This window comes from Cynocephalus volans, chromosome 8 (assembly GCF_027409185.1).
Source record: "Cynocephalus volans isolate mCynVol1 chromosome 8, mCynVol1.pri, whole genome shotgun sequence".
NCBI classification, from domain to species: domain Eukaryota; kingdom Metazoa; phylum Chordata; class Mammalia; order Dermoptera; family Cynocephalidae; genus Cynocephalus; species Cynocephalus volans.
Genome location: NC_084467.1, coordinates 34,951,185 through 35,023,273, shown reverse-complemented (window position 1 = coordinate 35,023,273; position 72,089 = coordinate 34,951,185). Strand labels below are relative to the sequence as shown.

The window sequence follows — 72,089 nt, the reverse complement described above, 5'->3', positions numbered from 1 at the left end:
TGGCTCTGCCAGGAGATGGCCCACTGCACCTCTTCTCATGACCAGGTGTGAGGCTGTGCTTCTGTTGGTGGTTCAGGAGTGAGTCTGCCAAGGATGGGACTGCTGGGCCATTTCTTGGGTGGTGGTCGAGGCAGCTACAAGGGCCTGCAGAAAGGGGGCCCAGACAGCTGTTTCCTGAGTGGTAGGTGAGGTTAGAAAGTGAGACTGTCAAGAGGGGGCCCAGCCAGCTTCTTCTTGAGTGGTAGGTGAGACAACTAGGTAGAGCTGCGGAGAGGGGTCCCTGCCTCAATAAATTTTTATTGAGTGATTTTTTCACCCAATTCCACCCCCATTTTTGGTCTACAATATTGCCAACTCTTCTTTCAGATCTTCACTTGCATGAGCCCCTCTCCTGTTTCTATTGTATCTACCCTAACTGTGGCTTCCATCAACCCAGACTTTTATTTATAAGGAGAGTGTCTTGGTTTCCACAACCAACTTACCCTTAAATTTCCTCTGCCACCAGAGAGAGTGTGGGCACAGTGGTAAGAGCCCTGGATTTTAGTCTTGATTTAATCTGTTAAGATCTTGGAAAAATTACCTAATCTCTCTGGAGCTCAGCCCCGCCATAAGTGAAATGGAGATAATGACCATATCTGAATCTGGCTATACTATAACATTGTTTTTAAGCTCAAATGGGAACAGGAATTAAAACTTAAATAATTGTACACATTGTCATTAGAGACTTATTGTTTTCAAAACTAAATATCTTAGAAAATGTTTATTAAATTTCTAATAATAGATTGTATTTGTCAACTTCACATGTTAAGATCACACTTTGAGGTAAGGAGGTATGGGTTAGATACTCATGGTGGCAATACACACACACACACACACACACACACACACACACACACACACACACGCACACACACACAAACACACCAAAATTAGTGAGACGCAATTACAACATCAGCTGCCAGGAAAGATAATTAACCAGGAAATAAACTATTTCTAGTGCTATCAATGTAAATCAAATTTCTTTCACTCTAGTTTCAAGCAAATATTAAATTTCTCTGTAAAAGGTGATACAAGGTGAATATTTTAAATCAGTCACTCTTTACATGTCTTTCTGGTAGGATTCAATTAACAAAATATTTCAGTTTCTCTTGACTGCTTTGGAAGAAGCTTTATCTGTAAACCAAGGATCATTTGAATGTTAAGAAAACCCAAAGTACTAATAAGTGCTAAGAGTGTGCTTTGCTCATTAGCAACTTTCTCCAGAAGATGAATTTAGGGGATTTGCCAGCCTAGAGAGTTCTTGGCATTCCCCAAGCATCTAAAAAAAAACAAAGCGTGATGTGAAACCATGAGAAGAGAAGAGTCTTCAGTGCCAGAGTTTTCTACCTGAAGGTGACAGCCTCTACGGAGAAAAGCCCTGGGGAACGAGGAGCCTTGATTTTCTGGAGACAGAAATAGAACTGACAGAAAGATTTGCTAATTGTGTTTCTTAGGGGCTTATTAGGAAAATTGCTCTGGGGTCATTAGAGGGGGCATGTGGAGACCATCTGCTGGAACTAATGGGTCTCCCTTCTTAGAGCTCTTAGAAACAATAGAAACCCACAGCAGGCCTACCCAATTTCCCCACCTCTTGACATAATCTCTGTACTCTAGCCAGAGCAGGCATTTGCTTAGACATTTGCATATGCTATTCCACTTGGAATGTCCTCTCCTCCCACTTCCCAACTGTCTCCTTACTCATTCATAAAGGCCTCATACAGGTCTCTTCTTCAGGAAGTTTTCTAACTACTTTAAACCCAGATGAAAGTTTTTGCTTCCCCCAAACTCTCAGCACCACCAACTAAGCACTCAACTCTGGCCTCAAAAACAAACATAATGTCAGGCTGAAAGAGATCTCAAGGTTTCCAGTCAGGGTGGTGGAATAGACTGTTCCCAATGTCACTCTCTCCCACAAATCAACGAATTTACAACTATGAAAATGTAACATCAGCCAAGCTGGGGCCGCTGGAGCTCAGGGGAAGAGGAGGAGAGACCTATGGAACTCATGAAGGCGGGAGAAATCATGATGAGAGAAAGAAAAAACTGCTCTCAGCATTTTGGGCTGTGGCTACTTTAATGCTGGAGCTCATGGAGCAGGAGCTGGCAGAAGCCGCAGCTGTGCCCTTTAGATAGAGTTACTTGGAGGTGGAAGGGGAGAAGAGGACTTTGGTGGCCCCCAGGACAGCAAGACCACTAATAGGGTTCCCATGGACCCATGCAGGAGTGAGGAGCCAGAACAGCTGAAAAAGGGGAGCCACTCAGAGGCCAGTGAGTCATCACAAGGGACTGGCACACAGCCCGTCCCATGGGAAGTGTTTGGAGCACAGACAGTGGGGGAGAGAGACCCCACTGGGAGAAAACTGGGACACAGCAAGCTGATCCACCCCCCCAATCAGTGAAGGACCACTCAGAGGAGACTGGTCGGGAATGCAGAATTGCATGGGGTGCAATTTGATAGAAAATCTCAGGCCCAGATCGGAGTTTCTACACAACCCAGGTGCACTGAGTACCTGGAGAGCTGGAAGTACCTATAAGGTCAACCATTAAACCCTGAGCTGCACAAAAGCCTTCCCTAGGGAAACAGAAGCAAAGCAGCAATTGACTTAACCACACAGCTCAAGTACTGGTTTCCACAGGAAGTTCCTCCATGTTAGAAGTAAGCATAGGACAAAAAGTTGGTTCTGGCCCAGGCACGCCAGCCATGCCTTGGGGCCCACCACAGGACATGAGGCATGGAGCCAGGGGCAGGCCCCCACCCACAACCACTCACACAACCATCACCTCAAGGCCCTGCCCAGGAACCTGAGGATTAGAGGCAGGACCAGACCTCACTCCCACATCCAGGCATACCACCAATGCCTCAGGTCCTTCCCTGGGACCTGGAGCTAGCAGCTGGGGACTGGACCCCCTTCCCAGACCCAGGCACACTGTGACAGCACCTCAGGGCCCCACCCAGGAGCCCAAGACATGGAGAAGGGGACTAGACCCCCCTCCGACAACCAGGCACACTGCACCAGTGCCTCAGGGCCTGCTCAGGGACCCGGGGCTTGGAGAAGGGGATCAGACCCCCCCTCCACAACCAGGCACATCTCACCAGTGCCTGGGGCCCACCCAAGGACCCAGGGCACAGAAAAGGGGACTGGACCCCTTTCTGCAACCAGGCACATGTTGCTAGCACCTCGGGGCCTGCCTGGGGACCTGGGGTGTGGATAAGGGGACAGGACCCCCCTCCCATAACCAGGCATACTGTGCCAGTGCTTCGGGGCCCACCCAGGGTCCTGGGGTATGGATCTGGGGACTGGATCCCCCTTCCCACAACCAGGCTCACCGTGCCACTGCCTCAGTGCCTGCCCAGGGACCCGGGCCATGGTGAAGGGGACTAGACCCCTCTCCCACAACCAGGCACACCTCACCAGTGCCTCAGGGTCCATCTGGGGACCTGGGACATGGAGAAAGGGACTGGACCCCTCTCCTGCAACTAGGCACACCTTGCCAGTGCCTCAGGGCCTGACTGGGGACCCAGGCATCGAGAAGGGGACCAGTCTCCCCTCCTGAAACCAGGCACACCTTGCCAGCACCTCAGGGCCCACCCAGGGTCTTGGGGCATGGAGAAGGGGACTGGACCCCTCTCCTGCAACCAGGCACATCATGCCAGTGCCTCGGAGCCCACCCGGGGACTCGGAGTATGGAGTCGGGGATCGGACACTCTCCACAACCAGGCACACTGCCAGTACCAAGGAGCATGCTAAAATCATCTCCTCCATGTGGGTGGCCCACCACAGCCACCACGATATACATGGTTGCCGCAAAGGTGGCTAGACGCCACAACCACCATGCAGATGGTCTGCCAGCCACTGGAGGAGTGCATTGACACAAGAAGAGTCATCAGCAGAGATAAAGAAAGGAGGAGGATGTCTGTCTCCACAGAGCCCATTTCAGAGTGACAGAAGAGGCCTCTGCTCTATGATAATATTGGGGGAGCTGACCATGCCTCTCAGCATTGGACAGATCATTTGGGCTGCAAATCAGCAGAGTTACCATAATTCTTTCAGAGGAGAAAAGAAATCTAGAGTAATTAGAGGGGGAGAGGGGAGGGAAAAGGGGATGGGGAGGGACTGGACAGGGGCATAAAGAATAATTATGATTTGTAACAATATATATGCTAGTAGTATTGATTTGGTCAACAGATCTCAATGTTGAACCTCAAAAATATGTATAATCAATTTTGATTCAATAAAAATTCAATTAAAAAATAAATAAATAAAAATAAAGATTGAAAAAAAAGGAAAAAAAGAAAGAGATCTCAAAGGGTCCATCCTGCATCTTGGCCTTGAGTCCCTTTGAGGAAAATAACTGCTAACATGTCATTCCAATATATTTGCATAGGCTGTTCCAAATTCATGTAGCTTTGTCTTTTCTCCCATTTATGATAAATCTCACACACACACACACACACACACACACACACACACACACACACACACACAGAACAAACTGGGAATAGAAGGAAACTTCTTTACTTTGATAAGAACCATCTACAAAAAGTCTCCAGCAAACATCACATGTAATGATGAAAGACTAAGTGCATTCCACATAAAATCATTACCAAGGGAAGGATGTTTATTCTCCCTGGTTCTATTCAAAACAACACTGAAAGTCCTAGCCAGTGCAATAAGCCAAGAAAAGAGAAGACTGGAGAGAAAGAAATAATAACAGTGTATATTTACGGATATCCTAGTTGTCTATGTAAGACAATAACAAAAACAAACCCAAAAGATTCTACGTAAAAATTCCTAGAACTAGTTAATGAGTTTAGCAACATTGCAGAATACAACATACCAAAAACGTATGGGATGCAGCAAAAGGAATGCTTAGAGAAATTTATATCTGTAAGTGCTTATATTTTAAAAAGAATTATCTCAAACAAGTAACCTAACCTTTCACCTTAAGAAACTAGATATAGAAAATCAAACTAAACTGAAAGCAGGCAGGAGGAGGAAAATAATAAAGATTCATGTGGGAATAGGTAGAGAATAGAAAAAATTTGAGAAAAGGAACAAAACCCAAAGTTGGTTACTTTAAAAGATCAACAAAGTTGACAAGCCTTTAGCTAGACTAACCAAGAAAAGAAAAAGGAAGACTTAAACTACTAAAATTCAGACTGAAAGAAAGGACATTCCTATAAATCTTAGAGAAATAAAAAGAATTTTCAGGGAATATTATAAGTAATTGTATGTCAACAAATTAAATAATCTAGAAGGTAGGAGTATATTTCTAGAACGACATAAACTACCAGAACTGATTCAAAAATAGAGAATCTGAACAGACCTATAGCAAGTAAAGAGACTTAATTAGTAATTTATAAACTTCCCTAAAGAAAAGCCCAAGACCAGATGGCTTCACTGGTGAATTCTACCAAACATTTAAAGAATCAACACTAATCCTTTAAAACTCTTAGAAAAAAATAAATAAAAAGAGGAGAGAGTATGTTCCATTCATTCTATAAGGTCAGTATTACTTTCATACCAAAATCTCATACCAAGACATCACAAGAAAAGACAACTACAGACTCATATAAATTTATCTTATATTTATCTCTTATAAATATACACACAAAAATCCTCAACAAAATGCTAGAAAACTGTATCTAGTAACACATAAAATATCACATCATGACCAACTATGATTCATCCAAGGAATAAAGGTTGATTCAACATGAAAAAAATTAATCAATTAAATACCATGTTAATAGAATTGCCAAAAGATCATGGCAAAGGATATAGAAAACTCAGTTCACAAAATTCAACACCTTTTCATAATAAAAGCATTCAACAATTTAGGGATAAAATTAAATTTCCTCAACCTAATAAAAGGCATGTCAGCTTTCCTCCTAACACCTTAAACAAGACAAGAATGTCCACTCTCACCACTGCTATTCAGTATTATACTGGAGGTTCTAGCCAGGACAATTAGGTAAGAAAAAGAAATGAAAGACATCTAGATTGAAAATGAGGAAATAGGGATCCTAAGATGGCGGTGGCTGCGGTGGTTGGCGCGGAGTAGCTGAGGTGGAAAAGGTGGGCCACTGGGCCTTAGGCAGCTGGGAAACTTGTGGACCTTCCTCTTGCCATCTCTTAAGGGAGGACCGCTGCTGGTGGCCGGTCGTGGGGGCTGACTGCCACTTTGCCCTTGGCAGGAGAGGCTGCCTCGTTTATAGGCAACAGCTTTGAAGTATGGAGCAGGAAAAGAACTGTTTCTTAGCTGCAAAAGCAAGTCTCTAAACAGGGAACACGGCGCCGGGCTGCTGTTGACGCTGCCAGGACCCTAGAGGCCGGGGCCACGCTGAAGGCGGCCAGCTGCCCTATTCAGGATTCGAGGTTTCAGACCAGCATAAAAGAAGATTCCTGGGAGGGCCTGACCTGTGCCACGGGACCAAGTGAGCAGCCCGAGGCGGTGGTGGCCGAGGACGGGGACAGCGAAGACGCAGAGGCAGAGAGCGAGCCGCCCAGCCCAGCACAGCCCTATGAGTGACACCTGGCCTGGCCCTGCTCGGTGGGCGGATGCCCGCCCAGCTTCCGCCTGCCCCACCAGGCCACTCACCAGCCCCGGGGCTGCCTCCATTTTCTCAGGTGGTGGCAGCTCCGGCCCGGCTCAGCCAAGCCTGTCCTCCTCGCCCGGCTCGGCTCCTCACCGAGCCTTCCCACTTGCTTGCCCCGGTGCGGGGCTTCCCAGGGCCTGCGGGCCGGCCTCCCCTCCCACTCCCTCCGCAGTTCTCTGGCGGGGCTGGTGGTGTGGGGTGACCCAGCCAGTGTTGGGAGGGCAAGGAAGTATGGGCTGGGCCGACGGTCACTCTACCTCACCCTGGGCTCTGGCCCCGGTAAACTTCCTGTTACCGGGAGGCAGATACCATCTCTGCAGGCACCAGTTCGGAAAAATGCCTAACCAATTTCTGGTTAGGAATAGTGTGGTCGGAGAATTCCCGAGTTCGCTTGAACATGCTGGAGAGCTGACTGTGGGTGGGCACCGGAGTCAGTCCACGCTGCAGGGATTCAAAGGTGAACCATGTGCTGCGGGTTCCTCCCCCGAGGAGCTCCCGCTCTGGTGTGGGAGATAAGACAAGTACACAAATAACTGTGATACCAGAAGGAAGGTGATAAGTCCTGAGAAAGATCTACACAGTGCTACAAAAGGCACCCAGAGTGACCGGTCATCTGCACCTAGCAGAAACCTGGTAGACTTCCTGAGCGAGGCGGTGCCGAGCAGGGTCTTGAAGGCCCAGCTGATAGACAAGGGTTGCAGAAGACATGTCCGAGCCCAGCCCAGTGTGCACAGAGTGGGGAGACATCTGACTAGGGAGGCGGAGACTTGACAGAAACCACACACCCTGTGGGGCTGCCACTGCATGATCCTGCAGCCTGGGCCAGAGCCCATAGAACAGGGAGAAGTCCTGCACGGGAAGTAGAAGCTCAGCAGAGACCACACACCCTGTGGTACTGCCCCGTGATCCAGCAGCCCAGCAGAGTCCAAGCTGACCAGAGAGGTGGCTCCCCAGAGAGGCCCAAGACCCGAGGCAACCACACACACAAGACACTAGAGGCCAACTGAGCAGTCATGGAGGTAGCCATACGAAATTGGCAACCACAGCAACATCTTAGTTAGTCAATAGTCTCAAACCGGTGGACTGTGAAACCCCCTGCCACAATGAATAAACATCAAAAAAAAAAGATACCAAAAATACAAAAAATCAAGAAAGTACACCAACAAAAGTTAATAAATCTCAAACTCTAGATCCTATAGAATAAGAAGCCCTTAAAATGACTGACAAGGAATTTCGAGTGATAATTCTAAGGAAAACTGAATGAGATACAAGAAAACTCAGCTAGACACCATGATGAAATGAGGAAAAGTATACAGGACCGGAAGGGGAAATGTACAAGGAAATCAATGTCCTGAAAAAAAATGTAGCAGAACTTGCCGAAATGAAGAAGTTATTCAGCGAAATAAAAAACACAACGGAGAGTTTAACAAGCAGACGTGTCGAAGTTGAAGAGAGAACCTCTGAACTTGAAGATGGGCTGTTTGAAATAACACAAGCAGACAAAAAAAAAAAGAAAGAAAGAAAGAAAGAAGAATCAAAGACATTGAAGAAAATCTGAGAGAGATATCAGACAACCTTGAGCGCTCAAATATCCGAGTCATGGGTATTCCAGAAGGGGAGGAAAACGGAGATTGCATTGAAAACATATTCAACAAAATAGTGGCAGAAAACTTCCCAGGTACAGGAAAAATCAAAGATCTTCAGATCCAGGAAGCTCAATGATCTCCAAACGTATTCAACCCAAAAAGGTCTTCTCCAAGACATGTTATAGTCAAATTGGCAAAACTGAGTGACAAAGAGAGAATCTTAAAAGCTGCAAGAGAGAAGCGTCAAATCACCTATAAGGGAGCCCCAATCAGGCTAACATCAGACTTTTCATCACAAACCCTAAAAGCCAGAAAGGAATGGGATGATATATTCAAAACACTAAAAGACAGAGATTGTCAGCCAAGAATACTCTACCTTGCAAGGCTATCCTTCTGAAATGAAGGGCAAATAGTATATTTCTCAGACAAACAAAAACTGCGGGAGTTCACTACCACACGACCACCCTTACAAGAAATCCTCAAGGGAGTACTGGGTTTGGTTCCTGAAAAATAACTACCACTGCCATAAAAACCCAAGAAAAACTAAACCCACTAGTATAATAAAAATGGCATTCATGAAGAGAAAACAAACAAACAAAAAGGCTATCGACAACCTAAGGAACCAACAAACACAGAAACCAAACAGTAAATCAGAAAGCAAGGAACAAAAGACACCTAAGACAACCAAACAACCAATAAAATGCTAGGAATAAATCAACACCTTTCAATAACAACTCTTAATGTAAAAGGCTTAAATTCCCCAATCAAAAGACACAGACTGGCTGACTGGATTAAAAAGGAGGACCCAACTATATGCTGCCTTCAAGAGACCCACCTCACCCATAAAGTCTCACATAGACTAAGAGTGAAAGGATGGAAAAAGATTTACCATGCAAACAGAAAAGAAAAACGAGCTGGAGTAGCTATTCTTATGTCTGACAAAGTAGACTTTAAACTAAAAACCATAAAAACAGACAATGAGGGACACTATATAATGATAAAAGGACTGATGCATCAAGAAGATATAACAATCATAAATATGTATGCACCCAATGTTGGAGCAGCCAGATTTATAAAACAAACTCTATTAGACCTAAAGAAGGAAATAGACATGAATACCATAATAGCAGGGGACCTGAACACCCCACTATCAATATCAGACAGATCATCTAGGCAAAGAATCAGCAGAGAAACACAAGATCTAAACCATACTCTAGACCAATTGGACTTGGCAGATATCTACAGAACATTCCACCCAACAACCTCAGAATATTCATTCTTCTCATCAGCACATGGATCATTCTCCAGGATAGATCACATATTAGGTCATAAATCAAGTCTCAACAAATTCAAAAAAATTGGGATTATCCCATGTATTTTCTCAGACCATAATGGATTAAAACTAGAAATTAATAACAAACAAAATTCTGGAAACTATACAAACACATGGAAATTAAACAGCATTCTCCTTAATGACATATGGGTCCAAGAAGAAATCAAGCAGGAAATCAAAAAATTTATTGAAACAAATGAAAATAATGATACATCATACCAAAACCTGTGGGATACTGCAAAAGCAGTATTAAGGGGGAAATTTATTGCATTAAATGCTCACCTCAGAAGAATGGAAAGATGGCAAGTGAACAACCTAACACTTCACCTTAAAGATCTAGAAAAACAAGAACAATCCAAACCTAAATTGAGCAGACGGAAAGAAATCATTAAGATCAGAGCAGAACTGAATGAAATTGAAAACCAAAAGACAATACAAAAGATCAATGAATCAAAAAGTTGGATTTTTGAAAAGATAAATAAAATTGACAAACCATTAGCATGGCTAACAAAAAAAAGAAGAGAGAAGATTCAAATAACAAAAATTAGAAATGAAAAAGGCAATCTTACAACTGATTCATATGAAATACAAGGAATCATTCGAGACTACTATAAACAACTATACACCAACAAGTTTGAAAATCTGGAGGAAATGGATAAATTTCTGGACACACACAAGCTCCCAAAAGTGAGCCATGAAGATGTAGAAAATCTGAACAGACCAATAAAAATAAAAAAGATTGAAGCTGTTATCATAAAGTTCCCAACAAAGAAAAGCCCAGGACCAGATGGATTCACAGCAGAATTTTACCAAACATTCAAACAGGAATTGACACCGATTCTTTACAAACTATTCCAAAAGATTGAAACAGACGCAAATCTCCCGAACTCTTTCTATGAAGCAAACATCATCCTGATACCAAAACCAGGTAAAGATATAACCAAAAAAGAAAACTACAGGCCGATATCCTTGATGAATATAGATGCAAAAATCCTCACTAAAATACTAGCAAACAGAATACAGCAACACATACGTAAAATTATTCACCACGATCAAGTGGGATTCATCCCAGGGATGCAAGGTTGTTTCAACATACGCAAATCAATACATGTGATACACCATATTAATAAAATCAAACACAAGGACCATATGATCATCTCTATAGATGCTGAAGAAGTATTTAGTAAAATTCAACACTCATTCATGACAAAGACCCTCTGTAAGTTAGGTATAGATGGAAAGTATCTCAACATAATTAAAGCCATATATGATAAACTCACCGCCAATATCATCCTGAATGGGGAAAAGCTGAAAGCTTTTCCTTTAAGAACAGGAACTAGACAAGGATACTCTCACCATTCCTATTCAACATAGTGTTGGAAGTACTAGCCAGAGCAATCAGAGAAGAGAAGGAAATAAAGGGCATCCAGATTGGAAAAGATGAAGTCAAACTGTCCCTGTTTGCAGATGACATGATCCTATATATTGAACAGCCTGAAGCCTCTACAAAAAAACTGTTGGAATTGATAAATGACTTCAGCACAGTAGCAGGATACAAAATCAACACACAAAAATCAGTAGCATTTCTATTCTCCAATAGTGAACATGCAGAATGAGAAATCCAGAAAGCCTGCCCATTTACAATAGCCACCAAAAAAATAAAATACTTAGGAATTGAGTTAACTAAGGATGTGAAAAATCTCTATAATGAGAACTACAAACCACTGCTGAGAGAAGTTAGAGAGGATACAAGAAGATGGAAAGATATCCCATGCTCTTGGATTGGAAGAATCAACATAGTGAAAATGTCCATACTACCCAAAGTGATATACAAATTCAATGCAATCCCCATCAAAATTCCAATGACATTTTTCTCAGAAAGGGAAAAAACTATCCAGACATTTATATGGAATAATAAAAGACCACACATAGCCAAAGCAATGCTGAGCAAAAATATAAAGCTGGAGGCATAACACTACCTGACTTTAAGCTATACTACAAAGCTAAAATAACCAAAACAGTATGGTACTGGAATAAAAACAGACACACTGATCAATGGAATAGAATAGAGAATCCAGAAATCAACCCACAGACTTACTGCCATCTGATCTTTGATAAAGGCACCAAGCCTATTCACTGGGGAAGGGACTGCCTCTTCAGCAAATGGTTTTGGGATAACTGGATATCCATATGCAGGAGAATGAAACTAGATCCATACCTCTCACCATATACTAAAATCAACTCAAAATGGATTAAGGATTTAAATATACACCCTGAAACAATAAAACTTCTTAAAGAAAACATAGGAGAAACACTTCAGGAAATAGGACTGGACACAGACTTCATGAATACGACCCCAAAATCACAGGCAACCAAAGGAAAAATAAACAAATGGGGTTATATCAAACTAAGAAGCGTCTGCACAGCAAAAGAAACAATTAACAGAGTTAAAAGACAACCAACAGAGTGGGAGAAAATATTTGCAAAATATACATCTGACAAAGGATTAATATCCAGAATATATAAGGAACTCAAACAACTGTACAAGAAAAATACAAGCAACCCAATTAAAAAATGGGCAAAAGAGCTAAGTAGGCATTTCTCTAAGGAAGATATACAAATGGCCAACAGACATATGAAAAAATGCTCAATATCACTCAGCATCCGGGAAATGCAAATCAAAACCACATTGAGATACCACCTCACCCCAGTTAGGATGGCTAAAATCCAAAAGACTCTGAACGATAAATGCTGGCGAGGTTGTGGAGAAAAAGGAACTCTCATATATTGTTGGTGGGACTGCAAAATGGTGCAGCCTCTATGGAAAATGGTATGGAGGTTCCTCAAACAATTGCAGATAGATCTACCATATGACCCAGCTATCCCACTGCTGGGAATATACCCAGAGGAATGGAAATCATCAAGTTGAAGGTATACCTGTTCCCCAATGTTCATCGCAGCACTCTTTACAATAGCCAAGAGTTGGAACCAGCCCAAATGTCCACCATCGGATGAGTGGATACGGAAAATGTGGTACATCTACACAATGGAATACTACTCAGCTATAAAAACGAATGAAATACTGCCATTTGCAACAACATAGATGGACCTTGAGAGAATTATATTAAGTGAAACGAGTCAGGCACAGAAAGAGAAATATCACATGTTCTCACTTATTGGTGGGAGCTAAAAATTAATATATAAATTCACACACACACACACACACACACACAAAAATACTGGGGGTGGGGGGGAGAAGATATAACAACCACAATTACTTGAAGTTGATACGACAAGCAAACAGAAAGGACATTGTTGGGGGGGAGGGAAGAGAGGGAGGAGGGAGGGAGGTTTTAGTAAGGGGCAACAATAATCAACCACAATGTATATCGACAAAATAAAATTTAAAAAAATTAAAAAATAAAAATAAAAAATAATAAAATAATAAAAAATAAAAAATAATAAAAATTAAATTAAAAAAGAATAAAAATACAGTGATGCCATTTCTGTAAAGTTGTTTAAATGAATAAACAAAGAGAATTACTTGAAAAAGAAAAGAAAGAAAATGAGGAAGTAAAAATATCTGTTGGCAGTATATAATAATAGTAAGGAATACACAGACGCACACACCTATTGGAGCTAATGAGCAAGTTCAGCAAGATTTCAGAATACAAGATCAATATACAAATGTTAATTGTATTTCTATGCACTAGCAATGAACAATTCAAAAGTGAAATTAAGGAAACAATTCCATTTACTCTAATAGCATCAAAAATAATATAATACCTAGGAGTAAATTTAACAAAAGAAGTGCAAGACTTGGACACTGAAAGCTATAAAACATCATTTAAAAAATTATAATACAAAAGATATACGTGCAATCACTATGTTTCAATAAAAAAAGAAAAGAAAAGAAAAGGGTGGGGGGAAGTCTCTTCCCTTACCTCCAACAGGGAAAAAAAAAATTAAAGGTAGCCTAAAAGAATAGAAAGACATCACATGTCCATGGGTCAAGAGACTTAATATTGTTAAGATGGCAATACACTTCAAAAATATCTACAGATTCAACACATCATTTTCAAAACACCAGCAACCTTTTGGAAGCAATTGACAAGCTGTTCCTGAAATTCACATGAGAATAAAAGGGATCCAGAATAGCCAACACATCTTGAAAAAGAACAGTTGGAGAACTCACTCTTCCCAACTGCAGAACTTACTACAAAGCTAGATCAATCAAGACTGTGTGGTACTGGCACAAGCATAGGCATATAGATAAATGGAATAGAATTGTAAGTCTAGAAACAAACATGTATGGCAGAGTTGTAAAAATAATGCACAGAGATCGATAGAATAGAATTGAAGTCTAGAAAGAAGCCCTCAGATATAACACCCAAGTCAAAAACAACTAAAGAAAAAATATATATAAACTGGACTTCATCAAAATTAGAATATTTTTGTGCTTCAAAGGACACTATCAAAAAAGTAAAAAGATGATGCAAAGAATGGGAGAGAACATTGCAAATCATATATCTAAGGGTCTAGCATCTAGAATATATATATAACTCAATAATAAAAAGATAAATAATCCAATTTTTAAATGGGCAAAGGATTTGAATATTCATTTCTCTGAAGAAGAGTAACAAATGATCAGTAAGCACATGAAAAGATGCTCAATATCTTTAGCCATCAGAGAAATGCAAGTCAAAACCATAATGAGATATCACATCACAGACACAGGAAAGACTACCATGTAAAAGAAGGATAGTAAGAAATGTTGGCAAGGATGTGGAGACATTGGAACCCTCTTTCCAATTCCCACTGGGAAAACTGTGGGCAGCTCCACCCAGCAATTCCACTCCTAGGACACAAGAGAAATGAGAACATACACTCACACAAGTTGCAGAGTGAGCATGGCCCTGCTGCCATCTTGATGTCAGACTTCTGGCCTCCACAACTGTGAGGAAATAAGTTTCTGTTGTTTTAAGCCACCCAGTTTGTGTACTTTGGTATGACAGCTCTAGAAACTAATACAGCCAGGGTCACAGCATCTGTGAAAGCCCATGGGAGGGAGGCGCTGTAGGGACAACTACATCCAAATCATTGTTCCTTTTTCTGGTTTTTTAGAGAATTACCTCACTTCAAAATACCAACAGGTCTTTTTTTTTTTTTTTAATTGTATCCTTTTTTGTTCCCGGATATACTTTTTTACTTTTTTAATTGGGACATAGGTGACTGTACATGTCTGTGGGGTACAGTATTGACATAGGTAATTGTACATGTCTGTGGGGTACATCAATACCGGTGTGCAATATGTGATGTTCAAATCAGGATAATTATTATATTTATCACAAAAGTTCTTTTAATGGAAATCAGATTTTGTCAAATGGGACGTATGCTATGTTTTATCAAATGTCTTCTTAATATCCATAATATATCAAGGTGTATAGGCTCTTTGATCTGTTTAAAATAGGAAAAGGGGACCCTTCCTTGCCTCTTCCTACCCTCTAGTGGAGGTGGCAATCCTTGGCGTTCCTCGCCTTTGCCATCGCAGGGTGTTCTCCTTGTGTGCTTCTCTTCACATCATCTCCCCTCTTCTTATAAAGACACCAGTCACATGGGATCGAGGGACCACTCTACTCCACCATGACCTAATCTTAACTAATTACATCTGCAATGACCGTATTTGCAATAAGGTCACATTCTGAGGTACTGGGAGTTAGGACTTCAACATATCTTTTCCGGAGACACAATTCAACCCATGACACTGGCTTTAGTCTGAACCTGCCATCCGTCCAGTCACTTGGCCTTTAGGGTCTCAGTGTCCGTGTCCCCTCCTTCAGAAGGTCTGCCTCCGTGTCCCCATGCAACTCTTGTTCATCTTCGTGTTCCCATGACACTCTCTGTGCCTTCCCTGTTTGAAAGGCACCTTCTTCCTTTTTTTTCTCTCTGGTAAATTCCCAGTCATTATTCAGAGTTCAGTGCAAGGGTTCCTCTGTGAAATCTTCATGTCCCCTAACCCCAAGCAGAGATAATCACTCTTCCGGCCTCTGCACCTTGAACACCTCCCAGTGCAGTCCTTATCACAGTGTACTGGTATGGTTTGACTATTTCTCCTCATTAGACCATGAGCCTCTGGAGGGCACAGACCATGTGTCAATTATCTCTGCATAAAATGTGATACAGAGTGGATGTCAGTAAATGTTGAATTGAATTGAACATACCCATAAGAGAGGGAATGATGAAATCAGTGGGGGCTTTTGGAACATCAACCTCTTCCCCTCATCTCCCCTCCAGTGCTCATGAAAGGTGCTGTGGTTCAATCATGGCAGTCTCTCTCAGTGACAACTGACGTGGCTCAAAATCTGTCATAATTCAGTGCTCTCGGCAATGGTTTGGAAACGAGTTAAGTCTGTTTGCCATCTCTGAGGGGCACTGATATTTGGCTCCAGTGGCAGTGTTTTCGAAGACTATTTCAGACATCTCACATTACATCATCCAAGGGGCTTCCTCCTCCATCTGTGCTTGGGACTGATTCTGATCACACAGTTATGAAGAACCTGCTGTATGTCCTGCCCCATTCCAGAAGCAGAGGGGGATGGATGAGAGAAGTTGTGGTCCCTGATCACTCGAGTCTGATTATGAAAACACACATCTGTAGGACAAGCAGAAGAGCAGCATCTGACATGCAATGAAGAGCCAGGCTGAGCATAAACGATATACATATGTTACTATATCTGTTTTATACCTGATCATATGTAACCCTCACAACTACCCTACGCTGTTATAGCCCCATTCTACTGATGAGAAAACTGAGGTACAGGGAGGCTGAAATCTTGTATAATATTACACCATTACTAGGTGGCAGAGCCAGGTTTTGCTCTCAGGTCTTGTAACTGTTCAGGGCTTTGCTACTATGTGAAATATTTATCAGTTGCTTCATCTTGAGCCAGGTTCCATGAAGGATCACACCATTGTTTGGGGCATATTCCTGTACCTGCAGAAAGTCACAGTCTTTTGGGACCATAGAATGCCCCAAAGGAAGCAAAGCAGGCCAGGACCTAGTAGGGCCTGGTAGAGAGGATGAGTGGAGCACCCTCGGGGCTGAGAGCAGAGAGGAGCCCTACCCTGACCCTCCGCCCCCTGGGAAACTCCTATTCATTCTTTATGATCCATGGAAGGCTCCCCCTGACATGCCTGCCTAGCCCTTGCCCCCTACACGTCTCAATTATGCACTGACTCTAGTTGATGTTCACACATCTGTCCCCACTGGACTGCGAGGCAGAGGGCATCGGGTTGGGAGAATCAGGGGGTCTGAGTGCCAGGCTGAGGAGGTGAAATGTGTGGCCAGCGCTTGGGAGGGCGGCTGTGGGGCCTGGAGGATCCTGAGGCACAGAGGGCTCATTAAGATGCTGCCTGATTTGTCTTCCCTGAGGATCAGGAGCAGAACATTAAAGCAGGACCCAGCAGGCTCCTGGCTCATTCTTCACACAGAGCCCAGTGCCAGGTAAGGAGGGCAGGGGCAGGGATCTGAGGCATGCAGTCCCTGCGCCTGGGCCACCCCTGCCTGGTGCTCCCGCCTGCCCTGTCTCTGTCTGACTGGGCACCTGCCTGCACCTCCCGTCTGTTCATGTCCGGTCCTTCAGGCCTGGTATCTGCTCTTCTCCCTGACCTCTGTCCTGCTCTGTCTTTGATTTCTCACTGTACAGCTGTCTGCCTGTCTCTTTGACTCTCTCTCTCTCCCTCTTTGGCTTTTGGGCATGTTCCTCAGTTTTAGGGTAGGAGATGAAGGCTGTTGCTGTGGAGCTGAGGCAGTTTGCTCTCCTCTGCACCCAGTAATCAGGTTTTGTTTTTTGGTTTTTGTTTGCTTGTTTGTTTGGTGGCTGGCTGGTATGAGGATCTGAACCCTTGACCTTGGTGTTATCAGCACCATGCTCTAACTGAGTGAGCTAACCGCCAGCCCTGGTAATAGGGTTTTGGATCCTTGGATTGAGGATACAGGACAAGGGACTGGTAGGAGAGCTATTTGAGGGTTCAGGAGAGTCAGGGAATTGGGGGAGACATTAGAATGGAAAGAGCTGTGGTATTCTCGTTGGAGAAGGGGAGGAAAGTAACAAACAGGATACTGACATCCTGGCATTCCTCTCTGGTACAGCCCCAGGCCAGGCCTTGGGATGGCTGGAAAGGAGGTCATAATAGGCTTGGAGCAACCCATCTATTCCTGGTCCTTGTGTTTTTCTCACCTCTCTGCTCTCCTCTCCTCCTTTTCTCCATTCTGCACTTTATTCTGGTCAGTTTGTAGCAGGGGCTGGGAGTCTACTGCAATGGTCCAGGCATCAGGTCCAGGTGGAGCTGGAAGATTGAGAGGACAGAGGGATGGCAAAGTTCTCAACTCCTCCAGCTGGAGTGGACCAGAGACCCTCCTGCTCTGCCATGTGCAGGACTAGTCACAATGTGTCCTTGTCGTGCTTTTGTTTGATCCCCTATGGGGTCAGGAAGCTCACTACCTTCCAGGACAGTCCATCCTATGGACTGCCCTCCCTCATGTAAGTGGGTTATATTAAGCTAAAACCTGCCTTCTTGATGTAACTCCGAACTGTACCTCTTGGGACCACCCAGAACAAGGCTCATCTGTCCTCCACATGAGAGCCTTTCAGAGGATTGGTCCTCAGCTTCCAGAATGCCCTTCACTTTTCAGTTGTACAGGGGAAATATTCCTATTTGCTTCAACTCTTACACTATGGTTTCCAAACCCTTTCTTCATAGCCTGTTTCAACTTGCCCACATTCCCCTTAAAATGTATCCCCAGAAATAAGAACAATGTTCTACATGTGGTCTGGCTACTTTGGACACAGTTCCACGCCACCTCCTGTGATCTGCCAGGATCCTTTCTCAATGATGTAGCCTCACATTGACTCCTTAAGTTTCTTTACACTGATCCAGTTTAAGTTCTCAGTTATTTCCCAGTGAATTCCTGCCCCATCTGAGTTTGGTATAGTTGGTGTATTAGTCAGGGTTCTTCAGAGAGGCAGAATCAATAGGTTATGTTATAATTATATGAGAGGGATTTATTAGGGGAATTAGGTCACGTGGCTATGAAGAAAAGCCCCACGATAGGCCGTCTATAAACTGGATGCCAGTAGCGTGGCTCAGTCCAAGTCCAAAGGCCTCAGAACCAGGAAAGCTGATGGTGTCTTCAGTGTAAGTCCTAGAACCCAAAAGCTGAAGAGTCTTGAGCTCTGATGTCCATGGACAGAAGAGTGTACCCTAGCTCCAGAGGATCAAGAGAGAGCTTCACCTCTTTCCTCTGTCTTTTGTTCTCTCCGGACCCCCAGTGGATTGGATGGTTCCCACCCACACTGAGGGTGGGTCTTTCCCACCCAGGCCACTCAGACTCTCATACTAATCTCTACTGGAAACACCCTCTCGGACACACCTAAAAAGATTGCTTTACCAGGTTTCTCAGCATTCCTTCATCCAACCAAGTTGACACCTAGAATTAACCTTCACAGTTGGCTTTTTGAGCCAAGGGAGGGAGCAGAAGATTATGCATTTGTGTTGTAACTTTTTTTTTTTTTTTTGGTGGCATTGGCCTCTTGCTCTATCCAGTTGAGACTTGAAATCTGATTTTCATCTACTAGATCAGATCTTCTTCCTCACTGTGTACATGGACTGTGGTAAAGGAAGAACCTGTGAGACTGGCTGGTTCTGGGAAGGTGACCTTGGATTTTCTGGTGGTCACAGTTAAATGACCTGTGTCCGCCCTGTCCTGACTCTCCCCTTCCACTTCACAGCCTGTGTCTGGTCCACTGCTCTCTGCTTCCTCAGCACCCTTGCTCCCTCGCTTCTCGCTCCTTCTTTTCTGGATTTCCCCTCAGTGTGTGTACATTCTGAACTCTTTTCCACCTTACGAGAAACAAAAACAAACAAAACAAAACAAAACACAAGCACTCCGTCCACCTTACCTCCTGATCTGGACATCTCATCTCCTTCTCTTTACAGTCCACTTCACTCCTCAGAACCCACCGCAATCTGACTTCTGCTTTGATCACAGGCACTTCTCACCCGCGCCAACCGTTTCCACCCCTCTTTCCCCATGCCCGCTCTGCAGCGTTTGGCACCATTGGCACTTCCCCTCCCAGAGCCCTCCTGCCTGCCTGGATGCTCTTTCTCAAGCGCCATCTCTTCCTCTGCTGGTGTCTCCAATGTTCATGCTCTTGGGATCCTCTGCTCTCTCATAGAGAGCTCTTATCCATTCTGTGCCTTAATTACCCTCCAAATGCTGGTGCTGCCTAGATTTTGATCTTCCATTTAGATCTCCTTCCTGAGCTCCAGGGCTGTATGTCCAACTCTCTCATGGACAGATCCTCAAGGATGCCCCATGTTTCAAACTCTATATGTGGGACAGAATTAATTGTTACCTCCCTGACACTTCCTGCTTCACCCTGTCTCTCCCTCCTGTGCCTCCACCTCGGTTCTGTCTTGTCGAATGTGCTAACAGCAACTTAGGTTCCCAGGCCTGAAAGTCCAAGCTCCTCCTTGTCTCCTCCCTTTCTTCCCTCCTACACCCCTCAGTTACCTGTGCTGCTGATCCGATTCTCTACATCTCTTCCTAATCTATCTCTTCTTCATGGTCTGGAATGCTAGCCTTCTCCTGCCTTTCCCCCATATCCCTCAACCAGTCTTCTTCCAAAACCTTCCTAACTTCCACTTAAGTAGCATGTTTCTAAAGGCTACACCTGAACAAATTACTTCTCTGCTTAAAACTCATCAGCAGCTCACAGCATAAAGGATCAAGTCCATTCTCCTTAGCAAGATGCACTATACTCTTTGCACCCTTTTCCTTCCCACATCTCAGGCTCATCTTCCAAGAATCCCCTTTCTCCTACCCCTGTGCAGACGAGCCTGCCCTCAGACTTTATTACTTGTTCCTCTGGTTCTCAAAGCTCTCCCTTGGTAATGGTCCTTTGCACCTGCTGCTCCGTTTGCACAACGCTTCCTTGAGTTCTCTGCTTGGCTAATTCCTACTCATCCTTTAAGATTCATATCAGGTGTCCTGTTCTTGGGGAAGTCTGTTTCTGAAAGGTTGGCCCAGGTGTTCTGTTTATGGGCTCTTATGATGTCCTGTGTTTACTCCTATCACAGCACTTATCACTTGATGGCCATTTGTTGTTTATCTGTCTCCTCACTGTGTGGGCTCTTTGATGGGAGACATTTTTATTTCCACATCCCTAATGCTTAACAGAGCTATGGCTGACAGCACAGATCATCATGGTGCTAAACACATTGGAAAGTGGTTTATGTATCTATTCCTCTATTTCCCCAACTAGACTGTAAGCCCCTTGAGGATTAGAAATATACCTTGTCCTTGTCCTTTTTTGTCCTTAAATCCACAGCTCCTAGAACAGGATCTGATAGGTCGCAGGTGCCCAATCAGTGTTTGTTGACCGTTCAGGGAATGATACCATGAGGAAGAGCATCTGATGGGAACTAGCATCATTGAGTTCCCTCTCTGTGCTGGTCATGGTGCTAGGTGCTTCACGCATATTATGTATTACTTCGTGCAGAATATCTCCCTGGAAGGTATTATGTTCATTTCACAGAGAAGAAAATTAAGGCTCGAGAACATTAAGTTACATCAACATGGTCACAGTAGAAGTTCCAAGACTTGAATTCAAATATTCTGATTCCAAATCCCACACTTCTTTATAGAAAACATTACCTTCTATGGCACCATAAACAAGAGAATCAGCCTTCATCTTTGAAGGTATAAACTAAACCCAAGCCGTTTTTACCATGGGCTCCCTGCCAATCATAAATCTCAAGGAGAGAAAGGGACTTTAAGAAATAGATTACTGTTGATATTATCCAGCTGGAGGGATCCAGAAATGCCAAAGCTGCCTTTAAGCAAAGAAGACCCCTATTATTTTGCCTCAAGTATACTCAACTTTTAAAGTCAAGCAGGAAGACCTTCCCTTCAGGTGTGGGTAAGGCTAGGAAAAGGAAGAGTTAGTGAGCAACTCCATCTAAGATAAAATCAGATATTAGAAAGCTTCCAGAGCTCCAAAGAGTCAAGAAACACAGACCTACATAAGATTTTCTAAGAACTTATCACATTATGGAGCCATGTAACTTCCCCACATTTCCGACTCCCCCTGTCTATTTCTCTATAATGGTCAAAGTTTAAGGCACTAAAGGGAAGGGCTCTGCACACTTGTTTTCACAGAAGACAAAGGGGAGAGTTTCAAATCTTCATCATGCATCTCTGAGAGCCAGGGCTAGGGAGAAGAGCCCCAGTGACGCACTATATGATGGTAGCTCCTGAACAGAGGAAATTAGGTGGCCTTGCTGGGGCAGATGGAAGGGAAGAAAATGACGCCCCGGGGGTTCTGAGAAAATAATTTGGCCTTAGAAGTTGAATATTCCATGAAGACTTCCTTCCCTTCCCAAATTTAGCTTCACCCCCAGGTAGACCTCAGTCTCTGAACTGACATTAATCCCAACACTGGCCTTTCCAGCAACTAAATGGCCATGGTACCTGCATATGCATTCTAAGCTGGGCCACTAATAGGTCCATTTCTCTTTCTACAGCTTAAGGAGAATGCAGTACCTCCCCTGGCAGAACCACAGCTCTCTGTCTGAGTTCATCCTTCTGGGCTTCTCTGGGGATTCCCAAATTAATGCTATCCTCTTCAACATCTTCCTCTTCCTCTACCTCTCTACACTTGTGGGCAATGGGCTCATTGTCACCTTGATCTACCTGGACTCCCGCCTCCACACACCCATGTACTTCTTCCTCAGTGTCCTTTCCATGCTGGACATGAGCTACGTCACCACCACTGTGCCCCAGATGTTGGTACATCTGGTCTGCCAGAAGAAAACTATCTCCTATGTTGGGTGTGTGGCCCAGATGTTCATCTTTCTGGTGTTGGGCATCACTGAGGGCTGGCTGTTCTCTGTCATGGCCTACGATAGATATGTGGCCATTTGTTATCCACTCAGGTACAAGGTTATTATGAGCCCATGGCTGTGTGGGGCAATGATAGTCTTTTGTGGAGTGTGGGGTGTCAGCTGTTCCCTAGTCTACACTGTCTTCACCATGCACCTGCCCTACTGTGGCCCCAATGAGATCAATCACTTCTTCTGTGAGGTCCCTGCTGTTCTGAAGTTGGCCTGTGCAGACACATCCCTCAATGACCGAGTAGATTTCATCCTGGGCTTCATCCTTCTCCTAGTTCCTCTTTCCTTTATTCTGGCCTCTTATGTCCACATCTTTGCCACCATCCTGAGAATCCGCTCAGCTCAGGGTCAACTCAAGGCCATCTCCACCTGTGCATCCCATATCACTGTGGTCACCATGTTCTGTGGACCTGCCATGTTTATGTACATGAACCCTGGGGCCAATGCCTCACCAGAGAGGGACAAGAAACTGGCCCTGTTCTACAACGTCATCTCTGCCTTTCTCAACCCCATCATCTACAGCCTCAGGAACAAAGATGTGAAGAGGGCTTTCTTCAAAGTAACGGGCTGGGGCATAGCCCCCAAGTGAGGCCACTGGAGCACAAAGGCCACGACCAGATCTGAAACCACAGGATCTATGGACCTTCCATTCTATTCTCTCCCATCACCCAGTGGTCAGGCAAGAATTGTTGACTGATGGTTAAGGGAGAGGATGGATGTATGAAGGTAGGTACCTCATATAGACCTGCTGATGGCTCCAGCAGCTGAGTTATCCTCAAACCTCAAGGGGTCCAACTGCAGAGAGAGGGCCCATCGGGACCTGTGCTAATTCATTACTGTTTCTCCAGGGCCCAGCAAAGGGTCTGGAACAAACAAAGCATCACTAACATTTGCTGATTTCGTGACTGAGTACATGAGTGGGCATATTAAATCAACTTGGGATGGCTGGGACAAGATGACTCAGATTACCTCAGATCAGTAGCCCCATTTTATCTCAATAAGAAGCATGAACAGGTCTAAGAAACAGCCTTAGGAGAAAGAAAAAGTGGCCTTAGGAATAGGGTTCTGGGATTGGTCATTGTCTATCCAGCACTGTCCAGGGGAGTGTCCAAGATACACGATCCATCTGGTCCCTGGAGAGGTGAGTACCTGCTGTGGTGAAGAGATATTCTGAGGGGTCCCTTGGTACACAGATGAAACATTACCCAAACCATCTCACAGTGGTTACAAGCTCATACTTTGTAGCCAGCCTGTTTCCTTATCTGTAAAATTGGGATGATAGTAATAATAGCAAAGCACCTACCTGTAGGATTGTTGTGAAGTTAACTTATGAAAAGTTCTTAAAACAGTGCCTGACAAATTGAATGTTCTTTGCAAACATCACTACTCTTCTTTTTATATTCTATTTCTCTAATAAAAATGCCACAGTTACCAAGCAGACACCTGAGAACATTTCATTTAGAGAAAGGAGCCATTCTTTTCTCTGAAAAGAGATAGTTAATGTTACAAATGAAAAGGTTGGAATCTGTTTACACTTCAGTCTACTGTGGATTAGTGAGCTTGGGTCTGTCACCCAGAAGCTCATGAACTCACAGTAAGCAAAACCTTAAAAAATTATGATAGTCCCTCCAGATGTTGCATGAAGAGGCCCTGATCGCAACCAGCCAGCACCCCTCAAAGATTTCTTCACTGATATTCCCACATGGTAGAGCTTTTAATAAAAATTTGTTCAACTCTGACTTGAGTAGTAATGGTGTTGATAGAGTACTTGATTCAGGAGGCTGCTGACAGGAATGGTAGGATATGGTGGTCATAATGGTGCTGGCTACTCTCACAAGTGCCAAAACCCTTCACCCATGACTTTGGCCCCTGTGGTCCCTGGCACCTTGCAGGAGGCACAAATAGGTTGCTCCCTAGAATCTAAGGAAAGTGTCATGACCACACAGTGCCTATCATACTAAGAAAGGCAGGTAACATGCCGGGGAAGCCTGATTGAGAGAGAGAAGCTTTCATGAGGAGCCTCTACCCACCTTCACAGAATCTCCAAATTTTGCCCTCGCCCTTTCCACCACCAGAAAGGGGAAGGAAGTGGGGTGGGGCAGGAGTTCTTAGTGTTTGCTTAATCCTTTTCATCATTCTGACATCCCATGGTCCATAGAACCATCCCAGACTTTTCTGCTCCAAATCTGATGTTGACTTTTGAAAGTCCAAATCACGCAATGAATACAAATGACAAGTTATTCAAGGAAGTGCTGCCATGATGAAATACTGTCAGATTCTTGCTTTGATCACAAAGGAAAATTAGAAACTATTAATAGTCGGCCTTTTTAAGACCAGAATTATTGAACTTTTATTAACCAACAGCCCTCAATAAAATAGTGATGGTTCCAATGAAGGTGATATGGATCCAGTCCAACCAGGTGTCCACAAAGGTACTTCGAACTCAATAAGAAAGTAATGATGACTTTGGTATTGATGACCATTATGATGATTACAACTGGTATAAGGAGGGATAATATTTGGCTGCACATTTCACAGCTGTTTATAACACATTTGCTGAGCATGTTTTGGGAAATAGTAAAAAAGGGCTTGAAGAGAGATGCTGGGGCAATGGGAGAGAAAGCTGGCAGAAGCCATATAGAAAGATTGGTAGATACAATAAGCCCCCAAATCACAACGACAAAGGCAAGGACAGTAGAGATATTATAGAAATTGATCAATTTATCCAATCTACATCAAGACAATGATGGCACATTGGTAAGAGACAGGAGGACAAAGGAATTTGATTAGGCCATAGAATAAATATGGTGGGAGTAAGAATGGGAGAGAACTGGGGGAGTTGCTGGAAGAGGATGGGATACAGGATACTTAGATTTCAGAGTGGAAAGTATTCCAGGTGATTATGAAAAAGCCCATCCAAGATTGCTGCCCCTAGGGAAAATGCAGATGGTAGTAAAGAGGTGAAGGGAACGTTCAGTGAAGAAATTTTGGATGTGCCTTAATTTTAGAAAAGGGAATTTCAAAGAGAAGCTGCAAGAAGAGGAGATGAAGCTGAGTACGGGAAGAATATACGGGATGGATGGATGCCATGGGGGTAAACATTTTGGGTGGTAACAGCCAGAGATGGAGCAGAAAAAAGAGGGTTGAAATGCCAATTCCTTCATTTACTAGCTGAGGGACTTTGGATATGGCCCCTAACCACTCTGATATTTAGTTTTCTGAGCTTCAGTTTTTCTCTTCAGTAAAATAGAGATAACAATACTTACTTTGAAACATTACAGAAACTATAGCTCTCTGGGTCCAATTAGGAGATAGAAAACTACCTAGTAAGCTAAATGGGGAGTTTAATATAAATAAGTATTAACTATAAATGGTACCGGCTGAAGGACAAACTTGGAAGGGGTTCAGACTTCACTAGAAAAGGTATGGTTCAGGCACTGAATTTGCTGATGCTGGTGAGCCAGGCCAGAGCGGCTCAGGACTGACAGGCAAACTATAGGCTACCCTCCAAAGTGCAGATAGGAGAACGGGCAATCAGCGGCCAGTGACGTGGATGTGCAGTTGGAAGCCGGGTGCTGCTGGAAGCAGAAGGCCTTCCAGTGTGCAGGGCTTGTGGAAAGAACGACTTCTCTGTGTGTGACCCTGCAGACTTCAGGCACCACGTGCAGACTTACTGAATGAGTCTGCACACAGGCCGCTCCAGGGCTTGCTGAGGAAGTCAGGCAGGTGACTGACTGTGCAGGGCTCTGGTTTCCACATCAAGAGGGTGGCCAGACCCAAAGCTGAAAAGTCTCAGTGCATTCTGAGTCTGTGACCCAAGCCAGAAATCACAGGAAACATCATTCTCCTGCCATGTCCCTCCAGTGCCCTCTACTGAGAAAGCTTAACATCATGCTCCCCTTAAAGGAGAAATGCTTAAAGGAATTCTGTTGTTTATTACAGAGCATGAATTAAAGGCTGATGTGGAACTGAGAAGCAATAAACGAATGACTGATAAAGGCCACTCCTTTGGACACTCAGCTTTCACACACACCCTTCTATGAACACTCAAACTCCCTTACAACAAAGAAAACAACTTTGTATTTTTACATAACAAGATACATCAATCCTTCTTACAAGTGAAGTTGTCACTCTTCCTGTGAGAAGATGCAGTCCCAATACCAGTCCCAATAGTCATTGTATCCATTGCAGGCTATATGAATCTCCTCAAATTCAATCACGATTCTGCTACCTAAAGACAAATTGTCAAGTTAACTTCCAATAACTTGAGTACGAAATAATTTTTACATGGGATTAAGAAAGATAAAGAGAACGGTTGTTATTTACAAATAAACACACTCACGTTACAAGCATTGGGAAATGTGCAAAGCAACTGTAGTTCTTGTTTCTGAAATTGGTCATGACATCATAGTTGACATCTATGGCTTCCTTCTTCAACTAGCCATTCCATATTTCCCTTACCCTCAGCTGCTCTAGGTTATTTAGCTAGAGTGACCAGATTTTAATGGAATGACCCAGATTTTCATTCTTGAAGTGTCTGAGTCTTCAGTCACCTTGTGTTCATTTATTTATTTATTTTTTTGGATGCCCTAGTTTTCCATTAACCCTGACTGTTGGGCCTAGAAGTACTAGGAATTGCTACCAGAGAATTATGAGGTTTCCAGACACAGTCCTCTTTGCCTCAGTTATGTATCAGCATCCCAATTTTCCCTAGTACTCAGCATCAATCATTCTAGTCAGCAAATTAGCTCCTAATTCTGCCTGTGGCACAAGGAGCCCAGAATAGCCAGATGGAAGATCCATCTTGAAACTCAGTAGAACCATTGTTTTGCCCACCGATGGAAGCATTCTCTACTTGGGGACTAAGATCTCTGGGTTAGCAGAGCTCAAAGTTGCTGGGAGAAGAAGAAAATATCCTGTAAGTGAGTTATTGGGTATAACAGAGGATGCACTCACATTCTACCTCTTGATTCCTGGACCCATGTGTTCTGGCTATCTGGGAAACAACACCACACAATGAATGGTCTGTGATTCAATGCAATTGCCACCCTCCCTGTAGAGGAATTATATATGCCTTCCCATTATACTGTACTTCTCTTTGGGAAAAAGTACTTCCTGCCCTGCTCCTTTGCCATCAGGCTTGATGTGACTTGCTTTAGCCAATGGGATGTGAGCAAAAAGATGTGTCTCACTTCTGAGAAGATTTAAGAGTTGTCATGTGTTTTGGCCATTGTTCCCTTCCTTCTGTCACAAGACTGGCACGTTCCACATAAGAGCTTGTCCTTCAGGTGGATCTGAGACTGCAGAAGGCCACAGCCAACCTACAACTAACATGGAACATGAACAATAAATGAACTTTTGCTGTTGAAGGCCACTGAGATTATGGAGTTGTGTTAGAGCATTACCATGTAGCAGATTGATCAAGACAGCCATGCTGGTTTCATGTATGTTTGTTTCACTGACCAAATATTATGTAGGTTCAAATGCACAATGTTGGCTGCATACGTTACAGATGATGTCCCTTTTTTTTCAGCACAGGACATTCTACCACAGGCCTCTTCTGGATCCCAGTTTACCAGGCCACTCTACCACGCCCCATCACCTTGAGAAAAGCCACCTTAATGTCCTTGTTCCTCAGACTGTAGACCACAGGGTTGAGCAGAGCAGAGAAGACACTGTAAAAGAGTGATATATGCTTGTCTTGCTCAGGGGAATAGCTGGATTTGGGCTTCGTGTAGATGTAAGTGACTGGAACATAGAAGAATGTGACCACAGTCAGGTGAGAGGCACAGGTGGAGAAAGCTTTGCAGCGGCCCCTGGTGGACTTGATCTTGAGAATGGCCAAGGCAATATGGATGTAGGAGGCCAGAATAAGGGAGAGTGGGACAACAACCACAAAGACACTAATGACGCGGTCCACCATCTCAATGAGGCGAGTGTCCATGCAAGCCAAGCTCCGTACCGAGGGGCCTTCACAGTAGTAGTGGTTGACCATGTTGGGCCCACAATACGGCAGCCTCATGGTGAAGAAGGTATGGATCAGAGAGAAGAAAAAACCACAAGCCCATGTCCCAGCCGCCAACCACCTACACAGGCCCCAACTGAGGATGACAGTGTAACGCAGTGGGTAGCAAATGGCCACGTATCTGTCATATGCCATGACTACAAATAAGATGCACTCAGTCAGGCCCAGGGCACCAACCATATACATCTGCATCCAGCAGCCAGCAAAGGAGATGGTCTGAGAGTGACCGAGAAGATGCACCAACATCTGGGGCATGGTGGTGCTGATGTAGCCCATATCCATCAGGGAGAGAATACAGAGGAAGAAGTACATGGGAGTGTGGAGATGCGTGTCCAGGCAGATCAGGGTGAAGATGAGCCCATTTCCCAGGACTGAGCTCAGGTAGAGGAGAAGGAAGACAGTGAAGAGGATCCTGTTGGACTTGGGGTCACTAGAGAAGCCGAGCAGGATAAATTCAGAAACCCAGCTTTGGTTCTGTCCTGGAAGCATCCACATGGTGGGGCCTATAAGAAAATCACACTCACATACATGCCATTTAAAGTATGGTAGCCTGGCAATCCTGCCAGCTGTGAAGACACATGGGCTAGGATTTTACTTCTGGCCCCACTACTCATTTGCTGTGTAACCTTTATCAACTTACGTAACCTCTCTAGCCTCAGTCTCCTCATCTGTAAAAGGTGGCTAATAATACTCACCTCTCAGGATTTTTATGAGGAGTAGAGGTGATGTACATGAAGCATAAATAACACAATGCTTTAAAACAGTAACACATAAAATGCTCATATACATATCCCCACTCTCACTCCCCAACCCTCAGGAGACAACTGGTCACTCACATGTCTGGCAACAATCAATTTACACTGTGTCTGCCCCAACAGACCTCTTAGAGATGGAGCTCCCCTCTGCCTTGGAGAACGTTTGTCTGGATATGCTACAATCCTCTCCTCCTCACACCCTGTAAGCATTGCTTTGCCCGCTGGCGCAATGTGAGGCTTTGTCAATAGAGGGAGATGGAGGGGCGCTGTATTGTGACAGCAGCAGGAAGATACTTCTGTTGCTGGCTTCTGTCCTGCTTACTCAGCTTGAGAGCCAGTGGACTGGTGTATGGAAGGGCCAGCAGCATTCACCGCCACTGACCTCAGCGGACCAACCCCACCCAGCAGCCACTTCCACAGACCAGCCCTGGCCACACGCTCCAGCAATACTTTCCCCACACTGTGGCCACTTCTATGGAAGCTCTGCCCTCTGCCGCCGGGTAGGCTGTGCATTTCTGTGAGTCACAACTTCTTTGAAAAGTTTAAATCTCAGACCTCTTTTTTTTTTCCTTTTTTATTTTTTGGCCAAGTACAAGGGAAGGGAGGGAGGTATCTCCTAAATCTTTAGTCCCTTCACTGTGTAGTCTCCTTCAGCCCAGAGGTAGTAGCTGTTTTTGTTCCTGGTTTTTGTTGTTGTTGTTGTTGTTGTTGTTTTTCTCGTGCTCCATCTGGATCTCTTAGAGTTCTCTTTCATCCTTTTTAGTATTCGTTTATTATTTAGTATCTTTTTAGTACACATTATTATTAGTTAACAATTCATTATATTGAATTTTCCCTGTTCAAATTACTAGCATGTTCTGTCTCCTGACTAGATCCTGACTGATGTGGATGCTAAATCTATGGGGAGTGAGTTTGATAGGGGACAGAATATTTGCACAGTTGCAATCTATCTATCCACAAAGTGTTTATTAATTAAAATAGTAAAAAATAGTAGATATACTGTAGAGAAGCTGGACAACTCTTAACTGAGTGATCATAATTAACATCACCAATAAGAAGCAAATAGACAATTATACCCAGATATGAAATCCTAAGAAGATTACGTCACCTTTATATTATTTCAACCAAAAGTGTAAAACTCGTATTTAATCATGAAGAAACATCAAAACAACACAAATTGAGAAATGTTCCATAAAATGACTAGTTTCTAATCTTTAAAACTATCAATCATCAAAAAAGAATCTATAATAGATGGAAGGATACTAAAACAAAACAAAAAACAACAAATGCAGTATGTAATCTTGGAAGGGAGGAATGCTACAAATGACATTATTATGACAATTAATAAAATTGGAATATGAATTGGATTACATGAGATTATATAAAAGTATTGTTTCAATGTTGAATTTCCTAAATTTGATAACTCCTATAGAAGAGAATATCCTTGTTCCTAGGAAATATTCACTGAAGTATTAAGGGGTGAAGGAACATAATATTTGCAAAATACTCTCAAATGGTTCTGAAAATTTTGATGACAACAATAATATGTTTATATAGAGAGAAAGAATGATAAATTAAATGTTACAAAATGTTTAAAATTAACAAATCTAGGTATAGAGTATATAGAATTTCTCTGTACTATTCTTTCCACTTTTCTGTATGTTTGAAGTTACTTTAAGATAAAAAGTTTTTAAAATTAAATATTTTTGAAAGTGAAATGAAAACTTTTTCAGGCAAAAAAAGTGAGATAATTTAAAGGGAGTTCTTCAAGCAGAAAAAAAGTGAAGAAACACAAAAATGCAAAAGGAATGAGGAGCACCTCAAAGAAAGGGCAAATATAAATTTATAATGAATACAAAATAATAATAGGGTCTTGTGGGACTTAAAGCAAATGAAAATTAGAGATCATGACAAGAATAACACAAAAAATGGAGGGAATAAATGGAGTTAGAGGGGTCTAAATATTTAGCGTAATTGGAAAAGCAGTAAAACTAATCATTTGTGTTGCACTGTGATAAGTCAAACATTTGTTTTTTAATATCTAAAGAAATCATTAAAGAATAAAGAATGTTTAAGTAAAAAGCTAAGTAAAAGTAAATGGACTGATAAAAAAAAATTTTAACCCGAAATAATACTCTTTTGAGAGAGAGAGAAACCAAACATAAAACAGTTTAAAGAGAAAATAAATAGGGCCGACCCCGTGGCACACTCAGGAGAGTGCGGTGCTGGGAGCACAGCAGTACTCCCACCACGGGTTCGGATCCTATATAAGGACGGCCGGTGCGCTCACTGGCTGAGCGCGGTGCGGCCGGTCACAAAAAGACAAAAAAAAAAAAAAAAAACAGAAAATAAATAGAAAGATGGTAAATATGACTTAAGTATGTACATAATTGTACATGATTAGTTTAAATGCAAATAGACTAAATGTTTTAATTAAAAGACATATTTTCAGACTGAGTAAAAAAATACTACATATTACTTACAAGAAACACACTTTAATATGAGGATATAACATACCAGGAAGACATAATGGAAGAAAATACACCATGCAAAACAAACATGAAGTTTCATGAAACATTAGCCAAAATTGACCATATTCTGCATCATAAATATAAGCTCAGAAATAATCAAAGGATGAAAATCATTTGGAGTATATTCTCTGATTACAGTAAAATTACCTAGAAGTCAATAAAATAAATATAATAGGGCAGTGCCTAACATATTTGAAATTAGCAATACACCTCTAAATAATCTATGTGACAGAGAAAATTCAGAATGGAAATTAGTATAGATTGAACTGAACAGTGACGAAAATGATTATCATTGCTCAGAGAGAAACTTATAGTCTTAAATGCACAGAAGAAAGGCTAAAAATTAATTAGCTAAACTTCCATCTGAAGTTAGGAAAAAAACTATAAATTAACCCCCCAAAAAATTCGAAGGAAGGAAATAATGAAGATAGCAGAAAACAATAAAATGGCAAACAAATTTGTAATAGAGAAAACTCAACAAAGCCAAAAATTTGTTCTTTGAAACAATTAATAAATCAATAAGTCTTTAGCAAGACTGATAAAAAAGAAATAAAACACAAATTGCCAACATCAAGAATGAAAAAGGAAACATTATACTGATCCTAGAGTCATTTAAAAGATAATTTAAATAATTACAAACAACTTATATGCTGATAAGCTTGACAATTTAAATAAAATGGACAAATGTCTTTTAAAAAAACCCCAAAAATTACCAAAACTGACACAAAAAGAAGTAAAAGAGAAGAATCCAATATCTTTTTAAAAAATTGAGTCTATCTATAATATAAAACTTCCCTAGAAGCGCCCTGGCCTCTCCCTAGCTGGGGCAGAGTAGGGCTAAGGGCCTTGGCTACACCCCCTGGACATGTGCAACAGCCCAGCAACGACCACCAAGCCACAGCAAGAAGGGCCCTGGGTTACCGAGCTGGGGAGTGGGGCACGAGGTCTTTTGCCACACCCCCATGACCTCTGCACCCAGCCTGGCAATGACCAACCCACTGCTGGAAGCACCCTGGTGTCCCCTGTGGGAATGAGGGGGTGCCACAGGCCTCAATCCCACCCCTCCTCTTTCCTCCTTCTTCCATCCCATTTCCTTCCCCTTTCCCCTCTCCCCCTCCCTCCCAACTGCTCCACAACATCATAAAATGTAAAAAAAATAATAATAATATTAATAAAATAAATAAATATAATAAAACTTTTCTGGAAAGAAAACTCCCAGATAGCTTAACTGAATTCTTCCCATATTTAAAAGAGGAAAAATACTAATCATAACAAACTCTTCAAAAGAATAGAAAAAGAGTGAAAACATCTCAACTCATTATATGAGACCAGAATAATAAACTTGATACCAGAAAATAACAAGACAGAAAACTTGTAGCCCAATCTCTCTCATGAGCATTGCTGCAAAAATACTAGGCAGAATATTAGCAAATTAAATTCAGCAATATAGAAAAAAGATAATGCATCACAATCAAATTGGGTTTATTACAGAAGTCAAGGTTGCTTTAGTGCTTGATAATCAGACAACGTAATTAACCATACAATAGAAGTAAGGAGAAAAATCATAATAGATGAATAGATTAGGAAAAATAGATTAGAAAAATTATAATAGATTGATAGATTCAGAAAAAGCATTTGACAAAATTCAACAATCATTTGTGATTAGAAATAAACCTCTTAGCAAATTAGAAATAGACATGAACCTTCTTAATGTGATTTTAAAAAGATCTCCAATAAAAGAGGAAACAACCTACAGCAAATATACAAAGTGGTGAAATATAGGTTACTTACTTTTTAACATACATACATGGTAATAAAAATGTTTCCTATTACCATTTCCATTAACCATAGTACTGGTGGTCCAAGCTAGTGAAATAAGTTGGCAAAAATAAATAAAAGGCCAAATGATTGGAAAGGAAGAAATAAAACTGTCATCATCTGCAGACCACATGATTGTGTAGTATATTAGTCTGTTTCTGTTGCTCATAACAAAACACCTGAACTGCGTGATTTATAAGATAATGAAATTTATTGCTTACAGTTTCAGAGGCTGGGATGTCCAAAGTCCACAGAACACATCTGGTGAGGGTCTTGGTGGTGACTTCAGTGACAAGGGGTATCATGTTGTGAAATGGTGGAGCAGAGAGCAGAGAGACATAGCTCCTTGTGCACTCTCCTTTTTAAGCCCTCAGTACCATGCCCATTACCACTATTTTTAATCCATTCTGTAGGCGTGGTCCCACAATCTAATCACCTCTTCAAGGCCCCACTCAATTACCATAATAGGATCTCCCACCCTCAACAGTTACAGTGGGGGTTAAGCCTCAATGAGTTTGGGGGGCATCCAATCCACAGCATGTAGGTAGAAAATCTAAAAGATGAATCCAGAGACAAACTGAAATTAATAAGCAAGCATACACAAAAAATAACTTATAATCACATTTTTGTTTCTTTTTTCTTTTTATTTTCTTTCTTTTTCTTATATAATCACACTTTAAAAATAAAATATGTGGGAATAAATCTAATGAAATGTGTGCAGAAAAACATTATTTAGAGAGATTAAGGAAAACCTAAGTACGTAGAGGGATAATCCATGTTCATGGGTTGAACAAGTAAACATAGTAAAGATGTAAAGTTGATTTATAGATTCAGTGTAATCCCAGTTAAAACCCCAGCAGTTTAGTCTTTGTTTTTATAGAAATTGACACCCTGGTTATAAAATTTATATAAAAATCTTGAAGAATCTTGAAGAAAAAAACATTAGAGGACTTCCCAGATATGAAAACTTACTATAATTCTACAGTAATTAAGCAAGTGAAATTGACACAAGAATAAACAAACACTGTAGATCAATGAAACAGAATAAATCCAGAAAGAGACCCATGCATATACAGTCACCTGATTTATGACAAATTTGCTCCTACAATGCAGTGGGAGGAAAAATGATCTTTTCAATAAATGCTCCTGGATCATGTGGATATTCACATAGAAAGAAAAATTTTTTTATTCCTACCTCACACTGTACACAAAACTCAATTCCAGACGTACTGTATCGACTTAAGTGGTAAATGTAAAGCAACCAAATTTTTAGCATCAAACACAGGAAAATATCTTTATACTCTCAGAGTGAGCAGAAATATCTTAAACAGAACACAGGAAGTACCAACCATAGAGAGAAAAATGGTAAACCAGAATATATGAAAAAGAACTCAAAAAATTTATACTCAGAATAAATAAAGAACTCCTAAAAATCAACAAAAAAACAGACAGCCCAACAGAATAACAGGCAGATTTTAAAAGACACTTCACAAAAGAGGTTATCTAAATCACCGCTAAACAAGTGAAAACGTGCTCAGCATCATTAGTCATCTAGGAGTTGCAAATGAAGACCACAGTGTAATGCACTGCACTCACCAGAATGGCTAAAATGGAAAATACCTGGTGTTGGCAAGAGCAACCAGAACTTTCTCATACTGCTGATGGGAGTGTAAATTTGAATAATCCCTTTAGAAAACGTTTGGCAGTACCTCCTAAAGCTGAACATGTACATAACACATTACCAAGCAATTCTAAATCCTATCCAACTATATTCCCCACACTTATATATACATACATACATATATATTACACACAAATACACATACATATGTTCAAGAAAAGACATGGAAAATAATGTTCAAAACACTACTCAAAATAATCCAAAATAGGGTAGTCCCCAAGTGTCAATCAACAGTACAACGGATAAAACCATTGCGGTATATTCGTACACAGGTTACCTTTGGTAGGGGTAGAGACTTGAAGGAGACTTCAGCCATCCTCGGTATCCACTTTTCCTGCCCTTGCCCCTTCACCTGACCGATCTAGCACCTACATGTCCCTCAGAACCATCCTTTCCTTTGCCCCGGATCGGGAGTCCATCATTTGTCACCTGCATTCCTGCCTTATAACTTGACAGGAAGCACAGGGGGCTGTGAGAAATAGGGGAAGCATCTAATCTAGGACTGGGAGTAGGAGGGGGTGGGACAGGTCAATGAAGACTTCCTGGATGAGCTGAGTCCTGCTGTGGGAATAGGATTGGACATGCAGCAGCGTGTGCATGGGCGGTGGGGTGCCGGTGGTGCTCCTCATGCTGAGGACCTGGGCAGGGGCCCGAAGGTGCGACAGAGCTGGGCACATACAGGAAACTGGGATGGAGGTTATGCCTGTATGGCCCTCCCTGGTCTGTTTCTGAAAGCTCCTCCTTTAATGCACACTCCATACGGACTGCTGCAAGTGGTTGTTCCAAAATATATCACTGGTCCTGTCTGTCCCGTGCTTAAAATCCTTTAAGGGCTCCCAATACCCATCACTTTAGCCAGACGTAAGGATTCCTTCCTAACTGATCTGCTCCGTGAAGACTCAGCACCCAACTCTCTTTCCCCATCTGGTTTCTTTCCATACAGGGATAACCTCCATCCATGTACTCCCAGTTTCCTGTATGTGCCCACCTCTCTCACACCTTCCCAGGCCCTCAGCACAAGGAGCATCACCACCTGCACCCCACTGCCCACACACACGCTGCTGCATGTCCAATCCTATTCCCACAGCAGGACTCAGCTCGTAGGGAAAGCCTTCCCTGACCTGTCCCACCGCCTTCCACTCCCAATCCTAGATTAGAGGCAACCCCTATTTCTCACAGCCCCCTGTGCTTAGTGGCAAGTTATGATCTTAAGAATCCTAGATAGCAATTGTGAGATGTAAGAACTTGAAAAAACTTCCTCCCTCTTCTGTTAACTCAAATCACAGAGAGTTGAGTCAGAGTATCTGTAATAAAGTATGGAATAAGGGGTGAGTTTATAACTTCCCTTTCAATAATAATAACAGCTAATATGAGTATTTAATGAGCAATGTATGTGTGCCAGCATGGTTATACTAACTTTATCTCACCCTCACAAGTGACTGAGGTAATTATTAGAACCTCCATTTTACAGATGAAGAAACTAAGGCATAGAGAGAGCAAGTGGTTTGTTCCAGATTACATGACTGGTATGATGGACCTGAGATTCAAACTGAGGCGACCTGACTTCAGAGCCCACTGTTCATCATTACCTTCTTCTGCTTCCAGCAAACAGGCTTTAAGTGGGAAGGGTAAAGAATGCAAATTTCCCCCATCTGCACATCAATTTGAACTCTTGTTATGGGACACTATAGAATCATGGCCTATCTGGAGTTCAGAGGAGGAGGTAAGGCCAATGTGGAAAACAGGATCAGAACCCTTCTCCTAGGACAAAGGGCTGAAGTGGCAACCACAAACTATTTCTCATGTTCCATCTGCTCTCATACTTGGCTGTGGGAGGCCACAGGGTTGTGTTGGAAGGCAGAGGGTATCAATGCAAGGGGAGTTGGGAAATCATCACTACTCCAGAGCTCAGTAAATCTTTGTAAAAGCTTCTCTGAGTCAAACTTGATTTCCATGGGATAGGGAACATCATTTAGTCAAGCAAAGTCTCTGTCAGCCCAGCAGTTTCTGTCTTCATTTACAATGCCACAGGCCTCTAGAGGGTATGGGGTGCATCCCCATGATTGTTGAAGGTTTCTTCTAGGATATGGAGCATCACTGTCCTTTCGTGGATATGTCTCTCGACCTCACTTGGAGATTCTTGAGCTCAGGAAATTGTATGTTTCTCTGTTTCTAGTGCCTAGCACATGGCCCAACACAAGAACTATCCGTAAAAATGTATTGAATGAGCAAATGAAAGGAAGGACCAGGAAAGAGGAAAGAATAAGAGGGGATTGAGATATGAGGTGGTGAGGACAGAACACAGAGAAATGACAGAAAGGAGCTAGAGGGGTGTTGGCATGCAGCACAGAGAAGACCTAGAGACTAAGTGGCCTGGCTACTTCTGACCTCTAGCCCCACAGAGGCCTGGTCCCACCCACAGCCCCAAGCCCAGCAAACATCTTACCCTTCAGTATCCACAGAAACAAGTCACTGAGGGGCCGTCACTTGCTCTTAAGGGAAAGGGCCTAAACAGAAGGCCTCCAGAGCAACTGAGTCCAGTGAGGTGACTCACTCTCCAGAAAAGCCCTTGGTTTCTGAAAGGTCAGACGCTGAACCTCCTGCCTTCTCTTCATGGTGCAGCTCTGTGCCCCTGGCCAGGCCAGCCCTGGCTCCTGAAGGCCTTAACCGTCAGGTTCTGGGACACAGACCAAGAGAGCCTCACACATCCCAAGCTCCTCCCAGTGGGCCAAGCTGCTGAGGCTTTATGGTCTGCCTCCTCGCCAAGCTTTCCTGGGAGAGCTGCGGAAGGGCCATCCCTCCACCACCTGTCGCCTCCATCCCTGTCCCCACTGGGAATGCCAAGGCAGAATTCCCTGAATGTTGTCAACAAGAACCCTACAAGGAAGAGATCCCTGGGGAGCAGCAGGAACAAACAACCCCCTGGGGCAGGGCTGCGGGGTAGTGACCTGTCTATTTCTTTTACCAGCCTTCTCAGAGGATATGACAGGCCCAGGGGAGAGAAGGGTAAGACCAAGCCACCTTGCAGAAATGTCAGGAACTGAAGTCCTCACTCAGATTCCCCTCTTACTTCTCAAACCCTCATGCCCCAACCTGTCAATTAGACCATGTCTGAGTCTCACCCCTATTTCTTCCTGAACTACCTTGGGCAAATAAAAATCCTTCCCCATTCTCCACCAGTACAATGCCTTGGACAAGTTACCCAGCCTCTCTGATGATAATTAACTAGGCCCTGGCAACAGAATCTGGAAGTAAGTCATGTCATCCCCATGCCACATACAAGGGTGCTTCAGTAAGTTCACGGAAAGATTCATACTGTCTTTTAATTCTATTTTTCCATAAACTTTCTGAAGTACCCTCGTACAAGGATGTTGAAGCCCAGTAGAGTGAGGGAACCTGCCCAAGGGTTCACATCTTGTAAATGTAGAACCAGAATTTGGATCCAGATCTATCTGGATCACTTCCTGAGTTCTCTTAAACTTGCTGTTATTCTGCCTCAGTTTTCTCCTCTGTAAAAGGAGAATAATAACCTCTTCCCTTCTGAGGTTACTGGGAGAATTAAATGAGAGGAAGCATTGAATATCCTGGCACTAGCCCTGGCCGTGTGGTCCATGACTGTGAGTTCCCACCTCTGCCTTCTGTCTGGGCCTTGGAAGGTTGGTCTCTGAGGTCCTTCCTAGTCAACTACAGGTCACCAGAGCCAACTGTTAATTTTTTAAAGAAATATTGTGAGCTGGGTTGTTAAACAGTCATTATTAAAAGTTAAATTATATGACTATAATTAAATAAATTACATTGAGAGCAAAGGTAATAAGTGCTCAAAAGTCTTCACGTCCTAATTATTTTACAACATTTTGCTGTTATCTATGTTTAAGGGTTGTTTACATCTCCAGGGTTTGTATTGTGGAGATACTGTACATGACGTGCTACTGTGCATCTCTTTGTAACCTGAATTCGGTGACATTGTGTTGTTAGTTTGAAATTGGCTATGATGGGTGTCAACACCACAGAAATCGGCAAAAGAATACACATCAAAAGTGCCTTCAGCCCCCTCCAAGACTGATTGCTAAACATTTACTTCCCGCCACTGCTCCAGTCCCGAGTCCTAAAAATGTGGGCATCTCAGAACAATTAAAGGCTGGAGGTCTCCTGCTCTGCTACTGGCATGAGCAGCCATCATCCATGAGCAGCCCTCATGCAGGACAGGACAGCCCAACAGCTCAGTCCTTATCTTCCCAGACAGAGGCTCCCAGGCAGCCTGACTGAGCCCCTGCCTCTTCCTGCCCTTTCCTCTGGACCTTTGTCGCCTCCTCACAAACCTTGGCCAGGCCAGCCGTGGTCGAGGTCTTCTGAAGCACACTACGTGGCTCTGCCCCCTGGCTGTTCAGGGAGCAGAACCACCTCCCAAGCCCCACTGGCTCTTGCCTGTAGGGGCAAAGGCCAAGGGCACTCAGCACCTACTCTGCACGGGCACCACTCCAGCCTTGGGAAGTAAGGATCTGACAGAAGAGAAAACATCTGCCCAAATGTAAGGGACTTGCCCAAGGTCACAAGGCTGATAAGTGGAAGAGCTCAGATGAAACACTGAGTCCACTGTCACCCCACGTGGCTGTGTGTTCTGAGGCACACTCCAGTGTCCACTTCTCTAAATCGGGGAAGATGCTTCTCTTTCTCACAATGGTATGATGCAGATCTAGAGAGGGTGCATATGGGGCCTTGAGCCCAAAGCTTAACACAGAACAAGCACTTAATAAAGTTTAATCTCATGCTTGTGTCTACTTCCTGATCTCCCCCTCCCACTCCCCTTTCCTCAAATCAAACCTGGCAGTGAGGGGACACATCCCCTCCTGTGTAGCATCTCTGGAGCTTGATCCACTCCATGTCCCTGAACTTTCCCTGGGGTTAGGAGAACCAAAAGGCAGAGGGTTCCATGTGGGTACTTCATGGTTCCTTGTGGGGATGAGGAGCAGACTGTGACCCCAAGGCTTTCTCCAACCCCCTGCTCTACCTCTGACTCAGCTGTAGTCTCAGAGGACTGTCCTGTGGAAGCCTCTCCTGTATGCACGCCACCCCCACTTCCTCCAGCCCAGCCTGATGGGCTCAGAGATTCGAGGGGAGGAGGGAGTTTGAGTCCAGAACTTGGGGCAGATAAAAACTTGCCTTGTCAATCCTTTCCCTGAGTACAGAACCATATGCAAATAACTATCCCTTGCCCTGAGCAAGGCCCTAACTCTTCTCAAACATCATTGACCCTCGCTCCAGCTCTGAAGAGGTAGTCCAGGCAGGGATTCATCTCCCCACGCAAAGGGTGAAGAAATTGGGGACCAGTGAGGTGCAGTGACCTTAGAAGCAATCTAGGATCATAGACAGAATGAAACTCAGGCCACCCAGAATTACTTAAAGACTGCCAAGCATGGTCCTACCCTCCAGTTTCCCAGATAAGTAAACTGTGACCAGAAAGAGGGGATTGGCCAAGGTCATGTAGCTGGACAATGGTTGAGCCAGCCCCACAAACTGGGCACTTGCCTCTGGGGCCAGGGCTGAATCTGCAATATTGTGTGTTTAAGCGCCAAGTCTAAACTAATGGCTGCACCTGAACTCTAACTGAAATCCCTCCTGCTGGCCCGAGAGCTGGTCGTGATCACCAGTGGGGTTGGCACCAGCCTAGGGAGTGGCGTGAGGGAGAAGGCCAGACTCCGGATGCTAAATCCTGAGCCAGGTGGGCCCACAAGCCTCAAGGAGAAGTTGGCCAGCAAGTGAGAAGGGGGAAGTAAGGGCAGCAGCAGTCCTAACAACCTGGGATGCTCTAATTGACCTCAGGCTGAGGGACCTTGTGGGGATGAACTCTCATTTGGTAAGATGGGCAACCCCAGAAATCTCACTAGGTTTGTGTCTGGGGAAGGAAGCTGAAGGGAATCTCAGGAGGTGGTGATGATACAAATTATCAAGTTCTTAATGGTCCTTTGGAACATCCTTGCAGAAATTTACAGTTTACAGAGCCCTTTCACATGTCTTTTCTCACTGGGTCCTCCCAGAACTCCTTGTGAGGAAGCTGTCACGGTCCCCATTTTACAACGATAATGATGACAGTGGCAACAGTGACGATAGATACTTATGGAGCCTTGTCATGGGCCAAGCCTGAGGGAGTCCCAATACTGTTTTTGGTCACTTCACTGCTCTCTGATTGGAAGAGGCCTTCAAAGTCAACATGCTCAGATCCTTATTCTTACAACCACGAAAATGAAAGCCCAGAGAAGGAAAGTGATTCTGGACTAAGTGGGTTAGTGTAGGATGCTAGAACCTATATATCTTGCCTCCCAGCCATGGGCCCTTTCCATCAACCCCAGGCTCCTCTTCTGCGTTGTTCTCTGGGAAGTTCTCTGGGAAGAAAGAGCTGCCCATCTACCCAGCAATAGTTAACTAGTTATCAGGCTCTGACACTTCATGCCCTCAGCATCTTGAGTCCTGTGTGTTTTTATCCCCCAAGGCTATAAATCTTGTGTGAGCCAACAGAGAGACACATAATTCAGACAAGCTAATAGGATAGCAATCATAATGATAATAATAACAACAAAAACCATAATAACTATGATAATAGCAAAACCTTATAGAATGTTGCTCATTGTGTGCCTGGTATTCTTCTAAGAGTTTTACTTAAAATCAACCATTTAATATTCAAAATGTCCCAATGAAATAGACAGTGTTATCTTCATCATTTTGCAAATGAGGAAACTGAGTCATGGAGATGTAGTGATGTGCCAAATGTCCTATAGCTACTAATTGGCAGTCTAGGATTTTACAAGTGGTATGATGCTAAATGTGTAACAACAAACTCTCCAGAAAAAAAAGAGGGAAAAATAATAAAATGAAGCCTGTTTTGTAGCCAGGTCACCCTTGGTGAGGTGAAGTCCATGTTGCTGAGCCCATAAACAACCTCCATCCTTGCCATCATGGCCACTTTGTCCATGAGCCCACTGGGCGATGGGAGGAGTGGCTGGGGAAAGAAGCTGACTGGTATCCACAGAACAAGTCATCTTACTCACTTGATTAACAACATCCTTTTCTGCTGAGGGCACCCCTTGGAGAGCATTCACATGGGATACAAATTTCTTCACATTATATGCCAATTCCAAAAGGACTATCCATGTATCTCTTCCCTAGATTCATCCTCATCAATTTTCCAATCATATTCCTTCCAAGTCCCTGACCATCCAGCTAAACCATTGGCCACAGACCATTAAGCAATATGGACTCTTAGCTCTTGCCATTTTCCCTTCAAGACAAAATGAACAACCAAGGGCCTTGACTGATGTTCTGTCCCAGGAGGATTTCTCTTCACCATTACCCTTCAGGGATGTCCCAGAAAGTGGCTATAGTGCTACAGCTTTCCACTTTCAGATTCATGCAGAACCATCTGTAAACCATGCCTGATTTTTCTCTTCCTCATCTACTAAGCATAGGGAATTCTCCAGGATATGATAGGTGCAGGCAACGGAGGGTAATGTAGCAGGAGTAGGGCATTTGGGCCACTTCCTTGTGCAACTTTCTTGTGCTTTCAAGGACTGCTAGAGCCCAATTTTGTGTTTACCACTTCCATTTGATGATGTGGTGCTACTGTGCATGCCAGCTTTATGACTTGGTAAGTCAGACAACACCTAGTTCCTGATGGGTGGTCAGGTCACAATAATTTGGTGACTCATGGTTCATGGATCAGAATACTTAATATTGTTAACATGTCAATACTCCTTAAATTGAACTACAAATTCAACACAATCCCTATCATAATCCCAGCTGACATTTCCATATAAATTGATAAACTGATCCTTAAATTCATGTGGAATCTCAAGGGACCCAGAACAGGCAAAACAATCTCAAAAAAGAACAAAGTTGAAGGACTCACATTTCCCAGTCTCAAACTTACTACAAATTGCAGTAACCAACACAATATGGGGACTGGCATGAGAACTGACATGTAATTCAATGGAATAGAACTGACAGTCCAGAAATAAACCCTAAGATTTATGGTCAATTGATTTTTGGCAAAGGTGACAATATAATTCAATAGAGGAAAAAATCATCATTTCAATAAATGGTGCTGGGACATCTCAATATCCACATGCAAAAGAATAGAGCTGGGCCCCTACCTCACACCATATACAAAAATGGATCAAAGACCTAAATGTAATAGTTAAACATAGAAAACCTTTAAAAGAAAACATAGGGGTAAATATTCATGACATTGGATCAGGCAATGGTTTCTTAGACCTGACCCCAAAAGTACAAGCAACAACAACAAAAAACAGTATTTCATCAAAATTAAAATTTTTGTGCTGCAAAGGACAACACCAAGAAAGTGGAAATATAACCCACAGAACAGGAGGGAATATTTGCAAATCATATATCTGGTACAGGACTACCATATATATCTGATAGAGTTGTTCTATCATATACCCGATAGTGTTCTACAATATATAATAACTCTTACAACTCAATAATTAAGGGAGTAATAACCAAAAAATAGGCAAAGAACTTGAATAGACATTTCTCCAAAGAAGATATACAATGGCCAATAAACACATGAAAAGATGCTCAACATCATTAGCCATCAGGAAAAGGCAAATCAAAACCACAGTGACATACTAGTTCACACCTACTATGATGGCTCTAATCAAAAAGACAGATAATAACAAGTGTTGACAAGGGTGAGGAGAAATTTGAACTCTCATTCATTGCTGATGGGAATATAAAACAGTGCAGCTCTTTGGAAACCAGTCTGGCAGTTCCTCAAAAGGTTAAACATAGAGTTATATAACCCAGAAATTCCACTCTAAGTATATATCCAAGAGAAATGAAAGCCTGTGTCCACTCAAAATCTTGTACAGGAATGTTTCTAGCAGCATTGTTCATAATAGCCAAAAAGTGGGAAAAAAAACCCAAATGGCCATCAACTGATGAATGGACAAACAAAATGTGGTATATCCATAAAGTGGGATATTACTTCACCATGAAAAGAAATGAAGTACTTATACGTTCTACAACATAGATGAGCCTTGAAGAAGTTATGCTAAGTGAAAGAAGCCAGTAACAAAAGACCACACGTTTTATTATTCCATTTATGTGAAATGTTCAGAATAAACAAATCTATAGAGACAGAAAGCAGATTAGTGGTTGCCTAGGGCTGGTGGGTGAGGGGTGGGGAGGATGAGGGGTGATGGCTAAAAGATACAGTATGTCTTTTTGGAGTGATGAAAATGTTCCAAAGTTGATTGTGATGATGGTTGTGCAACTCTGTGAATACACTAAAAACCACTGAATTGTTCACTTCAAATGGGTTAATTGTATGGTATGTGAATTGTATCTCAATAAAGCTGTTACAGGAAGTAGCAAAGGTCCCCTTAGCTGCCAGCTGAAGAAAAAAAAGTAGCAAAAAGAGAGAGGCAGAGACAGAGAGAGAGAGAGTCCCTGATCTCTGTCTAAAGCCCAGCAGTTCACACAGTAACTCTTAATGTGCTGTTCATTTGGTGCTCCCAGCAACCCTGTGGTGGAGGAATTACCTTCATTTTCAAGATATGACAGGTGTGTGTGGTCTGGTCTCAACCCAAACCCTAGCTCCAAAAGGGAAGAAGAAACCAGCTTAGGTACCTACCAAGTACAAGGAGCAACGTCAAGCTCTTCACACACATCACCTCAGTCAATCCTCGAAACACTCTATGAAGGTGTTATTGCTCCCATTTTACAGACAAGGGAAACTCAGGCTCAGAGGTATAAGCCCTAAGTCACACAGCTACAACATGACAAAGCAGTATTCAAACCCAGTTCTGTCAGATTCCATTGCTAGTGCCCTTTTGCCTATGCCACTCCTTGTGCCCATTCCTGTGCCCTGGCTGCTGAGTACCACTACCTGCTCCCACTCCCGCCCCCCTCCCCCACCCCATGCTGTGCACGCTTCCTGCCCACTTCTCTCACCAGCCAGCCTGCTTCCACCCCCACCATACACATGGCACCATAGCCAGCTGGTGCCATTCCTCTGGGGAAGGAAACCCAGAGCTAGAGAAGCCTGCCTGTACCTCAGGAAGCCCCAGGTGGTTCAGAGGAATGGGGACACACAAAAACAAAAAACACTCTTCACTGCAAATGAGCCAGGCCAGAAACCTCTGCCCTGCCTATAAAGGAACCCCTGAGAGGGACAAGGAGGACACAGTCCTCCTATGGGAGCTCCTGGCTAGAATCCCACCCTGGACTCCACAGTGGGACAGCAGTGGAAACAGGGACATCTTCTATGGTTAGCAGTTAGAAGCTTTCACCTATGCTGGGAGCCCAGACACTGGACATCTAAACCAGCTTAGATGCTCAGTCCCAACCCTCACCCCTTCCTGGGAGATGATTACAGCAGGTTTGGGATGACTCACCTGACTCCCACAACCCCTCCTCCCCACTGGCACCAGGTGCTAACGTCTGAGCCGGGAGAAGGGGCTTTCCCTAGGAGGGGAGATGTTCAGAAGGAAGGTGGGGATGTGGAAGATGAGGCTGACAGTGGGGTTACCTCATCTGACAGGCCAGGCCTTGAGGGCAGGGCTTCCTTGCTAGGCCTAGCCAATAGTGCCAGAGGCAGCCTCCTGGGATAAGGGCCGATTACTACTGGGGTGAAACAGGCTCCTCATAAAGAGAGGGAGAGATGCCCAGGGTTCAGCATGAGCTGCAGGGCTCGATGAGCCAAGATGAGCGGTAAGTGGGGTCCCACCTCTAGGGCTGAGAGAGAGGAGCCTGAGGAATGAAGCACTGGACACTGAAACAGGGAGAGGAACTAAACTGGGGGGTGGAAATCGCCATGGGGTTTGAGATGGGTCTGAGAAGGAGGCTGGGTACAGGGCCATGCAAGGGGAAGGAGGATGGGGACTGAGAAGGGGATGGAAGTTTGATCAGGGGCTAGGGAAGGGTTAAAGTGTTGAAAGTGAGACAATAGAATAGAAATGGTCTGAAGAATGAGTCAGAGAGTTTAGACCATTCAAGGAGAAGGTCATGGGACTGAGACAGAAATGGGCGATAGCTTGGGAAGATGGGATAATTTCCAAGGCTGGAGAATGGATTAGGGAGGTTGAGGTAGGTCTGGGGGATGCGTAGAGGTGATGAGGATTGGGGAGTCTCTCCCCTGGGCATGGCTACCCCTCCCCTTTTTTCTGAGCAGTTGCCCCTGCAGAAAGCTCTCTTGGGACTGGGAAGGGCTTCCACTGGGAGCCAGCTGGGTCTCCTGCCTGTCCTCAGAGGGTGGCCCTGAAGATCCCTTTCCTTCTGGGAGCCTTGGTTGTCCTGCCTGTACAAAGGCTGTACTAAGGGGGTTTTCACCTACCCAAGAAACCTACAGCTGGAAGGGGATACAGTGAGTCAGTTTCTAGCTGTTCCTTTTGAAGCAGGTGACACCAAAGAAACCACCCAGTCCCTCATTTGAGACTCCCAGGTGAATTTCTACGTACATCAGACCATTCAAATGTAGAGAAGAAAGCTGAGTCACTCAGGACTTGTTGCGTGGTAGTTATTAACTATCTGAGCAATCTAGGCTGCACATTAAATACATGTAAAGCTTTGAAAAAAAATACTGTGAGGCTGGGGAAGAACAATAGGACTACCAGTTTCCCACGGGTCACTCCTCACCCCCAACCCCACAAGGGAACTGTGGGGACTGTCCAGTCTACTCTTCTAAACTCTTCCTCCTGGAGTCACACACTCTTGCTTATACACACACGCACACACACCCCCTCTCACAAATGCACAGATTCCCAAAGAATACAGCCACCCTCAGGCTCTCCACCCAGCCTTATGCTCAAAATGCACACACAGAATCAAACACAAGAACATAAGCACCCATATTCCTGCTCAAACTCAAGCAAATGTACACATTCCATTACACCACTCTTCCGAACCCAGGCCAACACACACCCAGTTCTACAATCCATCTCAGCGGCCCATATAGATTCAAACACACATTTACTCAGGTACCCACACTGTCCCACAAACACATACAATCACGGACAATGCATACAGTGTAGCACCACAAACTCACAATCACAGTCTCATATACAAACTGGCACGCACACAGAACCACAGTCCCTTGACACTCACAGACAAGCTCGTGTGCACACTCACCACCAGCAGCAGGCACATTTGCAGAGAAATATGAACTTCTACACACCCATGAGTTTTCAGTCACATGCACACACACGAACTTTCAGTCCACATTCACAATCACACATTAATCACACAACTAACACCACCGTAGTTCACACATATATTCATACCCCACACAACACAATCACCCCCACATAGACGCCATCATAAATACACATATTTACAACAACACATTCACCAGACACTACCCTTCCTGACTGCCCTGCATTCATTCCCGCAGCCAAGCTCATCCTGGGTACAGTAGGCAGGGCACAGAGCCTGGGCCCCAGCCCCCTTGTTTTCTCTGCCCCCAGGAATTCTGATCTTGGGGCTCTTGCTGGCTTCCCTTAGCTGCCTTGGCTACTATGAAGACCTGGCCAAGTGCTTCCTGGACCCCAATTATGAGTCCTTCCTTGTCACAGCCCAGGAGGGGCTCCATGCCTCCCCCTTGCCCAAGCACGTGGTGGTAGTGGGAGCTAGCATGTCAGGCCTGGCAGTATCCAAGACCCTGCAGGATGCTGGCCATGAGGTAAGGAGGCCTTGGAGGAGCTTCAGTCATTTGCCTCTAGTTTGCTCCCTTGTGTGGGAAAAGAAAAAGAATGGGGTTATAGGCATATCTTGGACAACTGCATGTGACCACTGGGTCTCCTAAACCTCTAACTTTTAATTACTAAGTGGGATTTGTGTATTCATGGAAACAAAAGTGAAGGGCTAAGAGGTGCTCTGTCCCTGGCCCCTCTGGAGGAAACACTCCCAGTTTTGTTATCCTGCACAGTCAGGGCCCTGATGCTGGAAACTCCAGACCAGAGCATGTGGCCAGGTGGGGGTGGGAGTCGAGGGTGGGGAGAGGGAACAGTGTATCTCTGGGAATGACAGCAGCTTCTCTGGGCTGCAGGTAATCATCTTGGAAGCCAGCGACCACGTCAGAGGTTGAGTGGTCACATTCAGGAACGAGGAGGAGGGCTGGTACCATGAACTGGCGCCTATACGAATCCCAAAATCCCACGGGCAAGTCCTAGGAAAGAGATGGAGCAAAGGGAAAGTAGGAGGGATGAGGAAGACGCAGCAGGGGCCCTGCTGCCATCATGTCAAAGCCCTTTCAGAGTCACTGTTTCATATGACTCAACCCTGCAAGTCAGGACTGACACTTGTCTCCCACCTAACAGAGAAGCCCAAGGCTCAGAGCCCAGGGTCACAAAGAAAGTGGTGAACCCCAAACTAATAATTATAATACTTACCAGTAACTCATCAAGTTGTGTACTTCAAATATGGGCAGTTACATAAATGTCAATCATACCACAGTAAGCTGTAAAATAGTAATAATTATTATTAATAATAACAGCTACCATTTGTTGAGCACTTACTACATGCCAGGCCCTGTGCTAAGCACTACATATGCATTATTTAACTGATCCTCACAACCCTATAATTTGATACTCTCATTATTCCCATTTATGAATCAAGAAACTGGTCTCAGATATTAAGTGACTCACCCAAGCTTCTCCCAGGAGAAAGTAACAAAGCTTCTCTTCAAAATCAAGGAGGCACCTGGCACAAAAGCACATGCTTAACCCTGAAACTGTATCTGACTCCTGGAAAAGAACTGGGACCCTGGTTCTGAGGCTTCCAAAACAGAAAAGGTCCCTGGCCTGGTATCCCATATGCCTCCACAAATATGACTTCTTTGCTTTAAATGTCAACTGAACCCAAGATTTCCTTCCACACCCCAAAACAAAAACCAACTGTTTTTGCAGCCCAAACTAGGAGACTTTAGATACAATCTCAAACTTACTTAGAAATAAAATATGGAATTTCAAATACTGTCTGAAACAAAAGGCCTCTATCTCTACTTTTGAGCCCTTTGAGCTGGGATTTCTTAAAGAGCCTAATTCAGTGACGGGTGAACTTCCCTCCCCCTGTGTCCCCGAGGGCAAAACAGAAGGAAAAGAACTAATGCAGCCAGAGGAAAACAGGATTAGAGTTGAGGGAAAAGTCTGAGTTCCCTGAGCACACAAAGAAACTGGTTTTCTTGGAAATGGTTTCTATTGTGAGGCCAGTAGGAACAAGGGCCTTGCTACATGTCTCTGCTCCAGGCAGGTCCACACCTACATCAAGAAGCTTAGCCTGAAGCTAAACAAGTTCATCCAATATGATGGCAACAGATGTTACCTCATCAATGGACAGCGCTATCGCACCTGGGAGGTCAAGGCCATCCCACGGTTCCTGGGCTACTCCATGAACCTCACAGAGAAGGGCAAGAGTGCTGTGGATCTTTTCCACCAGTCCATCACCAAGGTGCCCACTGACTTACCCCTGCCAGGGTGGGGAAGGAAGAGGGTCTGGCCTAGGGTCACCTGGCAGGTTAGTGTACTAACCCAGGTCACCTGACTCCTATCTGGGGCTCTTGTGATTGGTCCGCCTTCTTCTAACACCCACTTACAATGTTGCCACCCCCAACCCCCGTGTCCAGCCACCTCTCTTCTGACCCTGGGTAGTCCAATGGCCCATTGCTGGATCAATGGCAGTGGGAAGAAAAGGAATCACTAGATAGCCCAGTCCTTGGTAATCAATTAGTCCTCCTGAGTTGCAATAAGTGTCTTTGTCTTAAATTTTAGTCTTCAAATGGTCTTTAAATGAAAGGGAGATGCTTGGGGAAAGAAGAGCATTTAGCGGCCCCTGGAACTACCCGTCCTCCGGTCTTTCCATCTCCCACTTCCTCGACCCAACCCTCTTCAAGGCCTGACTCTGGTTCTTTGGCTCTAGTCTAAGGCTCCTTCTCTCTCTTTTCCTTCTGAAGCTCAAACAAAGTCTGAAAACGTTCAACTGCAGACACCTGATGTCCTTTTATGATTCTTACTCCAAGGTGGGTGAGGCAAAGCTGTCCCCTGCCTACCAGGATGCTCTTTTCCCACCGCTGAAGCCTTCACCTCCTGGGAGTCCAGTCCCACCCTTGCCTGGGCCCAGACCCCTGCTGAAGCTCCTTTCTTCATTCTGGGCCCTCCACCCTACACTTCCATCTATGACAACCCCTTCTTATAGGCTTACCTGCTGAAGGAAGAGACGCTGAGCTCAAGAGCTGTAAACATGATCAGAGATGTGATGAATGAGGATGCTGGATACCATAAGTCCCTCCTGGAGTCCCTGTGGGCTGATGTCATCTTCTCCAAAAGTGATGAGTAAGGCTGATCTGGGACCAGCACTAGAGTCAGCCCTCTCCTCCAACACTCAGAGCAGAGAAAGGGATCTATGATTTATAGAGAATTTATTACGTGCCAAGCACTGTGCTAAACCGTTTCGTACTTTGCAAGAGCTGTCACATTTAATCCTCCGGGTCCCCTGTATAGTAGGTACTATTACTCAGAGCCGTTTCACGGGTGAAGATGCTGAGGCTCAGAAAAGTTGTGTAACTTACGCACATCCACACACCTTGGACAAGACTCCAACCCACGTCCTGGGTTGCAGAAACTCCTCCTGGGAAACAGAATTGCAGGGTGGCTGAATCCACGGACTAGGGAGCTAGACTGCCTATGTCATCTTTGGAAAGTCGCTTCTCTCTGGGTGTCAGTTTTCCAAACTATCAGATTAAACAATAATCCCCCTGACCAAGGACTGCATATTAACGAAGGGGGTGTACATGAAGCCGCGGCACCATGTGCCGGGAGCTAGCTCCGTCCCTTTTCAGGCCAGGAATGCTGCTGACCACTGGGCACGCGGGCCTGGCGGTGCCGCCCACCCTCCCCTCCCCTCCTCACACCTGTAGCTCTTCCGAGGTCACCGGTGGCTTTGACCAGCTCCCCAGTCCCCTCAGCGCCACCCTGAAGCCGGGCACCATCCGTCTGGTGTCAAGGTGGAGACGGCGGTGAGGGACGGGCCTGAGGTCCGGGTTCTGTACGGCGCGGGCGGGCCCAGCTCGCGCTGCACAGCCTCCCCGCCGACTGCGTGCCCCTCTCAGCCTCCTCCCAGGCCCCGCGTCCACCCACTGGCCCAGCCCCAGCCTCTGCAGCGGCCAGCGCGTGCTGCGGGCCTCTGCACCGTGGATGACGACGCCCCCTCTTCACGGATACCCGAGGAGGAGCTTTAGTGCGTGTGCCCCTCCTCTGCAGTCAAGCACTGGTCTCTGGACCTCTCACCATCGTGCCTTTACTGAATTCACGTCCTACCAATCTGTGGACTGTTCGCAGCAGCTCTTCCAGCGGAGGGCCGCATCCACCTTGCTGGCGAGCATACGTGCCTGCCCCGTGCCTGCCCCGTGCCTGGATCGACACCACTAGCAAGTCCAGCCTCCGGGCCAGGCTGCAGTGGACGAGGAAGCCACGGTGGGACAAGTGCCTCTGCAGAAGCACTTCACCAAGATCCAGGATGGTTTCTCCCCTGAGAGCAATCCCTGAGGGAGTCTGGCAGGAGCAGGCTAGGAGGTGGGAGTTGGAGGCAGAGACACAGGAGAGAGGTCACCATTTGTCCTCCTGACCCACAAGCAGGAACATAAACATGCCAGACAAAAAACCCAGCTGCAGTCCACAAGAAACATTACCCCCTTTCCTGTTTCTTCCCCTGGACAGCTCTTGCAGGAACAAAGCAGCAGAGTCAGCATATGAGGGATACAGAAAAATATCTAGGATGCAGAATGCTGGAATCAGCCTTTAGCTTGGAAGAAACTGTCTCCTGCTGCATAAAAAAGAAAAGATTCAAAGACACCTAATTTCTGTCACCTACAACTAGGAGTCCCTAAAGGGACCACAGACTGACCACACCCCACCACAGCACACACAAACCCCATCACTGTGTGCCTGAGCCAAGGACCTCACATCTTGGCCCAACATGGAGTCTAGGTGGGTGGGAGAGGTACTGGTTCTTTTCCTGCTCTTGTTAGTGTGTGGGATCTTGGATTCCCAGAGATGCCTCCTGGACCATAGACTTTTCTTCTCTACCTTCACCTTCCCATTACCTACCAGGACCCCCCACCTCTGCCTGCCCAGTCCACACATCACCCTGGAGGACACCAAGCTCACTCTACAGGCTCCTTTCTCACTCTTCTCTCTGATACCTGACCTGTCCTTCCGAGTCCAACTTAAGTTATTCTTCCTCCCCAAGTTCTTCCTTAATGGCTCCATGCGGACCTCAGGGATCTCTTTTTTGAACTGCAATCCTTCCCCTCTAGAGTCCCAAACATTTGGACTATGAACCTAATTATGCTGCTATGCAATTACTTCATGAGGGTATATTATCTCCCCAACTAGACTGAGAGCCCCTAAGTGCTGGGATCATATCTTGTATTCTGTTTTACATTTTCTTCAATAGCCACTAAGCACATGTTATTTCTCACAGCCTGTCAATAAACATTTATTACACATCTACCATGTGTCAGGCACTGTGCTGAGCACCAGAAATACAAAGAATGAGTAACATTATTAAATTAAATCAGACCTCTACTCCCACCTGCATCCCCGTACCTCCAAGGATCAGTTCCCAAATCTGGCTCACTTTTTATCACAAATCCTTACAGACCAAGGGCCATTTATAGGTATTTGGGTCCAACTAGGCAAAAGGAAGAAATAAATAAAGTCATAAACCCTCTTTCTGAGGAACATCCTGTGGAATATACTATAAAGCAAATGTACCTCACAGGGCCTGGTTTTCCAAAGCCTTGCAGTTTCAAATATTGACCTTGCGGAGGACTGGAAATTTTCCTCAGGCTATAAGTCTCTGGTGTAAGATAAAGATTTGTGGCAAAGCAAGGTTGCTGGCTCAAGGACAGACTATTTACTGATTGTTATGTAAAGATACTGAGAAATTACTGTGAGAAGGAATGTTTGCTAAGATCAAGCTTTTGTTAATTGCCTTACTGGAATGTCATCTGGCTGTTTCATTGAAAGTTACCAGCCTATATTGTTAAACTATAACCCCACCTATGCTCTCTTCCTGTAACTTCCTGGTCTGGAAAATAAATGCAGGAAGAGAACCCCAATTTGGGGTTAATTTCCCGAGGAAGGGATGCCTCTTGCTGGAGCATTCCCAAGGGAGATTAACAACTTTGGGGTTTCTCACTGCTCAGAAGAGATAGGCTTTGAGTAATCCTTTCATCTCCGTCACCCAGGAGAAGTGGGGTGACAAATCCGTGGGGGGCAAAGCAACACAAAGCAACAACATCCCACTAGGGAGACTCTGGAGGACTCTAGAAATCAGCACAATAAGTATTGGTGTGGAGTGTTGTGTATTAAGAGTGGCATATTGGGCTGGCCAGTTAGCTCAAGTCAGTTAGAGCATGGTGTTGTATCACCAAGGTCAAGGGTTCAGATCCCCATACTGGCCAGCCATCAAAAAAAAAAAAAAAAAAGAATCAAGAGTGGCATATTATGTGGGAGGAAGGTAATAGGGAAAGGAAACTCACATTTTCTTACTACAATTTGGTCTATTGTTAAAACTCTGGGCTACTTTATTCTGCTTTTCCATTCACCCCTATATTAGTCAGGACTTCTTTAGTTCCAAATGACAGAAATCAAACCCAGATTAGCTCAAGGGAAGATGAAATGTTTTGACTCACACATCTGGGAACTACAGGGAGAAGCTGGCTTCACCCAGAATGACTGGGTTCAGGTAGTGAAAAGACATCATTAAGGTTCTAGATCTTTCCACCTCTTGGCTCTGCTTTCCCAAAGTAGTTTCTATATTAGATTGAATAGTGTCCCCAATACATGTCCACCCAGAACATATGAATGTGACCTTATTAGGGTCTTTGCAGATGTAATCAAGTTAAGGTAATGTCATAATGGACTAGGGTGGGCCCTAATCCAATGCATGGTGTCCGGATAAGAAAATATGGGCACAGTCATACACAGAGAGAAGACAGCCATGTGAAGACAGAGGTGGAGTGATGCATCTATAAAGCAAGAAATACCAAAGATTGCCAGAAACCACCAGAAAGCTAGGACAGAGGCATGGAACAGAGTCTCCCTCAGAGCCCCCAGAAGGAATTAACCCTGCACCTTGATTTTGAACTTATAGCCTCCAGAATTGTGAGAAAATAAACTTCTGCTATTCTAAGCTGTCTGATTTTGTGGTTATTTGTTACAGCAGCACTAGGAAACTAACCGTTTCTTGTTTCTTCTTTTCTTCCAGCAAGGAACACAGTCAGAAGCAATTCTAAGTTTATATATATCTTTATATGATGCCATCCAAGAGGAAGAAAAGGGACTCTCCCTCCCAGAGTCTTCATATATATTTCCATCCTGCCAATCCACCTGCTTGACCAGGGGCTTACCCCTGGGCCTAGAAAGTGGGTCTTGTGATTGGCAGCACCAGTGGCCACCATAGGGGAGGAATGAGACAATCTCTTAAGAGGAGTATCCTGAGCAGATGTAAGCACCAGCTGTATACTACAAGCTACAACTTCTCTGGATCCTGGGGTTGGGCTAAGGAATACAGCTGAGCCATTCCAGAGCTTAGTTAAGCCAGCTCCCTGGGGGCTTCCAAAGCTAGATAGTTAACCACCAATAGAGTCACAATATACATGGTGAACCAGAAGCAAAGTAAACTATGCTATAGAACCTGGTTCCCTTAAGGGAGGAGTCTTTTTCCAAACTGTCTCCTGTACTGTTTAATTTGGTGCCCCCCTAAGTATCTTGACAAAGGCCATCGCTTCCTTGAGACTCTCAGAGCCAGTCCAGGCAGAGAAAGGGGCAGAAGGCAGGACCAGGGAAGAGGAAGTGCCCTGGGGAAGAGCTTACCATAAATCACCGTGATTTCCCAAGAACAGGGTCCTGAAGAAACAATTCAGAGAGGAGCATAGGCAAGAAACTGGGCAGCAGATTTACCATAAATAACAACTCTTTGCCAGCCTCTGTTCGTTGGATATAAAAATGACATCCCCAGGAGCATGGAATCATCTGTCCAGAGAGGAGGGAACAAGGTGAGAGGAGAATGGATGGTGGAAGACTGATACAACCTGTGATTTGGAAGCAAATGACTCCTACCATTTGGATGGGAGTATTAGGCAGAAAACAAAAAAGTTCAGAGATAGCAGAGGACTATCACTGAGGACACAGAGCTGCCACATGGGGTTCTTGATTTTAAAGGAACCAAATCTGAGTAACTTAAGTTGAGGAGGACATTGAGGAAGAATATCAAGAGGTCCACAAAACCAACAGGAAGGATCAAAACCAGTATCAGGGAATAGTTACAAGACAAAGGAGACCATGTGCCCTGACCCACAGCCAAGGTCATGACATAGGAGCAGTGTGATAGATGGCACTGTGGCCACTGGGCACTGGGTGTGGCCTCTGGGTCCATCACCAGCCACAAGATGCTCCCACTGCTACCAGAACTCATTCTCAACTGTCCACTGTTTCTTTGTGTCATTTCCCCCAGATCCAAAGTCCCAGATGGGAGCATCCAATCTAGGTCAGCACCCATCCCCTGGCTGCCAGGGGTCAGGGAAAGCAAGTAACTAACAACACTCCTTGGCTTTTGAGGTGAGAGGTGAGGCATTGCATTCCGTAAAATCTTGCAGTAGTGGATTTCCTAGGCATAGAAAACAGGTATTGATGCTAGGCACTCATAGGTAGGAGTCAAGGTATGGCCCAAGGGATGAATGGGATTGGCTACTTCTCGTGCACTAGCCATTTAACCCTGCTAAGCCTCAGTTCATCATTGGGACAGTAAGGATAACATCTCATCATGTCGTGGCTGAGGCGATTAATGATCACATATAAAATGCACCTAGAGATGATAGTTACAGAACTTGTGCACAGGTCCTTGCTCTCTAATGCTCTGAGAGAGGAATTATTCCCAGTTTAAAGATGAAGACACCCAGGTTCAGTGGGGTTGAATGACTTGCTCAAATTTTGACAGCAAGGGGTGAGGGAGGATTCGCAGCCAGGGCTATCTGACTCAGAAGTCTAACCTTTCCATAGTACAATGCTGCTAGTCCACTAGGAGAGAGGAATGACTGGCCTGAAAGAGATGGAGCAAAATTCCAGACCAAGCAGATGCTGAGGCTGGTAACGTGGCAGAAATTCTGTGAAAGTTGAGATGAGTATTGGTCAGAAGTGACCACCTGTCTCGGTGACATGTTATCTCTATAATGTTACATTCCATTGTTTCCTTTCCTATATGCTTTCTTGAGGGGAAAAAGAACAGAGTAGAATTATAGTTTGTAAAACCAACAGCCTCTCTACAAATCTCTGCTACAAATTTCAGTGAGCAGTCTTTTTTTATCTTATGACATGAAAATCGAGGAATCTTCATGGAAACATGAGTGCATATGACAGCTCTTTGTAACACATGCCTTAACAGAAACAAAAGTTGAGAAATGACTCCAATTGCTATCAAAGCATGCCCCATTCCTCCCCGGAATGCACCACCCACACAATCTATTTGAAGGTGTGACTCCAGGAGCATGGAGAGTCTTGAACGAACCCTCAATTGGAGTCCCTGGGTATGACATCTTCTCTTCCCGCCCCCAGGGATCTTCTTAGAATTCACTGACCATGTCAAGGGCTAGGTGCCAGAGCTCCAGATTAAGAAGCAGCTGGACTTGGAGCTGGGTCCCTTTGGCTGCCACACCTCCACTAATAGGGCACAGGAAAAAGGGTGAGGCAGGAGGGGTGGAGAAGGAAGAGGAACTGCATCCTTCCAGGAGCAGTGACTCAGCCCCTCTTCACCCTCCTTTCCCAAGCCCTTCTACATTCATCATTGAATTTTGTCTCCCTGCTTGACAGACAAGGAAGTGAAGGAAATCACCTGGCTCAGGGCAGCCCCGCATGTGGAAGAAGCCAGAGTAGATAATAATACTAAGCATCATCACTGAGTCTTACTTTGCAGACAGTGAGCTAACTGAATATATCCATTTCCTAACTGAATCCTCCTCCCCCCAAAAAAGAACTTTATTAAATAGACATTATTATCCTCTTCATTTTACAAATGAAGGAATTGAGAAGTAGAAAAGTTGTTTTGCTCTAAGTTGCATAAAGAGAATTTCCTACCTGGTGCCCTGCATGTCTAAATGGATTTAAATTTTTAATCTAACGTGTAAATTAAATCGAAAGATCTCCTAAATACGTTGTCATAAAAAGTGAGCCAGTCCAAACCAGAGCCATACCTGCTATTATCTTTAAAACCACGTAACGCAAGGGCCAGACCATGGCTCACTTGGGAGAGCGTGCTGCTGACAATACCAAGTCAAGAGTTAAGATCCCCTTACCGGTCATCTTTAAAAAAAAAAAAACAAAAAACCATGTAACCCAAAAGAATTGCAATGCTACTTTTTCCCTGAGCCCCTGGCTGTCTGAAGGGCTTCTATTCAATACGAGGACTGGCTTCTGCCTATCTCTCCAGGGCTAGAAAAGAAGGAAATAAACTATGCTGCAAGGAGATGCAAACAGAACTTCAGAAAGTACTATCAGCTGAACTCCTGAGAAGATGAGGAAATTGCTTTCTCTGGAAATGGTCTCATCTTGGGGCCCAGTGGGCATGGGAGGGAAGGGGTGAGAGGCCCCAAGCTATTCTGCACCTGGCAAATAGCTGGAACTGATGCTTTCTGAGCTCACATAGTGCAATAGAAATGTTGGCTTCTCAATGTGTGGTGTCACCAGACTAGGACTTCTAGCACAACCCTGAGCTCCTGAGCTACTTCAAAGAGGAGGACAAGACAACAGGAGAGCTCCTACTCAATAGTCCATCATCACTGGTGTGCCACACTTCACCATAAGAGGAAGGCAGGGAGCACTTAAGGACTGAAAATGTCTTTAAAGAACATGGTATTGTTTGTAGTAGCAAAACACTGGAAACAACCTAAATGTTCATTCACTTAGAAAATAAATTATGAGCAAAAAAAAAAAAAAAAAAGTGTGTGTGTGTATATATATATATATATATATATATATATGAACATGGTTTCCAGTTCCTATTTTAAAAACAGAGAAACTAAAAAGCCCAGAGGCAGGAAAGAACCTGTGCAAGATCATACCGCAAGCAAATGGCGATGCCAGGACAAAGCCCAGGTCTGACTCTCTCTCTGCTATTCTTCTGTTAGGTCCTCCCCTGTCTTCCTGACACCTCAAGATCTGGTGCATGGTCTTCCCCCATTCTTCCCTCCTCTCTCAGTCCCCTTTCTCTGCACCCTGCAGGGTATTCATTCCTTCACTAGACTGAACACACTTCAGAAAGCCTTTATGGTGTAGTGAAATATTAAGTTCAGGGGAGCATTTAGGAGCTCCCCAAACCACCTTTTCCTGGCTTTCCCATCCTTCCTCTCCATTCCCGTCTCCATCCTCTTCAAAGGTACAGAATGAGGAGGGTGTGACTCTGCCTGTGACTCCGTGGCTCTAAAGGACCTCTTCCCTTTTGCTCCCTCCCACAGCTGTAGCTGCCTGAAGTTTTACTCAACAACAAGGAATGCAATCCTCAAATTTTCCCTCTCCAATGTCTTTGCTTTTCTTCACAATGACACACTGATAATGAGACCAAGGAAGTAAAATCAAGACCAGTGAGTGGAAAATGCACAATACAGAACTCTCTGAGAAGCATTAGATATCAAAGGTAGAAAGGAGAATAAAACGTCAGGCTCACTATTCAGAAAAACTCCTCTCAATACAGCATGCCTAAAAAATGCTACATGAAATACTTCTTCATGTCTTTTTGACACATGACTGAGCTGTCAAGAAAAAAAAATCACCAGAATTATTTAGGGACTTTAAACAAAAGTAAAAGGCAAATCTACTGGAGAATTTAAGTGCTGGAGCTGAACTTTGCTCTGAGGTTTTATCTGCCAATACCTGGTGATCTTGGGTCTAGGTTTAATATGTGACGAGTTCAAGGAACATAAGTCAAAGCCTAAGGCCTTAAGCAGAAGGACAGCAGACCAGACTATCACTTAAAGGTATGACCCCCAAATAGTGATACCCTCAGTAGATAAACTAGAAAAAACAAACCTGCTCCACCAAATGGGATGGTTTTGCTGTTGGTCTTGGTTCTTGGTAGAGCAGGGAAAAAAAGAAAATGTATCCCTCAAGAATTTTAATATACAAGCCTACATTTACATAGATTTAGATTTGGTAGTTATACTAGCCATATATGGCCTAAAATATCCAAAGCCAAATTTTTAGTTTAAAAGAGTCCTAAGTTGGTTATGTCCTTGGGATGTTGAACAAATACAAACCAAATCTTCACCAAAGGAAAGAACCTTTAAACCCATGCCTCAAAGAATGCTATAGATAAGTCCCAAGGAAAAGGAACTCAATTTAAAAACCACTAAATGTATAAAAAAATAAGCAACGATGGGCAAGAGTCAGGGAAAAAAATGGCAAATGAAACCCATAAAAACTGCAGATATTGTAATTATGAGATAGAAAAAATAAAACTAATCTGTTTAATATGTATAAAGAAATGAAAGAGGAATTGAAAACATGATGAAGGAAAAGAGAGTATCAAAATTTGCCAGTCTGATTTAAAAAGAACTAGTGAGAACTTTTAGAAGTGAAAAACATAACAAATGAAATTAGAAACACAAGGATTAGGTTTAAAAGGCTTAATTGAAAAGGTTATTAGTAAACTGAAATAAAGAACTGAAGAAGTCCCCTAGAGACAAAGAGACAAACAGTATGAAAAAGAACTTAAGAGCTATATAGGATAGAGGGAGAATGTCTAGTATAAATCTAACTTGGTATAGCAGAAAAGAATTGATAGAATGGGAGAAGGGTAATACTTGAAGAAATAATAACTGAAAATTTCCCAGAATTAATAAAAGACAAAAAACAACAGATTTAAAAAGTCCAGCTGGATAACTTTTAAAAAAAAATCCACACCTGAATACATCATAATCAAACTGCTTAACACAAAAGACAAACAGAAGAACTTAAAAGCAGTCAGAAAAGAGAGATTACCTAAAAAGATCTGTCAATTAAATTGATAGCTGGCCTCTCAAAAGCAACAATACAGGCCAGAATACAATAGAATAATACCCGCAAAGTGCTGAGAGAAAATAATAGCCTAGAGTTCAACATAAAAGCAGTCAGAAAAGAGAGATTACCTAAAAAGATCTGTCAATTAAATTGATAGCTGGCCTCTCAAAAGCAACAATACAGGCCAGAATACAATAGAATAATACCCGCAAAGTGCGGAGAGAAAATAATAGCCTAGAGTTCAACATCCAGCAAAGCTATCTTTCAGTGATAAGGGTGAAATAAAGTCATCTCCACGCAACAAAAGTTGACAGGTTTTATTATGAAAGACTCACTAAAGGATGCTCTAAAGGGTGTACTTGAGGAAGAATAAAAGTGATTCCAGAAGGAAAGTCTGAGATGGGAAAAGCAATGGTGAGCAAATAATATTGTAAATGTGGAAAATCTAAACAATCACCAACTGTGTAAATGTGGTAAAATCTAAACAAACAATAATTCTTATGACCAATTTTTAGTGTCAAAAATTTTAAGATAGCTCTAAAATCCTGGAAAAGAATAACCTATAAGTCAGGAGGAAAGTGGAGATAAACCATTCTGTGTCCCAGGAAAGGAAGTAACACAGTACAGTCAATACCAAGATAAGGCTTAGTAAAGTTATTGGACTTCAAAGATTTAAAACTCTGCAACAGATTACCTGCTTATTATCTATTAGCCCCTTCTTCATTAGTAACAGATTCCTATAGTGTTTGGGATGGCAATTTGCCCAACTGAAAGCCTACATTTCCCAGCTTCTCATTGGGAAAACCACCTAGAAAAGTTCTTTAAAGGAAGCTGACTCTGCTGAGAAGGACTCCACTTCTGTCCCTTGCCCTTTCCTTTCTTCTCACCTACAACTCAGATGAGATGGCTAGAGCTGCAGCAACCATTTTGTGACCTTGAGATGACATCCAACTCAAAATATTAGAAAAAGAACAATAGAATAAACATTAAAAATCAGAAGATTTAATGAAGATATTAGAAATGTATTAATTAAAAAGTAAAACAACACAGAGTTAACAAATGTAAGTGCTTTTAAAGATAACAACTATAAGTAGATAAGTTATTGGCTAATTTTTTCGAGGAAAAAATGAGAGAAGGCAATAATGCATTTAAAAAATGAGAATAGGGAAGTAATAAGTACAGACCAATTAAAAGAATCATACCTAGGCTGGTTTTCCCAGCTATATGCAAGTAAATGCGAATACCTAGATGAAACAGATCATATTCTCACAAAATGAAAATTAACATAACTGACTCTACAAAGAGAGAAAAGTTTAAATAGACAAATCACAATAATAAAAATAGGTAAAGTTGTCAAAAAGCACCAAACCCTGACGATTTCACAGGAGAATTCTACCAAACCTTTAAGAAAGAGATAATACCAGTACTATATAAACTGTATCATAATGAAGAGAAAAAAGTAAATAAAAGTAGAACTAAAAAAGCAGTGATAACTATAGATACAATAGGATTTTTTTAAACCATAATAGAACACTATAAATAACTTTATGCTAATAAATTTGAAAATAAATAATTTTCAAATTGATGAAAAGGACAATTTCATATAAAATATAATTTAGATAAAATGGGCAACTTTATATAAGGATATAATTTACCAAAACTGACTTAAAAGAATTTTTAAAACCTACATTGATCTTTAACCTTTAAATACATTGAATTGATAGTTTATAATAACCTTTATCTCCCCACCAAAAAAAAGACCCTAGAAGTTTTAAAGGTAAGTTCTGCCAAGTGTTCAAGTGACATATGATCCTAATTTTACACGATACGTTCCAAATAATAAAAAATAATAATAAAATAAAATTAAGGGGGGGATGCTCTCAAATTCATTTTAGATGGCAATATAATTTGATATCAAAGCAAGAAAGAGAAACTTGAAGAAAGAAAAAATGTAGACCAATTCCACTTATGAACAGAGATGTAAGGAGCCTTGATTCATTAGCAAACCATATCCCATATGTACAAAAAAAAGACCTCTTAGCAAATAAAAATTTATGGAAACTTCCTTATACCAATAAAGAGTATCTCCAAAAAATCTATAGCAAACATCAAAATTCATGGTGAAATATTAGACATAATCCCCAGAAAAAAGACAAAGATGCCCACAATTACCACTTCTGTTCACACTGCACTGGATGTCTTAGCTTGTGCAATAAGAAAAGAAAAATAAATTGAAGAATAAGCATTGGTAGGGAGAAAACAAAACAGCTAGCATTCACAGATAATATCACTGTCTACACAGAAACACCAAGAGAAAATACAAAGCATTACATAAATTCATACAAGAGTTTGTCAACTTTGTGAAAGAGCAAAGAAGTATAAAAGAACCAAAGCGATTTATTTTTTAAATTATGTTGAAGACTGTGTGGAATTATACCAATGAAACAGAATAAAGAAACAGACCTTTACATATGGAATATTAATATGACAAAAGTAAGCACTGCAAATCAAAGCAGGAAAGAATGGTCTACTCTATGTGGGTACTTCAAAAAGTTCATGGAAGGACTGGCCTGTGGCTCACTAGGGAGAGTGTAGAGCTGATAACACCAATGCCAAGGGTTAAGATCCTCTTACTGGTCATCTTAAAAAAAAAAAAAAGTTCATGGAAATATTCATTTTATCTTTTAATTTTATTTTCCCATGAACTTTTTGAAGTAACCTCATATATTTGATCTTGGGACAATTTGTTACCCATATAAAAAAATGGAGCCCTATATATCACGCCATAAACATAAATCAATTTCAGGTGGATTAACAAAATTTAATCCCAAAACTTGATTCATGTTTTGATAAAAATTCTCAGAGGAACTGAGTACAGAGGCCCATCTAAGTTCTAGGTAATATTAAACAAAACAATGAGCCTTATTCCCGGGAAACACATAAAGACGATTCTGGAAGTTTCTATAAATTATGCTGAAGATTAGATCGATAAAAACACTGACATGAAACACTGTATATTCAAACTGGTATGCTGGTACAAATAAGGAAAGGGAAGAGAGAGTAAATTCACATTTATTTAGCACAATAGAATCCACTGTTCTAATCTGAAACTGCTTTTCTCAGTATTCCCACCAGGCTATCAGGATATTCAAATTATGCTAAAGGATAACATTGAGCCTTTTCTCAGAATTAATTAGGTCAGTACCCTCTGAGCTTGTAGGGCATGAGTGGATCACTAGATCAAAAGGATATAAAAATATTTATGGCACATAACATTTATTGAGTGTACTATTTTCCAGTCACTTTTCTGTGTCCTTTACATATACATGAACAATCCTCACAATACTGTTTTGCCCCTCATCTTACTGATAAAGAAACTGAGGCACAGAGAGGTTAATATTCTCAAGGCATAGAAAAAATGTGTGTGTTATAATTCAAAACCAGGTAGGGTAGTCATATACAAATCTAATTCAAATTGAATCATACCCCTTACTGGCCAGCTGCCAAAAACAAAAAACAAAAACAAATTGGATCATAGACCTAAATGTGAAAGTTTTTTAAAAGTAAAAACCTTTAGAGCTATCTGGTGTTTCATCTCACATTCTGTCACTTGCTTTTTACTCTCTTAATGGTTCCTTTGGAATTGCTTAATTTTCAAAAAGTTGAATTTAAGAATATTTTTCATCATGTTGAGTATATTTTGTGTCTTTAAAGAAATCTTTGTCTATCTTGAGGTCATAAACATATTTTTATCTTGCAGAACTGAAACTCTGTACTCATTAAACAATAACTCCCCGTGTTTCCCCCTCACCCCAGGCCCTGGCCCCCACCGTTCTACTTTCTGTCTCTCTGAATTTGACTACTCTAGGTATCTCACGGAATCATACAACATTCGTCCTTATGTGACTGGCTTATTTACTTAGCCTTTTGTCCTTGAGGCTCATCCATGTTGCAGCATGTGTCAGAATTTTCTTCCTTTAAGGCTAAATAATATTCTATTGTATGTGTATGCCACATTTTGTTTATCCATTCATCTGTCGATGGACACTCAGGTTGCTTCCACCTTTTGGCTATTGCAAATAATGCTGCTATGAACACGAGTGTACAAATATTTGTTCAAGACCCTGTTTTCAATTCTTTTGGGTATATACCTAGACTTACAAGTGGAATTGCTGGATCGTATTCATAATTCCATGTTTAAATTTTTGAGGAACTGCCATACCATTTTCCATAGCAGCTGCACTGTTTTACAATCCCACCAACAGGGCACAAGGATTCCAATTACTCTACATCCTTGCTAATATTTGATATTTTCTGGGGTTTTTTTTTTTAAGTAATAGCCATTCTAAGGGGTGTGAGGTGATATGTCATTGTGTTTTGGTTTGCATCTACCTAATGGTTAGTGACATTGGGCATCTTGTTGAGCATCTTTTCAAGTGCCACTTGTATACCTTGTTTTTTTCTTTCTTTTTTAGATAGGAAGTTCATGTTTTATTTCTCCAGTGACATATTTACAGTTGAATATAAATATATAAATTAAAGACCTGCTTACACACCAAAGCCAAGTCCTTTGGGTGGTTCAGTCAAAGAGGTAAGACCTCCAGATGGCTTAAAAGAGAAGTGTCCACTCCTTGGCCGAGGGTTTGGAATTTTGCCAGCCTGAAGCTAATAAGTAATTTCTTCAATATCCTTAGGTGTCATACCCTCATAGTAGTTGTCATTTATTTGAACCACTGGTGAATTACACCGGCCCCTAAACATTCCACATCTATTGAGAGTGAAAAATTTGTCAGGTGAAGTCTCCCCAACCTTTATTCCAAGCTTTTTCTGAATGATTTTCAGTACGCTGTCAGTTTTGAAGCATGCAAGGTATAGTAGGGCAGACCTGAATGTGATACTTTCCAACTGGCTTTTGATTATACACTGCATAAAAAGTTCCTACTTCATATAGTCTCATTGGAGGTACTTGTAAAACTTATGCAAGCTTATTCATAGCAGAGATAAGCAACCACCCATTCTGTCTTTGAGCTAAATCCAGGACTGGAAGCACAGCTGCTGCTTTATGCCCTCCTGAATAGTTACAATTTATTCTAACTTCTTATAGTCATCTGGTGTGAAATCAAATGGAGTATCTGGATTATTCTCAGGGATATCTCTGTGCACAAATAAGGCTCCTCCAGCTCCATTTTGCACATCTATCTTATGCAAATTCCTTTTGTGTCTTCCCTCTCAAGTGTGCCAGATGTTACTCCAGCAGACTTCTTTGTATCACTGGCATACATGTCATGGTGGTTAAGAGGTTAGGCTCTACATTGTCACAAGAAGGGTCACAAACAGTGACACCAGAGAGGTAAGCTAGCACAGACCCACACCCCAGTGACACAGTTCACAGCATTACTGCCTTCACCCAGGGAGAGTCACACATACAAAAACCTGGAGAATACAGAAACCCAGGATAACCAAATAGTGTACAGAAGAAAATTCCCAGCCCCCACCAACCCAGCCCCCAACCAAGGGAAGCAAGAACCCAGGAGAAGCCTTGGCCTATAGGAACAAGGAAGGAGAAACCTTGCCCAGGGTCACTCATTCAAGCTGAGGAGATACAGTATACCTCAGTACACCCATCAGGGTCATGGGACACTAGCTGGGGAGGAAACAAATGCACCTAAACTCACTCACCCCAGCCAAAGAGTAACGAGGAACATAAACATTTTGCCCAGGATCTCAAGAGCTAGCTCACATGTCCCTAATAACCTCGACAAGAAATCACTAAGTACTCCAGTGACTACACCACAGAGGCGCTCACACACAACTCCAACATTGAATACTGCAGAAGCACCCACAAGGATACTACACTACTGAATCCCTCCAGAACCAATACTAATACACTCTTACTCAACAATCAATACTAAACACATCTACAAGAGGAAATCTCTCTCCTCAAAGCCCACTTCAGAGTAATAGAAGAAGCAACTGCTCAACTGTACGACTAGAATTCAATGTAGAGAGACTAGAAATATGAAAAACAAGGAAATATGACACCACCAAAGGAATACAATAATTTCCAAGTACCAGACCCCATAAAGCAGGAAACCCTTGAAATGACTGAAAAGGAAGGAATTTTGAGTGACAATCTTAAACAAACTCAGTGAGATACAGAAAGACTCAGTTAACAACACAATGAAAAAAGAAAAATAATCCAGGACTTGAAGGATGAAATTTACAAACAGATAAATTCCATAAAAAAGAATGTAGCAGAACTCCTGAAACTGAAAGACTCATTCAATGAAATAAAGACTACAATTAAGAATGTAAGCAGCAGGCTAGAGCAAGCAGAAGAAAGAATTTATGATCTCAAGGATAGTCTTTTTGAAATAACCCAAGCAGACAAAAACAGAAAAAAGAATTTTAAAAAATGAAGAGAATCTAAGATAGCTAGCAGACCACCCTAAGTGTACAAATATTCAAATCAAGGCTGTTCCAGAGGGGGAGGAGAAAAGAAAAGGCATTGAAAACATATTCAATGAAACAATAGTGGAAAACTTCCCAGGTATTGGTAGAGATATGGACTTCCAGATCCAAGAGGCCCAGAGGTCCCTAAACAGATTCAACCCAAAAAGAGACACACTGCAGTCAAACTGTCAAAAGTCAAAGATAAACAAAGAATTCTAAAAATAGCAAGAAAAAAGCATCAAGTCACCTATAAGGGAAGCCCCATCAGACTAATAGCAGACTTCTCTCAACAGAAACTCTATAGACCTGAAGAGATTTGGATGATATATTAAAAGTACTAAAAGAAAAAAACTGCCAACCAAGAATACTTTACCCAGCAAGGCTATCCTTCAGAAATGAAGGGGAGATAGTGTATTTGCCAGACAAACAAAAGCTGTGGGAGTTCACCATCACATAATCAGCTCCCCACAACATCCTTAAGGGAATCCTGCACCTGGTAACCAAAAAATGATAATCACCACCATGAATACACTACAAAGAACACCACTGGTACAGCAGATATGCAAATGAGGAAGAGAAAGAAACCATACCATACCACCTCAAAAAAACAATGAAAACTGAAGACAAACAATAAAAGGGAAAGAAAGGAACAAAAGATATTTAAGTCAACCATAGGAAAAGCAATTAATTGACAGGAATAAGGCAGTACCTCTCAATAACAACCCTAAATGTAAATGGATTAAATTCCCCACTCAAAAGACACAGGCTGACTGATTGGATTAAAAAGCTAGACCCAACTATATGCTCTCTTCAAGAGATTCATCTCACCAGTAAAGATGCACACAGACTAATAGTGAAGGGATGGGAAAAGATATACCACATAAATAGAAACCAAAAGTGAGTACGAGTAGCTATTCTTATATCAGATAAAATAGGCTTTAAACCAAAAACCATAAAAAGAGACAAAGAAAGCCATTATATAATGATAAAAGGATCTACTCAGCAAGAAGACGTAACAATCATAAATATATATGCACCCACAAAGGAGCACCCAGACATATAAAGCAAACACTATTAGACCTAAAGAAAAAGACAGACCCCAATATGATAATAGTTGGGGACCTGAACACACCTTTCTCAACACTGGACAGATCATCTAGGCAACAAATCATCAGAAAAACACAGGATTAAAACTATACCTTAGACTAATTGGACATGGCAGATATCTACGAAACATTTCATCCAACAACTACAGAATAACATTCTTCTCATCAGCACATGGAACATTCTCCAGGACAGACCACATGTTAGGTCACAAACCAAGTCTCAACAAATTAAAAAAAAAACTGAAATCATTTCAAGTATCTTATCAGACCACGATGGATTAAAACAAGAAATCAATAGCAAATGAAACTCTGGAAACTATACAAACACATGGAAATTAAACAACATGCTCCTGAACAGCCCATGGGTCCAAGAATAAATTAAACAGGAAATCAAAAAATTTCTTGACATTAATGAAAATAAAGACACATCATACTAAAACCTGTGGGATACAGCAAAAGCAGTACTAAGAGGAAAGTTTATTACAATAAACACATCAAAAGAATAGAAAGTTTTCAAATAAATGACCAAATGCTATACCTCAAAGAACTAGAAAAACAAGAAAAACCTAACTCCAAAATTAGTAGACAAAAAGAAATAATTAAGATCAAAGCAACACTAAATGAAAGAGATCTGAAAATCAATACAAAGATCAATGAAATGAAAAGTTGGTTTTTGAGAAGATACACAAAATAGACAAAGCATTAGCAAGGCTAATTAAAAAAAGAATAGAGAAGACCCAAATAACATAAATCAGAAACAAAAGAGGAGACATGACAACTGACAACTGATACAACAGAAATACAAAGAATCATTAGAGACTATTACAAACAACTATACTCCAACAAATTTGAAAACCTGGAGGAAATGGATAAATTTCTCAACACATGTGAATTACCAAAACTGAACCAAAAAGACATAGAAAACCTGAACAGACCAATAACAAGCAATGAAACTGAAGCAGTAACCAGCAGTCTCTCAACAAAGAAAAGCCCAGGACTGGATGGCATCACTGCTGAATTCTACCAAACCTTTAAAGAGGAATTAATACCAATTCTCTCCAAACTATTCCAAAAAACTGAAACAGAAGCCATTCTCCCAAATTCATTCTATGAAACCAGCATCATCCTGATACTAAAACCAGACAAAGACACAACAACAAAAAAAAACTATAGGCCAATATCTTTGATGAACACAGATGCAAAAATCCTCAATAAAATATTAACAAATAGAATACAGCAACACATCAAAAAAATTATACACCATAATCAAGTGGGATTCATCCCAGGGATAAGAGTATGGTTCAACATATGCAAGTCAATAAATGTGATACACCACATCAAACAAATCAAGGACAAAAGCCAAAGTCTGATTATCTCAACAGACACAGAAAAAGCATTTGACAAAATTCAACATCCCTTCATGATAAAGACTCTCAGCAAATTAGGTATAGAAGGAAAGTATCTCAACATAATAAAAGCCATATATGACAAACCCACCACCAATATCATCCTGAATAGGGAAAAGTTGAAAGTTTTTCCCTTAAAAATGGGAATGAGACAAGGACACTCACTCTCACCACTCCTATTTAACGTAGTATTGGAAGTATTAGCTAGAGCAATCAGGCAAGAGAAAGAAATAAAGGGCATCCAGATTGGGAAAGACAAGGTCAAATTGTCCCTGCTTGCAGATGACATGACTGTATATATAGAAAAGCTTGGGCCTGCACCGTGGCTCACTCAGGAGAGTGCGGCGCTGGGTGCGCCAAGGCCGCAGGTTTGGATCCTATATAGGGATGGCCAGTGCACTCACTGGCTGAGCATGGTGCAGACCACACCAGGCCAAGGGTTGTGATCCCCTTACCAGTCAATAAATAAATAAATAAATAAAAGCTTAAAGACTCTACAAAAAAACTCTTAGAGTTGATAAACAATTTCAGTAAAGTTTCAGGATACAAAATCAACATGCAAAAATCAGTAGCGTTTTTTTAATGGATTAACATTTTATTCAGTAATTTAGATGGCATAAGGACCAACAAAAGGAATAATCTGATAATAGCTCACTGTGCAATTCTGTCCATTAGTAATACTAAGCTAAGATATTCCACTCAGTTGTATTACATGTTTCCATGTGTATGACTGATCAACAAAAAAATAGGTACACAATGTCAAATTTTTCCTTTTCCTTCCTTTTTTTTTTTTTTAAGAGGAGCTCAATGGGCAGTTGGTTAGTACAATACAGAGAACATAGAGGAAAAGTACAAAATGGCACTTAACTCAAATGCCAGTATTTATCTCATTATGGTTATAACTAAGGATATTATTAATTTTTGTGTTATCTGCTTTTCTTTAGAGCACAAATCAAAGCCATTAACCTGAACTTGAGATATATATACAATACACACATAACCTTATGCAAAATACTTTTCATAAGTAACATTATATTTTAAAATGTTGGAAACAGAGTACCTGTGCTGATCAATATTTTTATTTAATGGAACAAGAAGAGAACAATATTTAACCATGGAAGAATTACACTGATAATAAAGCTCTTAAAGTTCAAAATGTCTTCCTCCCCCATTGTATTTAGCACAGGCTACACAATGTCCTGAGTGGATTCATTATGAGAAAAATGTCAATCACAGCTTTAATAACTTAGTTTGGAAGAAACTAATGAGAAAGCAAATTGGAAGGTAAGACTTCATCTTTGTTTTCAAATAAATGGTCTTCATTTTTCTTATAGAAAAAGTTTAAATCAGTTTACTATACATTTATCTAAACCATTAATTTTTGCAGCTTTCAGGTAAAGTCCAGCACTTCATTTATACAAAGTCTAAGAGAAGAAGTCAGTAGAGATCATCTAATCTTAAGTCATGACATCATCCATTCAAGTCCTTGGCACAATCTCTCAGCAGCAAGAGCACAGCATGCCTGGATATATCACTGGTAATCTTTAATAGACGTGAGCTTTAAAAACTGGGAGATATCTGCTACAGTCATGCATTCTTTAACATCTTGTTTATTAGCAAAAATCAGCAAGCCAGATTTCCTTAGAAAGCAGGTAGAGGGCCGCAAAAATTGATTACATTGTATAATGTAAAATATACTAATTATCCTGATTTGAGCATCACATATTGTACACCAGTATTGATATTGAATGCTGTACCCCACAGATATGTACAACCAACTATATTTCAATTTTTAAAAAAGGGGAGATATTCATTTGGCAAAAAATTTTTTAAAAGATCCCAGATGTATGGCCAAAGAAGTAAGGAAGAATAATGAAAAATCAAAATGATAAACATGTAGGTAAATCTGATTATTGATTTGTAAAGACAGAAATAATAACAACATCATGTGGATTTTTAAATAGAGCAAATAATGGCAGCAATGACATAGAGGTCAGGAAGGGAGTAAATGAAGGTAAAGTGTTCTAAGGTCCTTAAATTATCTGTGAAGACATTAAAACTACTAGTTAACCTTGGACCTTATTAAGGATACATTTTGTAATCTCTAGGAACATCATAAAAATAATAGTAAAGGAATGTAACTTCTAAACGAAGAAGAGAAAGAATAATAAAATAAAAAGAAAACAAAAAGAAACATAAAAGAGGCAGAACAAATAGAAAGCATAAAATAAGAAAGTAGATTCTAACCTAAATATTTATATTAAATGTAAATGAACTAAATGTTCAATGTAAAAGACAAAATTTGTCAGACTAGATCTTTTTTTAAGAACATTTACAACAAAAACTAAAGATCAAGACGTCTGCTCTTACCACCTCTATTCAACATTATACTGGTGGCTCTATCCAGGACATGAAATGAAAGAAATGAAGTAAATGTAGGAAATGAAGTAAAATACATCCAGATTCAGAAAAAACAAGTAAAACTATCTATATTTGCAGATGACATAATTTTGTATATAGAAAATCCTAAGGAATGGGCTAAAAAACTATTAGAACTATTAAATAAATTCATCAAGGCTGCAGGATACATGATCAATATACAAAAAGCAATTCCATTTCTATATACTGGCAATAAAGAATCCAAAAATAAAACTAAGAAAACAATTCCATTTGTAGCAGCATTGAAAATAATAAAAATCCTTAGGAATAAATTTAATAAAAGAAGTACAAAACTTATTCTATG

At 42.4% G+C, this 72,089-nt stretch overlaps 2 protein-coding genes and 2 pseudogenes across 2 annotated transcripts; 2 read left to right on the top strand and 2 right to left on the bottom strand.

The window, feature by feature from the left end:
* The first annotated feature begins 22,154 nt into the window (after window positions 1-22,154).
* LOC134384988 (olfactory receptor 2A12-like) lies at window positions 22,155-23,102 on the top strand. Its single transcript, XM_063106827.1, has one exon. The coding sequence runs from the start codon at window positions 22,155-22,157 to the stop codon at window positions 23,100-23,102; it is 948 nt and encodes a 315-aa protein (XP_062962897.1).
* Window positions 23,103-28,085: 4,983 nt separating this feature from the next.
* On the bottom strand, window positions 28,086-29,033 carry LOC134384940 (olfactory receptor 2A12-like). The gene has a single exon (XM_063106759.1). It carries the CDS (start codon window positions 29,031-29,033, stop codon window positions 28,086-28,088), a length of 948 nt encoding a protein of 315 aa, XP_062962829.1.
* A 6,871-nt stretch (window positions 29,034-35,904) lies between these two features.
* On the top strand, window positions 35,905-51,873 carry LOC134384116 (uncharacterized; annotated as a pseudogene).
* A 13,044-nt stretch (window positions 51,874-64,917) lies between these two features.
* Window positions 64,918-66,015, bottom strand: LOC134384115 (NADH dehydrogenase [ubiquinone] flavoprotein 2, mitochondrial-like; annotated as a pseudogene).
* Window positions 66,016-72,089: the final 6,074 nt, after the last annotated feature.

Bases quoted from the DNA above. Each gene is read 5' to 3' on its own strand.
- LOC134384988 (XM_063106827.1), top strand. From the start codon at position 22,155: ATGCAGTACCTCCCCTGGCAGAACCACAGCTCTCTGTCTGAGTTCATC.
- LOC134384940 (XM_063106759.1), bottom strand. From the start codon at position 29,033: ATGTGGATGCTTCCAGGACAGAACCAAAGCTGGGTTTCTGAATTTATC.